The sequence below is a fragment of the Erinaceus europaeus genome, chromosome 1 (genome assembly GCF_950295315.1).
Source record: "Erinaceus europaeus chromosome 1, mEriEur2.1, whole genome shotgun sequence".
Taxonomy (NCBI): domain Eukaryota; kingdom Metazoa; phylum Chordata; class Mammalia; order Eulipotyphla; family Erinaceidae; genus Erinaceus; species Erinaceus europaeus.
This window is the reverse complement of record NC_080162.1, coordinates 56,756,717-56,828,805: the sequence shown is the minus strand read 5'-3', so window position 1 is coordinate 56,828,805 and position 72,089 is coordinate 56,756,717. Positions and strand designations below refer to the sequence as shown.

The 72,089-nt window shown below is 42.4% G+C and overlaps 2 protein-coding genes across 3 annotated transcripts in view; one reads left to right on the top strand and one right to left on the bottom strand.

Moving 5' to 3' along the window:
• Positions 1 to 4,469, top strand: part of PCSK2 (proprotein convertase subtilisin/kexin type 2) — a 266,200-nt gene extending 261,731 nt beyond the window's left edge. Inside the window, exons 12-13 of the mRNA XM_007525724.3 lie at positions 1,198 to 1,761; positions 1,840 to 4,469. Coding sequence (XP_007525786.1) covers positions 1,198 to 1,684 — 487 coding nt within the window. The 3' untranslated portion in view covers positions 1,685 to 1,761; positions 1,840 to 4,469. The remainder of the gene's footprint in view (positions 1 to 1,197; positions 1,762 to 1,839) is intronic.
• A 10,002-nt stretch (positions 4,470 to 14,471) lies between these two features.
• On the bottom strand, positions 14,472 to 57,576 carry BFSP1 (beaded filament structural protein 1). Of its 2 annotated transcripts, XM_060186414.1 has the most exons (8): positions 57,178 to 57,576; positions 51,343 to 51,403; positions 39,367 to 39,462; positions 39,031 to 39,123; positions 35,747 to 35,854; positions 18,568 to 18,788; positions 16,789 to 16,874; positions 14,472 to 15,570 (listed from the first exon to the last, which is right to left on the bottom strand). In XM_060186414.1, the coding sequence occupies exons 1-8, from the start codon at positions 57,537 to 57,539 to the stop codon at positions 14,642 to 14,644; spliced, it is 1,956 nt and encodes a 651-aa protein (XP_060042397.1). In that variant the 5' UTR covers positions 57,540 to 57,576; the 3' UTR covers positions 14,472 to 14,641. The 2 variants fall into 2 exon arrangements, with proteins under 2 accessions (XP_060042397.1, XP_060042400.1); XM_060186417.1 differs by lacking the exon at positions 35,747 to 35,854.
• Positions 57,577 to 72,089: the final 14,513 nt, after the last annotated feature.

Below are 72,089 nucleotides of genomic sequence, written 5' to 3'. Positions count from 1 at the left end.
AGCCTCTATATAGTCCCAATTCCATGAACAAAGAGCAAAAATCTCCTGATCTTTCAAAATACTGTTCTCTAGAATGAATTCACTCAGGTTTCTCTCTTCTTAGGGTAGTAGCAACAATCACATTATCGACAATAGCTTCAATTTATCAAAGTGCTCAGTACTTGGAGAAACAGCATAATGGTTATGCTAAAATACTTTCATGCCAGGAGTCAGATGGTAGTGCAGCGGGTTAAGCGCACGTAGCGCAAAATGCAAGGACCCATGTAAGGACCCCGGTTCGAGCCCCCGGCTCCCCACCTACAGGGGAATCGCTTCACAGGTAGTGAAGCAGGTCTGTAGGTGTCTTTCTCTCCCCCTCTCTGTCTTCCCTTCCTCTCTCAATTTCTCTCTGTCCTATCCAACAACGATGACAACAATAATAACTACAACAATAAAAAAAATCTAGGGCATCAAAAGGGAATAAATAAATACTTTTTTAAATTATTTTAAAAAAAAAACTTTCGTGCCTGAGATCCCAGGTTAAATCCCCAGCACCACCATAATCCATAGTTGAGTAGTGCTTTGGGCGAAAAAAGGAAAAGAAGAAGAGGAGGAGGAGGAGGAAGGAGAGAAGAAAGAGAAAACTGTATTTCAAGGTTGAGTACTTGTTAAAAAATTTAGTAGTGATTTACTAGTAGTTTACAAGATTATAATAATAGAGAGGTCTGGTTTCACACTGTACTTACCACCAAAGTTCTGTCCCATCCCCAATTACCCCCCATATAACCACCAGATTTTTCACAAAGTCTGAGAGAAAGTTTGGCTATTTCATTTGTTTTGACTGTTCAATTCTGTAAATTCCACATGTAAGTATCCAGCATCCAGTAGTTATCTTTCACCTCCTTTCTTACTTCACTAAGCATAATTACCTCCAGTTCCTTGGTGTGAGGATGCATGGGAGCCACTATAGGTGAACTTCCAGTTGACTGAGGAGAAATGAGGGACAACAATCTCATCAGTTATATCCCCTTCTCACACAGAAGGATCAGCAGAGTGTCAGTAACCTGCTGAGGCTCACACAGCTATTGTCGGAATGAGCCCAGGTCTGTCTGATCACCCACACAGTCTCTGGTGTTTCTGCTACCTAGCAACCTGACATTGCCTTCAAGATCCCTCCTGGTATTCCCATCACTTACTGTCTCATCATTTTGCCCTCAGGAAAGTACCATCTACCGGCAAGCTGGTGCTGACCCTCATAACAGATGCATGTGAAGGAAAGGAGAACTTTGTCCGCTACCTCGAGCATGTCCAGGCTGTCATCACAGTCAATGCTAGCAGGAGAGGAGACCTGAATATCAACATGACCTCTCCCATGGGCACCAAGTCCATTTTGCTGAGCCGGCGGCCAAGGGATGATGACTCCAAAGTGGGTTTTGACAAGTGGCCTTTCATGACCACCCACACATGGGGAGAGGATGCCCGAGGAACCTGGACCCTAGAGCTGGGTTTTGTGGGCAGTGCACCCCAGAAAGGGGTGCTGAAGGAGTGGACACTGATGCTGCATGGCACTCAGAGTGCCCCCTACATTGACCAAGTAGTGAGGGATTACCAGTCCAAGCTGGCCATGTCCAAGAAGGAGGAGCTGGAGGAAGAGCTAGATGAAGCTGTGGAGAGAAGCCTGAAGAGCATCCTGGGTCAGAACTAGCTCCGCCCATCGGCTTCACTGCCTCCCTCCCTCCGTCCCTCCCCTGCCTCTGCCTCTGCCTCTGCCTCTGCCTCTGCCTCTGCCTCTGCCTCTGCCTCTGCCTCTGCCTCTGCCTCTGCCTCTGCCTCTGCCTCTGCCTCTGCCTCTGCCTCTGCCTCTCTGTTTTCAATCCACACCTGTCAGGCACCTAGCAATTACTGTCACCCCTACACAAGTGATTCCAACTTCCCAATCTCAAGCTTCACTCACTGTCAATGATTATTTTCATTCCAATGGAAGCAATCTTTTTTATTCTATGCTCCAAATACAGTGTTCTCACCAACACCTATGTCCTCTTTGTCACTCTAAATTCTTTGTGTGTGTCATTCAAATGGGTGATACCCAGAAAATAAAACTGGGATGGCTTTCCACTCCATTTTATTTCAGATCTGCCAAGAGAAGAGAATGAAATGGCCACACACAGTGACTCCAAGAACGTATGTCATGGTCTCAGTGGAGGACATGTAAAGAGATAAAGATCCTGACAGAGGGTGGGCTCTAAATCCATTAGAGCTCAGGAGATACTGCACCCCCCCCCCTTGGGAAATGACTTCTTGAACTTAGTGAGATTCTACAATAACATAGATTCAGGAGCAGGATTCACAAGACTCCACCCTAATTACTGAGTGGAGAAAAGAGTTAAAAAGCATGAACCCTGGAGATCTAACCATCAACATCACACCTCTTTTCTCAACCAGCATAATAAAAGGAAAGTTCAAGCCAAGTGGCTGTCTTTTTACCAGCCGCTGCTCTCTGAGTTAAGGTAAATGTGCTTGAAATGCCCAAATTAGTCTGTTTGCATTGCATTCATGCCAGCCCCATTTTTCTGGGGCTACTCACATAACTATCCAAAAGAGAAAAATAAAAGGTAAAGTATGTCTGTCAACTCAGTCATCTGGGGTCATCCTAATCTGATATGAGAAATGGGATATTTTTGACGACTTTCCACATATATACTTGGTTTGAGTTCAGACCATGTAATTGAAGAGATACATCTTACTCCTTCGTGTTATGATTTCTTTGCTGTGTCAGGAAAATGGACACCGTTATGAAAATCTGAGATATAAGAATGACAAAGAAGGTGTGTTTAAAAGTATGAGCAGCCATCTTGGCATGAACTTCCATTTACCTGGAGTCCCTTCTGCCAAAAGGAGGCAAAGGCCAATTCAATCCCCCTGTTACCCTGAGACCTGAGAAAGCAAGAGGAGATGGTTGTAGGGAAACTCAGTTACCACCCTGGTAGGTAAGTCATTCGTGAGGATGATTAGCATACAACCCAAAGGCAGTGAATTCCTTTACCCCTGCTGATCCCAAGGCACTGCACCATTTCATTATCAAATTAAAGTATTTTCTGCCCTGCTGTCAATGTGTCTCCCTAACCAGCTACTGATTTTTTCATTCCTGGTCTCAGAAGCCTACACATTTCCAAGAAAGGTTTGTTTGATTGATTCCCCAGAACTGAGCAAGCTCTTCTGGCTATATTTCTCTCTTTCCATGGGAGTGTGGCAAAGACTGAAATTCCCGTTTATAAAACCAACAGCACAACAGCACTAGGTTCTGCTTCTTGAAAGTAGCAACCTTAAGACAGAAGCTGGGAAATCCATCTCCTTTCTCTTTTTCCTCCACATTGGCATGAATTTCTGTCTTCCCTTACATGACTGACTTTCCCTCTATAATGCTTTAAAATGTAATAATGTTTATGATTTTTAAAAGAACTTTAATATTTATTGTGAAGGTCTTTTTAAACTAGCTTAGATTTAAAGAAGAAATAACTGGAAATCATCAAAAATTCATTTCACATTAGCAGTCTGAAAATAAACCAAAGGACAATATGTGTGCATGTATGTATAAATGCACACAGAAATATATATACATATGTAGACTATATACATTATGTGTATATATATACACTTGTATAAATGTATATATACACATATACCTAAAATGTGTGTATGTGTATTTACTGAAGAGACAGATACCATATTCATCTCAAAAAGAATATTCAGAAAAATATCAAGATGATTCTGGCTGAAGAAAAAAGTCAGTGAAAATTCAGGTGAAAATGTTCAATTTCCATTATATCACCTCTGTAATTTTACTGTTCTCTGTGTAAACATTAAGTGTCTTATATAGCAGCAAAATATAAAATAGTTGTCCATATTTTCACATTTGTGGCATAATTTATGAAATGAGAGAGTAACTTATCAGCTTCTTAATAGAAATGGCAAGTTTTGATATGAGTATACAGTATATAAAAATATATAGTACTATATAAAAACATTTGGTCTCAATTTCATTTTTTGCACCAGTATTAATATTAACATGTGTCTAGTCAATGATGTTTTTATGACATACCTGGTCCTAATGCAAGATATATTTATAGTCATTTATTGATACTAAAAAAAAAAAATGGGGCCAGGTAGTGGCACACTTGATTGAGCACACATGTTCCAATACGCAAGGACCCAGGTTCAAGGCCCAGTCCCTCCCTGCAGGGGGAAAGCTTTATGAGTGGTGAAGCAGGTCTGCAGGTGTCTGTCTCTCACACTTTGTCTCCCCTTTCCCTCTCGATGTCTGACTGTCTCTATTAAATAAATAAAGATAATAAAAAGATTTTTTAAACAACTGAGTAATGATTAATAAAGTTAAGATTGTTATTCCCTGTGAGAAAAATTTGTAAGAAAGCTCAAATATATATGCTGTAAATTAGGAAACTCAACAATAAAACATTACCTTTCAGAAATTACCTGGAATGTGATACGTATTACATAAAAATGCTTCTGTTCATTTTAGAAACAGATAGTGAAAAGTTGCTACAGATAGTAAAAAGAGAAATCTAAAAGACCTGTTCTCATAAATATGCAAATGAATCATACATAAATTATGATCTATAACATCATTTTTCAAACTGATGCTACATCCCCTGAGTGGTTTATAAAATAAATGTGAGGAATCAACATGCTAATAATAAGTACTATCTCCTAAAATATTTGTTTTGTGTGTGTGTGTGTGTGTGTGTGCATGCGCGCACATGCGCTTCTGTGTATTCCTGTGTGTACATTGACTTAAAATGTAAAACTGTAAGGTAAAAACTATATTCTGACATTTACATTGAATTTTATATTAAATGCTATAAGTGTAAGCCCTATATTATGGAATTAGCAAAACTCAGCCCAAGGACCCAATCCAACCCATCACCTCATTTTGTAAACAGAGTTTTATTGGAAATAGCATCCCTACTTGATTCTGAATGATCTACTTTCATGTACAATGGCAGGATTGAGCAGGTCTGGGTTTGTTTTGTTTTTACCAGCACTGCTCAGCTCTAGCTGATGGTAGGTAGTACAGGGAATTGAACCTAGGACTTTGAAGCCTAAGGCATGAGAGTCTCTTTGCATAACCATTTCTCTCTCTCTCTCTCTCTGTGTGTGTGTGTGTGTGTGTGTATGTGTGTGTGTGTGTGTGTGTGTGTGTGTGTGTGTGTGTGTGTGTCCCTCCTTGTTAGTATACCTATCTATGTGAAAAAGTTATCCTGGAGGGAGCTGGGCAGTGGCACACTAGGTCAAGTGCACAAATACAAAACAAAAAACTGTACAAGAGTCCCAGTTCCAGCCCCTGGCTCCCCACCTGCAGGGGTTCACTTCACAAGCAGTGAAGAAAGTCTTCAGGTGTCATTCTCCCTATCTACCCCACCTCCTCTCAATTTTTCTCTCTCTTACCCAAAAAAAAAAAAAAATTTTAATGGCCACAAGAACTGTGGATTTGTAGTATGGGGGAAAAAAGTTATCCTAGAGTAATGAAACCTCAGCAATGACAGAACAAAAGATAAAGAAAAAAAAAGCTATGATCTGTCCTTATACAGAAAACATTCACCTACTTCTACCTGTCATGACCCTAACCCACCTTAGACCATCTACAGGCAACTTTCATACATACCAAGGATGCTCCCTCTCTCTTCCTGGGAAAGAGTCTCTTTGACTGCTGCAATGGTCTGGACCTAGTTTTATGCAAGCAGATATGCCAAAGATCTGGCACCCAAGACCACCCTCAAGGGAGGATGGACTGGCGGCAAAATACCTGTGTCCTTACTCCCTAGCTCCCTCAACTCCTGGTGAAACAATCTGAAGATATTCTGCCTGGTTTCTTTGGGTATTCCCATTAGGACAGAACCCCATATGCCTACAGAGGGGTATTCTGGTTTATGTGCCCTGTGCTGACTCTTCCCTTCCTTATCTCATGACCCCTCTGGCAGGAATACAGATATCCTCCTACCTCCATGAAGCTGACCAAGGGAATATCCAGCACCACAAACCAATTATAATGACTGTTACCTACTTCACTAGAAAGGCAAGACTCTAAGTATTGCATGGATCATGGTATGTAGCAGGTGTGTCAGCCAGAGGCTTATTATGAGGGAGATGATGGCACCCTCAGGATCAGTGAGGTGAGTCCCAGAAAGGATACACCACCTTTCAACTTCAAAGTGCCAGGTCCCCAGAAGCTGGTGACTCTGCATGTGTGGATGAAGCCATAGGAAGCTGGTAGAGGGTCCAGAGCACCTGCTTGCAGAACAGGAAGCAGGCCTGAGTGTCCAGTCAGTAGTCAAGAACTCTCTAGTAGCAGCTTTCCTCCTGGTTCTCCCAAAGGGCATTTGAGGTTCTCCTAAGAACCCTGTACCCAGTCTTACCTGTAAAGCAAATTACTATAGTTCTTGAAACCAAAAAAATCTTCACCTCTCAGACTTTGAGACCCAGCCCACTGGCATGGAGGGGGCATGGAGTACACACTTTGGTGGGGAGGGGGGAGCAACAAACTTCCAGAAGCAGCGAGCTACCAAATTGCTAAAGGAAATATAATTTGAAAGGCTGGAATGGGAGCCTAAGGGGGCCTCTCTGGGGTGAGGCTGGGAGATAAAGGGTGGCAATGTCAACTGCCTGGTGCTGGCATATCTGAGGAGATTGTAATGAAGCTGGTTCTACAAAGAATGGAAAAACTGAAAACTGCTGCTACAGGAGTAACTGCCAGTAAGTACACTGCTGGGGCATTGGGGACAATCATGGAGCAGATCCTTCCTCCTCCAGTCTGTCCTTCCAGGCCAGACAGATGCTGTCAAGGCTGGCATCAGACCATGAGCTCCAGCTCCCACACCAAAGTGCATAAAGCCAGACGTGAAGTAAGAGACAGGAGCCATATGTTGAGTTCTCCATGATCGGCATCCTAAGAAACCATCTGTACCCTGACCAGTTTATCTTCTACCTTGAAGGTAACCCAACTTAATCCAAGTCTGCCTCTATTGATGCCAAACCTCAGTCATTAGTTCCCTTTGAGATCGCCAGAGTTGCAAATGACAGAAACCAACTCTACTCAAGGAAAACAAATGGCAGCCATGCAAAATATAAGGAAGAGTGCTCAGAACCTAAGGAAAGCCTTAAAAAGCAGCTTAATCCACCCTATAAAAATACAAAGGGACATAAGACAGTCTAAAGAGTGGGAACATAGTGGGAACCAGTAGTGATAGGGCCAGAACACCTCAACACACATATATCATGCCAGGGCCAGTCCCATCCTTTGCTGTCTCGTGTTACTAAACGAAGATTCCCGCCACCATAGAAGGATCTAATTAAGGACACTTATCCAACCTACAGTCGGAGGACATCTGATCAGGAAAGACTTTATCCAATGTGGAATAAACAGCTCTTCAATATAAAACCAGGGGTGTCAACTGCAGGGTGAGGTGGGATGGTGTTTGCTGGGCAGATGTTAATCAGAAGCCATAAGCTGAGTCCTCCTACAAGGCTGTCTCTAAGACAAAGAGCTCTGGTTAAGTTGTCTATTTGGAAGGGAAAAAAATCATATACAGAAGAACAGAAAAGTGGGGCAAGGCACACAGATGAGCATTTTCTTTGTGAGCATCTAGGTCTCATACCAGTGATAACTGTGAAGAACCCAACCATAGCGTCAGAAGACAGAAAAAGCTGTCCATCCTAGTTAAGTTTCACTCCCAGTAGCAGAGGCAATCCAGACTCCATTATGCCCAGTATGTGAACCCAGCAGACTTTAGGGGCCATAGAAACTCCTAAGGAAGCAGCCACATGTGTTTACAGTGAGAAACCTTGGAGAGGGGGTATGAAACATTTAGGGATAAGACACAGAGGGATCAGCACTTGATATGAGTGCAGTTACTAGTCACTGAGAGAATGGAAGAAATGGGGTACTGGGATGCAGGTTATTATTATTATTTTACACTTGGGTCTCATGCATATGTGACTCCACTTTTTTTTCTTTTAATTTCAGATAGAGACAGAGAGGAAAGAGAGAGAGAAGGAGAAGTAGACATCATATCACCACTCCACCATTCATGTAGCTTCCCATGGTGCCATAGAAAGCACTCTCTGAGGCAGGCTGGGACTATGGACCGACCAGTCAATGTCCATGTTCAGTGGGGAAGCAATTACAGAAGCCAGACTTTCCACCTTCTGCAACCCACAACGACCCTGGGTCCATGCTCCCAGAGGAATAAAGAATGGGAAAGCTATCAGGGGAGGGGATGGGATACAGAGATCTGGTGGTGGGAATTATATAGAGTTGTACCCCTCCTATCTTATGGTTTTGTTAATGTCTCCTTTTAAAAATAAATAAATAAATAAATTGTTGGGAAATAAATTTTAAAAAAAGAAGACACTTTCTGTTCCATCCTCCGAAGGGAGGATGGACAATATACTCTATGCTACACCTGAGGAAAATGGGTCCTGAAGTTGGAGCAGCTTGGAACGTTCCTACTCATGACCACAGAATATGAGCTCAGATCTACAGGGATGCAGAGGTCACATAGGCTCCTAAGCTGAATATGGGCCCAGGATCACATCAAATCAGTGGGGTTTACAGTCAACAATATTTATACACCTTTCCCATATTAGGGAGGTACTCTCTTCCCTGATCCAGCTTTCTGGTCCTTTTTCCAGCCATGACATCATCTCCCCAGACAATAACTTGGATACACCTGCATATCAAATTTCAAGCTCAGGGGAAAAAAGAAAAAGAAAAAGAAAAAAAAACTAGTATAGCCACAGGCCCTTTGGAATATAACTAAAATATGCTTATTAGCTATCTACAAAATGGAGGACCCCTCCCCCCAACTCTCATCTGCACTATTCCAGCCTTTAGGTCCATGATTGGTCAACAATTTGTTTGGCTTTGTATGTTAACTCTCTTTTCTACCACCAGGTTCCAAATGCTAGCAGGATGCCGACCAGACATCCCTGGACAGACAACCCCACCAATGTGTCTTGGAACTCCAGTTCCCCAGAGCCCTTCCCCACTTGGGAGAGAGACAAGCTGGGAATACAGAACAACCTGTCAATGCCCATGTTCAGCGGGGAAGCAATTATAGAAGCCAGACCTTCGACCTTCTGCATCCCACAATGACCTTGGGCCCATACTCCCAGAGGGTTAAAGAATAGGAAAGCTATCAGGAACGGGGAAGGGATACAGAGTTCTGGTGGTGGAAATTGTGTGGCGTTGTACCCCTCTTATCCTATGGTTTATTCAAGGTTTCCTTTTTACAAATAAAAATTTTTTAAAAGGCACTCTCATGCAATGCCAAGGGATCTTGACCCCAGGTTCTCAAACACACTGTAGTGTGTACTCAGAGGAGGGATACAGTCCCTGGGATGCAGTTCCTCTTTGGAGTAAGCACTTTAGGAAGGTCTTGGTCTTAGGTTTGAGTTCTTCTAAAAGAGAGGACCAGGACCCTCTGGTATACCAGTTGGACCCAACCACCCATATCACTCCACTTTACGTATCTCAGGACTGTCAAAGTTATAACCTCTTGTCATTAGTGCTATTGGGAGGCTTGCTATGAGTTTTTAAGTTTCCTTAAAAGTCATACATCTCATAAAACAACTATGCTTGGGCTAGTGAAATAACTCACTTGTAAATGTGCTGCTTTGCCACATGCATGACCCAGGTCCAAATCCAGTCCCCACAGTGTTCTCTCTCTCTCTCCCTCTCTCTTCTCTCTGTTTTTCTCTCTCTCTGTTTCTATCTTTTAAAAAATAAAATAAATAACAAATAAAACAATCAAGCCCCATTCTGAGGCTCTCCTGGGGAAAAGAAAACAAAGCAGAGAAAATGGAGTCTCACAACTGAGAAATGAACAAATGGAGCAAATGCCTGATGCCTAATGGACACCAAGAGGGTGTCCATGGCTCTACATTTCCCATCATTACTAGGAAGAGTATTCAATGACTCCCTACCTTACTTCTTGACCTCAACTTCTATCGTTGTTCCTTTTGTTCCTCTTCTTTCAACAGGCTAAGTATCTTTGACTCTCACCTCCTCATTCAGGCCACATGTCACTTCCTCTATTGGTCTCATTTGACCACCCACCCTGAAGTATACCCCCAGTCACCCTGGCATGTCACCTGTTTGATTTTGTCCATAATACTATTGTTGTGTAACATTCCTATGTTTAGTTATCTGCCTATTTGTGTATTTCCTTCTTCCTCCACCAGAAAATTGCATCTGTAAAAGCAGAACCACATCTGACTGCTCACTACTGTGTCTAGTATCTGGCACAGAGTTGCCCCATCCATCTATTGACAACTGACTGAATATAAAAATAATCTTTCTTTCCTAAAAAGACACCACCTGCTTTTTAAAAAAATATCAAATAAATATATATCCCAGAAAACAAAAATTGAATCTTAATGGAGAAAAAGGTCACAGAGGCTGTTATGTTGAATATACTACACACACTGGACCAAATTCCTAGTAAATTTTGGGCCCCAGATAATAGTTTTCATCACTCTCTCTTAAACTCTTAAATTATGAATAGTTCAAAGTTGTGCAACAGGGTGGGCTCCTGATTCATTTCTTGAAAAGAATGATAAAAGCATATATCTTTCTTGAAATCAAAGCCTCAAGTGAATTCAGAACAAGACTTTTATTAAAGCCTTTTTTTTTTCTTTACCAAAGTACTGCTCAGCTCTGGCTTTTGGTAGTGCTGGGGATTAAACCTGGGACCTTTGGTAACTCAGACATAAAAGTCTTTTTGCATGACCATTATGTTGTCTTCCCAGCCCCCACTGAGTATTCTCTCTACTACTCATAACAAGTAAAGCTCAGGCTGTAATTTATGACTCCACTCACTTTCTCTAGCAGTGTGTGGCTATTTGTTAGATGTTCTTGTTGGTAGAAACAATAACCCATTTAAACTCTTTTACTCAATGCTTTTGGGACTATCCATCTGGGGAAGGCGTCGTTTCTTAATTGGTGTAAGTAAAACTTCATTTTTGAGCTGTTAATAGAAAACTAGGTGCTTTCCAGGGACTTTCTGGAGGTGTGGCCATGAAATGACAGGGAACAGAACCGATCTTCCCCAAAACAACTATCGAATTTAGCAGAACTCACCAAATACAACTGAGACATTTGCAGAAGCACCACAGCCTCAGCCACCAAGTTGCAGATTCTATCATGATTCCATCCTGACTTCCCTGGGAAGATGACCTCACCAATATACTCTGGAACCTCACTTCTCCAGAGTCCTACTCTATTGTGGAAACATAGAAACAGGCTGGGGGTATGGGTCTGTCAAAGCCTATGTCCAGTGCAGAAGCAATTACAGAAGCCAGAACTCCTACCTTCCGCACCCCAAAGAGAATTTTGGTCCATATTCCCAGCAGTTGAGAAAGATAGTGGGAAGATAAACAGAAGGTGCTGAACTCCAACTCCATCAGGACCCAGAGAGAGGAAGAAAAGAGGAAGGACATTCAGAAGTCGTAATAGGTATAGGTGTGACTTAGAAAGAAAGAGGTGGGACCCTGAGGAAAAAGTGGGCAAATATACATAAATATATAGAAATAATAGTCAACCTATATCTGTGACCTTGGGAGAATTACTGCAGCTTCCAATGGAGGGAATGAGGATATAGAACTCTGGTGGTGGGAAAAGTACAGAATTATGCCCCTGTAATCTTTTAATTATGTGAATCAATATTAAGTCACTAATAAAATTTTAAAAAGAAGAAACAAAGGGTTGTATTGTCATGTGGATAACTGGGAAATGTTATGCATGTACAAACTATTGTATTTACTGTCGAATGTAAAACATCCATTCCCCAATAAAGAAATGTTTTTAAAAAGAAGCAAAGAACTAGGTGCCTAAAGGTAGTATCACTATTTTTTTTTTTTCACAAATACTCTTGTTTGAGGTAATTTGTATTTCCTAGAATGGGACACAGTAATTAGTGTGTGTGTGTGTGTGTGTGTGTGTGTTTGTGTGTGTACATTCTTGCTAGAGCATGCATTTGTGCATATACAGTATAATAGTAATGCTACATTACAGTGCTTGAGATTATAAAGCAATCTGGAAAGTAGCATCTTAGCCATATAGCACATTGTCCAGCACATAATAAATTTGATAGGCTATGAGTATATAACTTTATTGAACTAAAATGAATTCCCAAACAAGGGACTTATAATGGCATCAACTGCTTTGCTCTTTAAAGCCTGACCTAAGATTGCAATTCCTAAGTGGAAAAATGTGCTAAGTACTTCATACACAACTACATTCCGTGTGTGCCCTCCTTATATCTCCACAACCATTCCAATGTGCTTCCAGGCCTAAAGTCCCAAATATTAGCACCTCTGCTTCTTAGCCTGGGATCTTTCTTGACCCTCAAATGTAACACTCTGGGAGTAGTCTTTCCTACTAGCTGACAGAAGCGAGTTGCCAGATATCTTAGCTCCCTCACCCCTCAGCAGGCACACGTTCCACTCTCTCCTAAAATTCTGAGGGCCAGAAGCCCCCAGCTGCACAAGGTGCTGCTCTGGTATTACAACTCTGACTGCCTGCCTTACCATCCCAGTCTCCGTCTGCACTACCGTGTTAGGACTATGTGTAAGCCTGATAGAGCTTAGGGAGAACTACCCCCATTCTTGGATGGAGAAGATACCCTCTTGGTGAGTCTCTCTCAACCAAGGTGAGCAAAAGGGGGGAAACTCAGACTTAGTTCTTCCCTTCTTGACTCTCAGGCCCACAGAAACCCCAATACTTCCCTCCATTAACTGCAGGCCACATGGCCGCAGATTCACTTATTCAAAGTCACCTTCTGATCACAGAAGAACACACCTTATCACACACTCCATCATACACCTCAGACCCCAGACAAGAGAAATTCCAAACTATATGGCCTTTTGATATCCATCTTCTCTCTGTCTAACCCTACCGGTTTAATCCCTATGCTTCTCTCAAATACCTTTGGATAATTAAGTTGCTTGCATCATGGAGAATAACTGTCTTGTATCTCATCAATTCCTGTCATACCAGCCCCCTACCATAAGGGCAAGCTGACCTTTAAGAAACCTGTAATTTCTGACATATTTCAATAATAATTCCCTTTGTTTGGTTTTCTATTTAACTCATGTCCACCTTGTTAATAAACGAGTTCTGAGCACGCTGGAGGGCTCCCCGATGTCGTTACTCAAAAAAGAACCGGTCCGTTACCTTTCCCCTGGAGATCACCCCGCCAGAGACCCAACACCCCTGTACCACAACTTTAAGGATCTACAGTCGATTCTTGACCAGCTTGCATCTGAACTGTAAGGATACATTTAGATAAGGGTCTTTGTCAAGATAGCTGGCACTCTGTCTCTGCAGGCTCCACATTTCACAGATTCATAATGACCACGGACAATAGAGAGCTGGCTCTAAAGCGCTTGAACATTCTCAGATTTAGGTATCTATGGGGCTCCTAAAACCAATCTTCCACCCATCCCCATATCAAGGGATAACCAAAGTTTTCAAATCAAAAGTGATGTGAAAATTTCTTAATGAAAGCAGAGGTGTCCCCTACCCCCTCATTGTTCAAAGTTCAACTATACAACTAAATCTTTGCTTCAGGATCAGCTTCAGGGTGAACCCAAATTCAGACCGATGCTTTTTTAAAAATATTTATTTATTCCTTTTTGTTGCCCTTGTTGTTTTACTGTTGTAGTTATTATTGTTGTTGTTATTGATGTCATTGTTGTTGGATAGGACAGAGAGAAATGAAGAGAAGAGGGGAAGACAGAGAATGGGGAGAGAAAGATAGACACCTACAGACCTGCTTCACCACCTGTGAAGCGACTCCCCTGCAGGTGGGGAGCCAGGGGCTTGAACTGGGATCCTTACACCAGTGTTTGCGCTGTGCGCCACGTGCACTTAACCTGCTGTGCTACCAACCGACTCCCTTTTAAGTATTTTTTCTGCAGCAAAACACTCTTTCAAGGGGGCTTGTGATCAAAACAGAATGTAAATGAGCCAAGACCATTGACTGGCATTCTCTGTGCAGAAACCCAGATGCCATCTGAATCCCTAGTGAGTGTCTAATAAACCAGCAGAGTTTGTCTCTCTCCCAAACCAGTATGGTTTGGCAGCTATTATCAGAACATTCCTGTCCTAAGTGTGGCTAAGTCACATGCTTTCCATGTTAATTAGACAAAGAATACACAAGCCAGGCCAGTGTCTACGCCCCAGTGCCATATCAAACATATGGACACTACCAAGGAAGTTCTATGGGATGGGGGTAGCAGGTAGTGCTTCTGTGTCTTTTCCAGTTTGTCTCTCCTCTCCCCTACCTCCATTTCCTTCACCCCTACCTCAGTAGATAGAATAAAAATATTGGGCCAAGGAAACTGCTTGTCAGTATCATGCATACAAAAGGCCCTCAATTCATTCCCTATTGCCACATAAAAAATATCTATAAATATGCCAGCAAAGAAAACTTTTTAATTAAGGCTCCATAGGCAATACCAGATGGATCAACTATGGTCTAATCCAAACAGAAATCCCCACTTTTTATCATTTGTTCTAACAGCATCAATGCATTTCTCCTAAAGAGACCCCAATGACTTTTGCCTCCCATTGAACATAAACATTTTAAGAGCCCTTCTCTTCCAATTTCTTTTTGTTTGCTTTGGTCTTTCCAATCACAGTCTCCATCACTACAGCCATTTCTTCATATGTCTGAATGCTTTCAGTTGAAAACTTCTCAATGGATTCTACCACTTCTACTTTCTCATAGGCCAAAGTCCGAGGAGCACTTCTCTCCAGCACACTGCCACTCTTAGCCCCCTGTCCCTCAGACCCATTGTCACGAGCCCCAGGTGTTGAAGGCTTGGGTGTACCTGGTCCTGGACCAGATATGCTCACTGGACATCCCCTCCCAGAGCCTTCACCCTCCTTCTGGTCACCAGGTTTCTTCTCAGGGTCTTTTTGTTCTTTGACATCTAGTTCATTTTCCCTGTTCACAGTATGCTGGTTGGCTGGGTGGCCATCTTCTCTCCCCTGGGAAACCCCCTGTCCATTCTCCAACGAGGGTTGGGGCAGCTCAGGGGAGGTCTTCATATGACCATCATGATGCATAGAGTCATCTTCAATGGAGACAACCACCCCACTGTTGGCTGGGATCAAGGAGGAACAAAAGTCAGGGTCCACATAACTTGCATCCCCAGAGACCAGCACATACCTCCCCTGGGTGTAGAGGTCAACTGGGGGCTCAGGCTCCTTGGGGCTTCTAACTTTCTCCTTGATCATCTTGCACAATTTCCCAAAGGCTTTGCTTATCTGTCCTCCATCAGGTACATCCTCTGGAGCTCCTTCTGAGATGGGGGGCATGACTTCTTCACCCCCTAATTCGAGCTCAGGTTTGTCTTCTACTTTAAGAACCTCCTGCAGTGGCTCAGTGTCTTTCAAACTTTCTTCTGATTTGTCTTTAGCTAGAATATCTTTTCTCCTTGGAACATTCTTAGAGGGTGCTTTTTGTCTTGGTTTTGCGACTGTAAGATCCTGCACAGCCCTGGTGAGATCTAAAAATAAGCAAGTAAACAGTAAAAGGCATTAAGTGAACTGTCAATTAAATAATGAAGAAATGTTTTAGTTAGAAAATGTGTGATCCTGGAGATCACTACTTAGCACCAGAGTGGAGCTCATAGTCTTTGGGGAAAGAACATGGAAAAAGACCTGAATCGGTAGCATGCATGGCCCACACAGAGGTCCCAGTTGCAACCCCCTGGGTCTACCGAGAGGAGAGGCATTGCTTGTTCTCACCTTATTGGGTACAACTCACTGAGACACATAATTTTTTAAATAATTTTATGTTTTATTATTATTTGATAGGACAGAGAGAAATTAAGAGGGAAGAGGGGTGGAGATAAAGAGGGACAGAGAAAAATAAACACCTGAACTACTGCTTCACCACTCATAAAGCTTCCTCCCTGAAAGTGGGAAATGGGGGGTTTGAACCCAGGTCCCTGAGCATGGTAACGTGTGTTCAACTAGGTGCACCACTGCCCAACCTCCAAGACACATGATTCTATGGCAATTACACTTAATGATAACAGGCTCGCCCTGCTTCCAGTGTAGTCCCCACTGTTAGTCACTTGGGTGCCCAAACTAGACAATGGAATTCACTCCATAAAGGCACTCTCATCTCCGATTTCCCCAGCTGAGAAATGGCAGAGCTGCCTGGGCCTCAGATGTGTTCAGAATGGCACCAGGCATAGGAACAAAATCAATTTGCAGGATTTCTCCCCCTTAATTTCACATGCACCCCTTGATCAATTTTCTCTTCCTTTTGAGCCACAGGGAACATTGCTATTAAATCCAAAGATCACAGAAGTCACTTACTGCCAAGGCCATATTCATTTCTTCAGACTAACTCAAAGGGAAAAATAAAAGCTGTTAGCCAGAGGACTAAACTCAATGGGGGCAGCTGGAGGGGGTGTCACTGGATAAGAGAAAACTGCATGAGCTGGAATCAGCAGGCATAGGCCATGACACCACACAGAGGTGGGAGGGCAGACAGGGACACAACCAAGGAGGAAAAAGATAGAAGCACATAAGAATGAGGACAACATCTAAACACTAATTGATGCAATAGTTACAGGAGTGAGGAAAGCTTTTGAAAATAATATCATCCGAAATGAAAATTCTTACATAAACCATTATCCTATCTATCTCCCCAGCCCTTGATCTTTTTTAATAGGACAGAGACAAAAGGAGAAGGCACAGATAGGAAGCATTACCTTTCCCACCAGGCCGAGGATTAAAAGAGGTTCCATGACTTGAGGTGAAAAGGGTGACTGGAGTTTCAATGAAGGCAGAGTTCAACCTGGCAGAGTGAACCAGAAAGGGGGTGATGACCACCTTTAACTCACCCAACCAAACAGATAGGAGGAGAACAGAGAGTATCTCTAATGTGGAACAAAAGTAGAAAAAAAAAAAAACTTTCTCTAGAACAGACTCTTCATGAATTATCTATCATTGTATTTCCTTGAGGTTGTTTGTTTTTAACCAAAGCACTTCTCAGCTCTGGCTTATGGTGGTACCTGAAACTGAACCTGGGACTTTGGAACCTCAGTCATGAAAGTCTTCTGCATAACTATTATGCCCACCTTATGCTCCCAGGAATTATATATACATTTAAATATATGGTCATATATATACTTACACATTAGATGAGAATATAAAGGAAATAACAATTTCCTTGAACTCCAGACATACACTGTAAAGACCTATTGTATTAACATATTGGGATTGTGCATAATTTTAAAACGCCACCTTACGGTTGAATAGGGGTATTTTTATTTTGTTATGTTTGCCACTAGGTTTATCACTAGGGCTCAGTGCCAGAACAACAAATTTACTTCTCCCAGTAGTCTTTTATTTTACCCCTTTTCTTTCTTTTTATTTGATAGTACAGAGAAACTGAGAAGGGAGAGAAGATAGACAGGGAGACAGAAAAAGTGACATCTGAAGCACATTGCCTCACTGCTCCTGAAGCTTCACTTTCTGCAGGTGGGGATCAGGGACTTGAACCAAAGTCCATGTGCACTCAACCAAGTGTACCACTGCCTGGTCCCTCTTTTTTTTTTCTTATAAATCAGTGATTATTCTATGGACTATTTAGGGCAATAAGAGTATAATATATCCAACATGTAGTTTAAAAAAAATAGAACTTATTATGTGAAAAAAATGAAAATAAATATAAATAAATAAAGACTTTTAAAAAAAAGATGACAGGGAGAAAAAGAACAATAGTGGTTGATGGAGATACAAACACAGGTAAGTGTAGGAGTAGAGATAAAGACAGGCTGGAGGAGGCGGGTAGATGGCATAATGTTAAGCATTTGGCTCCAAAGTCCCAGGTTCAATCCTCCGCACTACCATAAGCCAGAACTGAGCAGTGCTCTGGTGAGAGGGAGAGGGAGAGGAAAAGGGAGACAGAAAAGCATTTCCCAGCTCCCTTGGAATGATGTGCAAGTCACAGCTACATTATGAACAAGGATATTAATTGCTACATTACTGGGCCAACCAGGTAGTGAAAGTCACCATGGGGAGCAGAAGTACTAACAGCAACAACCTCTGAGCACTTGTCCAACACCAGGCTCCCGTGTCAGACAGCTTGCCTGCAGCATCTCTGTGAACCCTCCTGAGCATTCTATCGGCTAAGGTGGTTAACGTCCCCAGAGACCTAGAGGTCAAAAAGTACCCTGCTAGATGGAGTCTTTCCTGTTGAAATTTCAAACATTATTTACCATACCACCCCCCCCCCTCACCACTCTTCCTCTGTCCTGACATAATTCATTCCATAGCTCTTGTCATATGCCGCACTCTCTGGGTTATAAGTTCATTCATCATCGGTCTTCCCCACAAAGTCATGAATTTTTGCTCTTCAATCCCTGTCACATTCCCCACTGTCTAGAATGGTGCTTGGTACCCAGCAGACACCCCACAGAGACTTGGGGAGTAAGAAGGCAGCCATAGGACATGCTGGTCTCTCTGCTGCGCCCCTCTGACCAAACCTGTTGCCCTCGTTCTCAATGATCCGATGATAGCGATCCAGTTCGTTCTTCAGGGTTTGTTGGGCAGCCACCAGCTGCCGGCAATCATAAGAAGACTTCTCCAGGGTCCTCTCCGTCTCTTCAATTTCCTTCCGCAGGGATTCAATCTGTTCATTATAGAGCTGCACCTCATCATCATAGCTCTCATGGGCATCTTTAATAGCTTGTTCCAGGGCCTCCGTCTGTGGGAAGAGACAGAACTACAGGAAACCCAGCCCACCCTTCCCTAAGGCACAGACTTGGTGAGAAAAGCCTGAATACAATAGGCCAAGTAGCATTTGTTTGTTTCTGTCAGTTTCTCTGTTAGAAATTAATTATATGAGAATGTTATAAGAAATGAATTACTTTGGAACCCAGAAGCCAAAGAGGATGTGCAAACTAAGTGTACTAACACCCTCCCCAGAGTCAACCCACAGGTTACAAGTCCAGAACATATAGAAAGCCACTGTCCATGAAATTACCTGTACACATCAAGTAGAGTCCATCCTCACACATTAACAAGTAAGCATAAATCCGATTGCCAACATATAAGTAAAAAGAAACCATATTAAGTACTAAGATGTTGTTTTGTCAATACCTTTTCATTTAAAAAAAAAAAGTTTATTCTAAAATACTTGTTTTTTTAAAAAAATAAATAATTAGGGGAGAGAACTCCTTGTTCTTATTCAGTCACTAAGGATGGTTCTTTAACTAAATTTCTTGATTACTGATAAGTAGAGTTATACATGTTTTAGTAGCCAAAATGTATGTGTGTATGTATGCTTATTGATAAATAAAGTAACTTCAGGAGGGGCTATGCGGTGGTGCACCTGGCTAAGTGCACACACTTATAGTGTGCAAGGACCTGGGTTCAAGCCCCTGCTCCCCCCTGCAGGGGGAAAGATTCATAACTGGTGAAGCAGGGCTGCAGATCTCTCCCTCTCCCTCTCCCTCTCCCTCTCCCTCTCCCTCTCCCTCTCCCTCTCCCTCTCCCTCTCCCTCTCTCTCTGTCTCCCTCTCCCTCACTCTCTCTTTCTCTCCTTCTCCTTATTCCTCTCCCTCTCTCTCTTTCCATTTCTATCTCCCTCTCCCCTCCCAGCTACTCTCTGTCTCTATCCAATAATAAATAAATAAATAAAAATTTTTAAATAATAATAAATTTTAAAAAATAACTTCAGGAAAATACTACACACATTAATGTGAGTGGGGTAAAAATTAAGGCAGGGAAGTAGAAACAGTAGACTTATAGATTCACTTTTCAAGCTCTGACAATGCACAAAGACCTGTAAGCCCATTTATTCACTAGCTCAGTATTCGTAGCCATGACTCTCTCACAATGATCACATTTCCAAAACAGAAGAGGATCTAATCTACAGGACTGCTCATCTAAAATAAACTATACTGACAAAGCCCATGTCTGCCTAAAGTGCATTTCTCATACATCCATATGGAATTAACTGCCCAGGGACAAAGCTGAGCTGCAGAGCCTGACTCAGCAACTCTGTGTAGGGTCCAAGGGTCGCAGTGCTCACCAGCTCCCACAGGATGCAGCGGGTTCTGGTTTCCCAACCACTCTTAAAGCCACATGGAGTAGACGGGTATCTCAATTCAACTTCCTGTGTGTGCTGGGCAAGCTACACAACAGTTATTCCTATGATGACCCAATTCTTCATTTTATACAGACAGAGCCTTCACCAGAAGTCCCCTACGTCACCATTTGAAAGTAGCTTACAGAGGTTTTCAGTCACTTATCTGTCGAGGAAGGAAGGAAGGGTGAGGGCAGGCACACTAAGCACTCTGGAAGCCGGCTGTCCACCATTTTCATCTCCTTATCTGGTGCAGCCCTATGCCACTAGTAGGAAGGATCCTGGAGGGGTCAGATCCCTCCCCACAACCAAGGTTATAGAAGCAGGATTACCAAACAGACATGATGGGCCTAGACCTCAAATAAATCCCTCGCTCCATTGCTACTGGTCATCTCTATCAGGAACAACACAATAGACTTTGTGGGCCCCCATAAAACCTTGCCCTCAACTTGGATCAACAATAGTAGAGAATGTTCCATCAACAATGGTAGAGTATATTGTCCAGCCACCCTTCTGGAAGGGAGGCTGGACAATATACTCTATGCTACACCTGAGGAAGATGGGTCCTGAAGTTGGGGCAGCTTGGAATGTTCCTACTTATGACCACAGAATGTGAGCTCAGATCTACAGGGATGCAGAGGTCACATAGGCTCCTAAGCTGAATATGGCCCCCAGATCAGACCAAATCGATGGGGTTTACAGTCAACAATATTTATTCACCTTTCCCATATTTAGGAGCTACTCTCTTCCCTGATCCAGCTTTCTGGTCCTTCTGCCAGCCATGACATCACCTCCCCAGACAATAATTAGGATCCACTGGCATATCAGATTTCAGGCTCAAGCAAACAACAACAACAACAACAAAAACACTAGTATAGTCACAAGCCCTTTGGAATAACGAAAATATGCCTACTAGCTATCTACAAAATGGAGGACCCCCCCCAACGCTTCATCTGCACTATTCCAGCCTTTAGGTCCATGATTGGTCAATAATTTGTTTGGCTTTGTATGTTAACTCTCTTTTCAGCCACCAGGTTCCAGATGCTAGCAGGATGCCAACCAGACTTGCCTGAACTGACAACCCCACCACTCTGTCCTGGAGCTTCGCTTCCCCAAAGCCCTTCCCAATAGGGAAAGAGAGAGACAGGCTGGGAGTATGGATCAACCTGTCAGTGCCCATGTTCAGCGGGGAAGCAATTACAGAAGCCAGATCTTCAACCTTCTGCATCCCACAATGGCCTTGGGTCCTTACTCCCAGAGGGTTAAAGAATAGGAAAGCTATCAGGGGAGGGGATGGGATGCAGAGTTCTGGTGGTGGGAACTGTGTGAAGTTGTACCCCTCTTACCCTATGGTTTAATCACGGTTTCCTTTTTATAAATAAAAACAATTTTAAAAAAAGAAGGGTTACAGGGGATCAGGCAGTAAGCGCAGCAGGTTAAGTGCATGTGATGCGAAACACAAGGACCAGCATAAGGATCCCAGTTTGAGCCCCTGGCTCCGCACCTGCAGGGGAATCGCTTCACAGGCGGTGAAGCAGGTTTCTCTCCCTACCTCTGTCTTCCCCTTCTCTCTCCATTTCTCTCTGTCCTATCCAACAATAATGACATCAACAACAACAAAAATAATAACTACAACAACAATAAAACAAGGTAAAAAAGGGGAAAATAAATAATAAAAAATAATTTTAAAAAACGAAGCAGGGCTACAGAGACTGGAAAAGAAATTCAGAAATAACAGCAAGTTGACAGTAGGCTCTTATAAACATGGGGCCTGAGACCACTGCTTTGAAGTGGCGTGACCATCTTTCATACTGTATACAACAGGTGATTCTTCACAGGGCTAGAGAAATAAAGCTGAAGGATCTGAACTGAGAGGGCCTATAAAATTAAAAACAGTGGAACTCAGATCCTGGCTCTGGGGTCCTGCAACACACGCATGCTCTCCAATTTCATCCACCTCCTTTCATTATTCAGTAGATAATCAAAGCTCCATCACCCACATGAGGTGAGCCCACAAGACACCCCTGATGAGAGGCAACAGGAGCACATGGCAGCACTTCTGTGGTGTCCTTGACACGCACACACATATACACACACACACACACACACACACATGCACGCACACGCACACACACACAGAGCCTCAATGGAACCCTGAGAAAGCGTCTGGGAAATCCAGAGGGAGGAAAAGTCCAAAAAAAAAAATTGTCATTGGTAAGAAAACCCTCCTGCACTAATGGTAGAAATGTAAATCAGTCCAATCCATATGCAGAGCAGTCTGGAGATCTCTCAGAAAGCTAAAAATGGACCTGCAATTCCTCTCCTGGGAATATATCCTAAGGAATCAAACACACCCATCTAAAAGGATCTGTGTACACCTATTTTCATAGCAGCACAGTTTGTAATAGCTAAAACCTGGAACAACCCAGATGCCCAACAACAGATGAGTGGCTGAGTGAGTTGTGGTTTATATACACAATGGAATACTACTCAGTTGCTAAGAATGATAAAATCATCTTCACCTCATCTTGGATGGAGCTTGAAGGAATCATACTAAGTGAGATAAGTCAGAAAGAAAAGGGTGAATATGAGATGATTTCACCCATGGATAGAAACAGAAATGACAACAGAAAAGGGAAACCTAAAGCAGAACTTGGACTGGGTTTGGTGTATTGCACCAAAGTAAAGGTCTCTGGGCACCGGTAGGCTTTCAGGTCCTAGGGCACAATATTGGAAGAGGACTTAGGCTGAGAGTGAGTATTCTGAAGAAAACTAAGAAATTTTACACATATGCCAACAACTGTATTTACTGTAAATCATTCATTTCCCCTTTAAAAAAAACAAAAACTTCCCATTCAGAAAAGCAGAGGAATAGCCCCAAGTTTGAGGAGATGGAGACCTGACAGTTAAACGCAAGTAGGACCCAGGGCCAGAAAAATTTTAGTGGGGTCACTGGTGAAATTCTAGTAAAATCAACAGGACAACATCTAAGGTGACAAAATGACTAGCATCCTGGGTTTGAGGCAGGGGGAGGGGTTTGCTTTTGTTCTGTTTTGCCACCAAGGTTATTGTTAAGGTTTGGCGCCAGCATTATGAATTCACCACTCTCGATGGCTCTTTCTTTTTTCTTTTATTAGAAAAATTGAGAGGGTAGGGGAGGTAGAGAGGAATAGAGAAAGATAAAAACATCTGCAGATCTACTTCACTGCTTTTGAAGTGTCCTCCCTACAAGTGGGGAGCGGGGACTTGAACCTGGGTCTTTGTGCACTCGACCAGGTGCACTACCGCCTAGTCCTTTGCTCTTGCTCTCCTTTTTTTTTTTTTAAAGGAGCCTGCACTTTATGAATGTGTGATTTCACTAATTGTGGGAGACCTTTTCCTTTGGGGAGAGAGAAAGAGAGAGAGAGTGAGAAAGAGAGAGAGAGAGAGAACACAATATTGAAACCTCTCACAGTGCCATGGCACTTCTTACATGGTCTCAGGACTTGAACCTGGACTGCACACATGACAAGGCACATACCTGACTGAGTGAGCTATCTCTCCAGCCGATAGGGCCCTGGTTTTAAGCATTATGCTGTGGTTATTCAGATGCTAACATTTGAGGAACATGGATGAAGAATAGATGGACAAACCTCTGCTGTTTTTTTCAACTTTTGGAAAGGGTAAAATTATTTCCAAATGAAACCAGATAGTGCCTTTTCTGCTTAGGCTGGCTTAGTTGAGTTTCTCTTCCTCATTTAAAAACCTTCAAGAGCCAGCAAAATAGCTCACTTGATTAGTGCACTGCTTTGCTATCTGCATGGCTCAGGATCAAGCGCAGCCCACACTGCATTGAAGGAAACTTCAGGGCTGTGGTCTCTCTATCTCTCTCTCTCTCCTAAATAAAAATAAATATAAAGTTGAAAGAAAAAAACACTAATCAATTCTCTGTAACATCAAACGCCAGTTGCCCACAGATTTCTGGTATGGTGACATAGTCTCACTAAGCATCTACACCCTCTAGGACAGTACATCCAGGAAACAAGGAATTTAAAAGCCCCTTTGAGGCTTTTATCTCAGGGACAAGAAGCTACTCAGATACAGATATGTCACTAAGTCAGACTCTCATTGCCGTGAAACAGTGCCCAGCACCAAGCCTGCCAGTAGCTGGTGTGACAGGTCCAGCAAAGAGGTCAAAATGTCCCCAGGTCAGCTGGGAATCAAGGAGGACATGAAGAGAAGACACAGGCTAAGCTTTCTCCTAGGCATGCAGGGAAGAGCCACCAACACCCCCCACACACACACACACAACAAATGTTGAGGGGGAAACAAGACAGAGGGAGGGAGTCGGGTGATAGCGCAGCCGGTTAAGCGCAGGTAGCACAAAGCACAAGGACCTGTGTAAGGATTCCAGTTCAAGCCCTCAGCTCCCCACCTGCAGGGGAGTCGTTTCACAAGCAGTGAAGCAGGTCTGTAGGTTTCTCTCCCCCTCTCTGTCTTCCCCTCCTCTCTCCATTTTCCTCTGTCCTATCCAGCAATGACGACAACAATAATAACTACAAAAATAAAAACAACAAGGGCAACAAAAGGGAATAAATAAATAAATATTTTTTTTAAAAGAGGGAAACCCACAGGTTAGAAGTGACTTAATAAATACACAGGCTCCTTACAGTGTGTGGACCTTATTTGGATTCCAATTCAAGCAAACTTGAAAGAAGCTGCAGACACAAAGACCAGCGTAAGGATCTGAGACCCCCACCTGCAGGGGGCGTCGCTTCACAGGTGGTGAAGCAGGTCTGCAGGTGTCTTTCTCTCCCCTGTGTTCCCCTCCTCTCTCAATTGCTCTCTATCCTATCCAACAACAATGACAGCAATAACAAGAACAATAATAACAACAACAATGAAAAATAACAATGGCAACAAAAAGGAAAAAAACAGCTTCCAGGAGCAGTAGATTCATAGTGCAGGCACCGAGTCCCAGCGAAAACCCTGGAGGCAAAAAGAAAGAAAGGAAAGAAAGAAGCTGCAAAAAAGACTGATGAGGGTGTCGGGCTGTAGCACAGCAGGTTAAGTGCAGGTGGCGCAAAGCACAAGGACCAGCATAAGGATCCTGGTTCCAGCCTGGGCTCCCCACCTGCAGGGGTTGCTTCACAGGCGGTGAAGTAGGTCTGCAGGTGTCTATCTTTCTCTCCCCCTCTCTGTCTTCCCCACCTCTCTCCATTTCTCTCTGTCCTATCCAACAACTAAGACAACAATAATAACTACAACAATAAAACAACAAGGGCAATAAAATGGAATAAATAAATAAAATAAATATTAAAAAAAGACTGATGAGTGGTGATAGCCTGTTTTCACTGAAAGCAAAAGGACTTGTAGTGAATGCCATACACACCCCTCCCTGAGCACTTACACTTAGCAAGCTTTATTTTTTTATTAAATATTTATTTCCTTTTTGTTGCCCTTGTATTTTTTAAATTTTTTAATATTTATTTATTTCCCCTTTTGTTGCCCTTGTTGTTGTTTTTTATTGTTGTAGTTACTATTGTTGTTGTTAGACAGGACAGAGAGAATTGGAGAGAGGAAGGGAAGACAGAGGGGGAGAGAAAGACACCTGCAGACCTGCTTCACCGCCTGTAAAGCTACTCCCCTACAGGTGGGGAGCCAGAGGCTCGAACCAGGATCCTTACGCTGGTCCTTGCGCTTCGTGCCACGTGCGCTTAACCCGCTGCGCTACCGCCCGACTCCCACTTAACAAGCTTTTAACATGCAGACAGGAGACAGCCGAGGGTTGTCAGAAACTGGGAAATCATGGGGCAGAAGAGATAGTTCACAGACTAGGGTGTTGCCTTGCCACTGTGTGGCCCAGATTCAAACCCTGATACCACATGGGAGTGCCATGAAACTGGGGAAAGCTCTGATATTGTGGTGCCTCTCCCACTTTCTCTGTCTCTTTACCTCACTGGGAAAAAAAATCAATTAGTTATTAGTGAATTAATAAAGTTGAACTGGGAGCGCTGAAATTGTGCATGTGTAATGTCCTAGCTCTGAAAAAAAAAAAATTAGGAAATCAGAAATTACACAAGTGTCAACTATAACCTTTCTACTCCACAGATCAAGTATGGTCTTTCTTAGATCTCATGAATTGGTTGTTTGGAGAGTGGTGGTAGCTGGCCAGCTGGTGGCTATCCTCAGATAGAGTTTGTGGAGGGCTTGCCTTACAGAAAGAGGGTTTGCTAAATAGCTTCTTTTTTAAAAAAATAAATAAATAAAATAGACAAAGAAGGCAGAGAAGCGGGAGTCGGGCTGTAGCGCAGTGGGTTAAGTGCACATGGTGCAAAGCGCAATGACCGCATAAAGATCCTGGTAGGAGCGCTGGCTCCCCACCTGCAGGGGAGTCGCTTCACAGGGGGTGAAGCAGGTCTGCAGGTGACTCTCTGTCTCTCTTCCTCTCTGTCTACCCCTTCTCTCTCAATTTCTCTCTGTCTCTATCCAATAACAAATTAAAAAAAATTTTTAAAGGCAGAGACAGAGAGAGAGAGAGATGTATTATCTTAGAGGGTGTGGATGCTGACTGAGACAATGTCACCACACCAGGAATCAGCAGGCAACTGGCATTTGATGCTACAAGTGACGGGTTCCAGTGTATTTTTTAAATTTATTTTTTAGTTTCATTTTTAGGGGGAGAGAAAGAGAAATACACACATATAGATATAAATTTAGATATAGATATGTAGAGAGAGACTACGGCACTGTGGCTTCCTTCAGTGTTGTGGGGGTTGGTTTAGAACCTTGGTCCTGCATATAGCACAGCAGCACACTATCCAAACAAGCTATTTCACCATCCCCCTGGGTAACTTTGAGACTTCTCCCAACCTCTGCCTGCTGTGGTATCTGCCCGAATTCATCACATTTTCACAACACCCTGCAAAGTGCTGACGGAGTTTGTAAACTGGGCTCATGTCTATATCAAGGTGGTTTTATAGGTCCAGAATGCAGGAGGGAATCACAGAAAGCTGCCAGGAGGCAGTGGGCTAGTCCTGGATTGTGAAGAAAGAAAGGCTCTCCAGGAAAAGCAAGGGGCAGGTGCTAGGAACCACAGAAGGGGGGCAGAAGAGGGATAAGAGAAGAGAGGATGAAGCTGAATCACTTCGAGAAAGGTACCCTAAAGGACAGTGGGTGGATGAATACATTATGCACTACTAAAAGGGGGTGCGATTTGGTTTCTGTGTGGACCATTAGAGCTCCTGTTTTACCTTTCTCCACCAGGTTGTGTGAGGGCAGGTGCTGCACCTCACTCTGCCCAGTAGGCACTGAACCTCCAAATGGTCTTAGCAGGAATGTCAGATGAAAATATAAGGTCAAGCAGAGAAGGGGAGCTTTCTCTGAACAGCGTAAAACCACAGGGACTGGAGGTCAGGCTGTAGCGCAGCAGGTTAAGCACACATGGCGCACGAAGCAGGTCTGTAGGTGTCTTTCTCTACCCATCTCTGTCTTCCCCTCCTTTCTCCATTTACCTCTGTCCTATCCAGCAACAACAGCATCAATAACAACAATAATAATAACCACAACAATGATAACAACATGGGCAACAAAAAAGGAAAATAAATAAAATATAAAAAGGGGGGCAGGCGGTGGTGCACCTGGGTAAGCGCACACACTGCAGTGCACAAGGACCCAGGTTCAAGCCCCTGGTCCCCATCTGCAGGGGGAAGGCTTCATGAGTGGTGAAGCAGGGCTGCAGATGTCTCTCTGTCTCTCTCCCTCTCTATATCCCCCTCCCCTCTCAATTTCTGTCTGTCTCTATCCAATAATAAATTAATTTAAAAAAGTATTTAATAAAAAAACTTCCAAAAAATATATTCTTTAAAAAAAAAACAAAAAACAGGGACCCCAGACGTCGCCTCACAAAGCCCCATATACAGGGAAGTCTTGATTCCTTTAGCCCCTCAGGCTTTCTTGGGTCTTTACCCATCTTACCAAACTTCACCGGTAGGTGGTGCTAAGAGACTTCAATGAACTCTGGTGACTCAGCTGTAGAACATTCTGATCCGGCCTGAGTCCTACCCCTATTCTGCAGGTGTGGCTCCTAGACCTTCAGTGGTTAACAGCTGGAATCTCAGAACTGCAAATTCTCAACAACACCCTCCTGCCCCCACCCCAGACATACTGAATCTGAAACCCTTAGTGGGCCCAACCCCCACCTCTTTTAATAAGAGCAAATTAGGCAAGCATTTGATCCTCTGAAGACCTCTGCCACTAGGTTAGTTCCATTACAACCATGAACATGCTCTAAGGCAACAGAGATGTTGCAGGTAAATAAATAATTAATGCTCTTAACCAGGTGGCCTTAAATAAAGTATAAGGAAGTTATTCCTAACCACTTGAGCCCCTAAAAGCAGAAGTCAACAAGATTAGATCCACAAGAAGGGTTTGATGCTGAAGGGGCCAAGTGGTGGTACACCCAATTGAGTGTACACATTACTATGTAAAAGGACCCAGGTTCAAGCCCTCAGTTTCTACTTTCTGGGGTGGAAAAAGCTTCACAATCAGTGAAGCAGTGCTGCAGGTGTCTATCTTCCTCTCTCCCTCTCTACTTCCTTTGCCCTCTCAATTGCTCTCTGTTCTGTCATATAAAATAAAACAGAAGGAAAAAATGGATTCGGTGCTAACTTTGAAGGTGGAGAGAGGTCAAGGAATGTGCGTGTCCTCCAGAGCAATCCTGGTTAACATGTCTACAATGAAATGGGGTCTTCAGTCCTACCTGTATGCAGAAATTAGTTTTGCCAACTAATTGAATAAGATTGGGAGATCATAAAGGAGTGCAGTTCTTTTTTTATTATTATTGTTCCCTTTTGTTGCCCTTGCTGCTTTATTGTTGTAGTTATTATTGTTGTTATTATTGATATTGTTAGATAGGACAGAGAGAAACGGAGAGAGGAGGGGAAGACAGAGAGGATGAGGTAAAGAGATACTTTGAGACCTGCTTCACTACCTGTGAAGCGACGCCCCTGCAGGTGGGGAACCCGGGGCTCCAACCGGGATCCTTACGCCTTGAGCTTTGCGCCACGTGCTCATAACCCGCTGTGCGGGTTGCATTGGATCGACCTTCTCGTGGTGCATCCCGTGAGTACCCATTCATTGGGGAAACTGACGATCCTTCCTAGCCGACTGAATCCATATGGATCCCAGTCACTTTCAAAGCCAGCAACAAGCAGCTCCTGACAGCTTTCAACCTGACGCTGTTGACTGGCTACGGAAAAAGGGCAAACGCTAGAAGAAGAACCCGCTGTGCTACATCCCGACTCCTAAGGAGTGTAGTTCTAAGACCCTATGAGATGGTAATTCATTACTGCAGTATGAAAAAAAAATGATCACAGCACAAATCAGAGAGAGCTTGGGTTAGATCTCAAACTACCACAATGAAGTAACACAGAAAATCAAGTTGCACAAACGTTTGTTTACATATACTGTGGTCTAGTAAATGAGCAATGGTATTATGTCCAAAATCATGCATCATATTTTTTAATAATTTGTTGTTTAGGGAGTTGGGCAGTAATGCAGCCGGTTCGAAGTGCAGTTGGTGCAAAGCACAAGGACCAGCACAAGGATCCCTATTTGAGCCCTGGGCTCCCCACCTGCAGGGGAGTCGCTTCACAGGAGATGAAGCAGGTGTGCAGGTGTCTGTCTTTCTCTCCCCTTCTCTGTCTTCCCCTCCTCTCTCCATTTCTCTCTGTCCTATCCAACAATGATGACATCAATAACAACAGTAATGACAACAATAAAAAATAAGGGCAACAAAAGGGAATAGATAAATAAAAATAATAATAATGTGTTGTTTAAATGTCATCTAAGACCTTCATTGATCTGGAATCTTTCTGCTGGTTGGGGGTGAGTAATTATAAAACATGCAAAAAAAAAAACATGCAATGTCTGTGTGACAAAAGTAGGATGCAGTAAACTGAGGTTGACTGTACAACTTGTGTTTCACTATATCCATTGCTAGTTTTATTTCATGTGATGTGGGCAAAAGTTATAATAGATATTTTTCCTTTTTTAATAATTTTTTATATTTATTTATTTTCCCTTTTGATGTCCTTGTTTTTTTTTCATTGTTGTTGTAGTTATTAGTGTTGATATTGATATCGTTGTTGGACAGAGAGGAACGGAGAGAGGAGGGGAAGACAGAGAGGGGGAGAGAAAGCTAGACACCTGCAGACCTGCTTCACTGCTTGTGAAGTGACTCCCCTGCTGGTGGGGAGCCGGGGGCTCAAACTGGGATCCTTACGCCAGTCCCTTGCACTTTGCACCACCTGCGCTTAACCCACTGTGCTACCACCTGACTCCCAATAGATAGTTTTCTAAAGAAGACATACACATGGCCCACAGCTGTATGAGGAAATGTTCCACTTCACTCACCATTACAGAGATGCAAATTAAAACCACATTGAAATCCACCTCACACCTATGACAATAGCCTACATCAGCAAAATAGAAAGTGTTAAGTATTGGTAAGGGTGTGGGATTAAAAAAAAAACTCTCTTACACTGTTGGTAGGAATGCAAACTGGTACAGTCATATAAAATAGTATAGAGAGTCCTTTAACAAATACACATGGTGATCTAGAAGTGCCACTATAAGGAATTCATCTAAAAGACATGAGGATGTTAATTTGAAGGGACATCTGCACCCCTATGTTCATAACTGCATTATTCACATACTATTAATAACCATTTTTTAAAAATAAAAATAATAACTGCCCTATCCACAATAACCAAAATATGGAGGCAACATACATGCCCATCAACAGATGACTGCTAAAGAAATTATGGGAGCTCACCAGTGTGTCTGGGAACCTCACTACTTCAGAGCCCTGCTACACTAGGGAGAAAATAAAAAACAGGCTGGGAGTATGGATCAACCTCCACACTGGTGAGCTCCCGTAACCTACAGAAGCCAGAACTCCTACCTTCTTCACCCCAAAAATAATTATGATTCAGGAGTCGGGCGGTAGCCCAGCAGGTTAAGTGCACATGGTGCAAAGTGTAAGGACCAGAGTAAGGATCCTGGTTTGAGCCTCTGGCTCCCCACCTGCAGGGGAGTCGTTTCACAGGTGGTGAAGCAGGTCTGCAGGTGTCTATCTTTCTCTATCCCTCTATGTCTTCCCCTCCTCTCTCCATTTCTCTCTGTCCTATCCAAAGATGACATAAAGAACAACAACAATAATAGCTACAACAGCAATAAAAACAACAAGGGCAACAAAAGGGAAAATAAACTTAAAAAATAAAATAAATAATGATTCTGATCCATACTCCCAGTGGGGGAGAAGTGGTAGGGGAGAGATGACCAGAATGCTCTGAACTCCAACTCCTCAGAAACTGGAGTGAAAGGAGGAAGAAAGGAGGGGCATTTGGATGTAATAAGAGGTCTATGTGTGACATGAAAGGAAGAGAAGATGGGACCCTAAGAAGGGGAGTGTTGTATGCTTTACATTGGGTTGTTCTAGCTCTCCCCCTGCCAAGAAAATTGGTTCAGTCCTGCTAGTTTCACGGGCCCGCTTGTCCCCGCCCCAAGGAACCCCAAGAGAGTTCCAGAGTTCCAGAGTTCGAGAGTGCTTGGCGCCGCTGTGGGGGAAAGAGGCAGCAGAGTTCTGTTTGGTGATTAGTTTGGGTTAGTTTATGAATCGTTGTTCCTGAATAAAGAAATACAGCTTCCCTGCCCAGCCGTATGTCTCTGGTTGTCTCTGTTACCCGCCTGTTAAGCTAGCCCAGCCAGCTGGAGCCTCCGAATTTTAACAACAGGGGAGGACAAATACAGACAGATGGTTGTAGAAATAATAGTTGACCTATCATATCTGCAACCTTAGGAGAACTGCTGTAGCTTACAATGAAGGGATTGTAGACCCAGAACCCTGGTGATGGGAACTGTGCAGACTTGTATCCCTATTACCTTGTAATTTTGTAAATCAATATTAAATCACTAAATTTTTAAAAAAGGAAGTTATGGGACATATACTCAGTAAAATACTACTTGGCAATTAAAAGAGACAATATTGTGTCCTTCAAGACAAAATGGATGGAACTGAAAGTGATTATGCACACTGAAGAAAGGAAGTGAAAGGCAGTTAACAGATGGTTTCACTCTTATGTGGAATACAGGGAATTGAAATACATGAACTTGCAAAAAAAAAAAAAAAGCCAGGGGCTGGGCAGTAGTGCAGCGGGTTAAACTCACATGGCACAAAGTGCATGGGCCAGAGTAAGGATCCCGGTTTGAGCCCCCAGCTTCCCTCCTGCAGGGAGGGGGTAGATTCACACGTGGTGAAAAGCAGGTCTGCAGGTGTCTATCTCTCCTCCTCTCTGTCTTCCCCTCTTCTTTTAATTTCTCTCTTTCGTATCCAACAACAACAGCTATAACAAGGGCAACAAAATGGGAAAAAATGGCCTCCAGAAGCAGTAGATTCGTAGTGCAGGCACCAAGCCCCAGCAATAACCCTGGAGGCAAAAAATAAAAAAATAAATAGCCCATCTGTCCCTTAGAGCTTAGAACTATGGTGTTTATCTCCCCCAGGCAATAACTTGGGTCCACCTGCATGTTAGCTGTCAGGCTCAGGCAAAAATTAGTAAAGCCAGGGGCCCCTTGGATTACACCTAAAATTGGCCTACTAGCTTTTTCCAAAATGGAGACCTCAAATCTTCATCTGCAATATTCTTGCCTTTAAGTTCATGATTAGTCAACAATTTGTTCTGCTTTATATCTGAATTCTTTTTTTAGCTACCATGTTCCAGATGATACCATGATGCCAACCGGACAACCTGGGCAAAAGACCCCACCAATGCATCCTGGAGCTCTGCTTCCCCAAATCCCTACCCCACTAGGGAGAGAGAGAGTGAGGCTGATAGTATGGATTGACTTATCAAGGCCCAAATTCAGCGAGGAAGTAATTACAGAATCCAGACCTTCCACCTTGGGTCCATAATCCCAGAGGGTTAAAGAACAGGAAAGCTATCAAGGGATGGGATGGGATATGGAGTTCTGGTGGTGAGAATTTATAATTTGTGTGTGTGTGTGTGTGTGTGTGTGTGTGTGTGTGTGTGTGTGTGTGTATACACATAAAATATATATATATATGCACATATCTTCCTTTTCTGTCCCAGGATTGGCATTGATCACATCAGGATGGGCTTTTTAATTTTCCTTAACACCTAGGAACCCAGGAAAGGCTTTTTCCTTTTTATTGATTTAATTATGATCGACAAGTCCATTACAGGGTACAGAATTCCTCCAATAAAGACAAAAAAAAAAAAAAGAGTTTCACAAAACAAATCCTCCTTTATAACTCACCATCCACTGTTAACTTACTGCTAGACTAGTGTCCACCTCTTCTCTCATGCCAAACAATTCTGTTTGGTTTATTTTACAACGCAATAATGAGTTATAATTGGTTGTTTACAAAACATTGGTCTTTAGAACCATACTGAACTTGTGGCCATTTTCTCAATATCTCTCTCTCTCTCTCTCTCTTACTTTCTCTTTCTTTACCTCTCTCACACAAACCATACAAGCAATACACATGCATGCATGTGCATACACACGTATACATAGGCACAGATATACACAAGCAAAGGAACATGTGTACAAGTATACACACACACACACACACACACACACACACACACACACACACCCTCCCTCTAACCTTCCAAGGCCTCAGAGGAAACCATACACTCACAAGTCCACACAGTTCCAAAACAGTGCATCTGGTCCTTGAGCCATGGTTTGTCTCAGGAGAATGACAGTTTTATATATTATCAAATATATTACTACATAACAGATTACTTGGTGATGTTTTGAAAACTATTTTAATTCAATTGACATCCTTTTATTTTATTTATTTTTTACTCACTTTTATTTTACTCTCTATTTATCCTTATCTTATTTCTTTAACAACTTTGTTCTGAGAAAGGGTGCAATGACTTCATAAACTCTCCTGAGAATTTTGCCTCTGGACAATGATGAAGCCCTGGCCTGCTTTCCAGAGTCCATGGAGAGCCACTACCCTGAGCGAGGCTGGTGCGTGTGTGGTGGAGCTGGAACCAGGATGTCTGAATTTCTAGATCCCAGAACAAGATGCTAACCTGATCTGAAGGGAGCTTATTCTCTATTTTATGCTTTTAACCTAAAAACTGCATCACATTGCACGGGGCTTTAGATTTCGTTTCAGAGAGATTGGTGAGAAAGCAAACGGTTAATACATAGTGCACAGATTATGCTTCCTAGAGAACCTGTATTTTACACATTGTTTTTGTTCTCTCATCTGCTATGTGTCAGAGCTGTTATCAACTTATTTTTGTACTTGGGGAAATGCAATCACACAGCTGGGAGAAAGTACAGTATTTTATATCCTCCATCAGCAGGATCCTGTATTATAGAGTAACAGAAACCAGAAGGAATCAATGGGTACAAGCCTCAGAGTTTATTAATCAAGAAGGAAGCCCACAGAATAAGGACAATGCTCTTTCTGTTGAGTTTTTAAATGAAACTTCACCAAAAAAGGGGCGGGAGGGAGAATGCGAGAGGATGGCAGAAAGTGAGTATCACACTAGCAAATTCTGAGTGAAAGAGAAGAACGCTTTCCTGGGTATGTCATCAAGTTCCAATAGAGAGATTTTAGAACAGGAGAAGAGAGACAGGAAGCAGAGATTTGAAAAAGCGTAGGGAAAAAATATCCCAGCATGCACCCATTTCTTCATATCTTTAAAAACAAGTTTAGGTGTTTTGCACCAAAGTAAAAGACTCTCGGGGCGGGGGGGGGGGGGGGGGGCAAGTCCAGAAACATGATGGCAGAGAAGGACCTAGTGGGGGTTGAACTGTTATGTGGAAAACTGACAAATGTAGGGCCAGGTGGCGGTATACCTGGTTAAGTACACACATTACAGTGTGCAAGGACCTGAGTTCCAGCCCTCAGTCCCCACCTGCAGAGGGAAAGTTTCACAAGTGGTGAAGCAGGGCTGCAGGTGTCTGCAGGTGTCTTACCCCTTCTCTCTCAATTTCTGGCTATCTCTATCTAATAAATAAAGATGGTAAAAAAAAAAAAAAGAAAATGTTACATATGTACAAGCTACCGTATTTTACTGTTGAGTATAAACCACAATCTCCCAATAAAGAAATTTTTTAAAAGCAAGTTTAAAATGGATTACTCCAGAGTCAGAATAACCTCAACCTTATTAGGGAAGAGCAGTGACTCCAAGCAGGTGAGGGCAGCACCTCTGAGGCGCTAGAATGAGTATGACTCACTGTCTCTATCCATGTAGGATTTTTTTTTCAGTCTGAGCACAAAAGTCCTGCCTCCCAGGGAGCCCCTTATTCACAACAAGAGGTGGGGGGGGCAGATATCTGGTCGCCCCACTCTGTGTACCCTACTCCTGACCTGGAGCACTATGCAAACATGTGTGATGGGCTTTTAGGGAAACCACAGAGCTGGATACCTGTGCACTTGTCTGTGTGTTCACGAGACCTGAACAAAATGTGCAAAAGCTGATGCACACTGTGAGTGAGATGCTCTGTGGTGGCAGTGTGTGCGAGGGTGTGAGCCGTACCTGTGCCTGCAGCTCTGCTCTCTGAGCCTGCAGGGCTGACAGCACCTCCTGGGACTCTTCCAGCTGACTCTGAAGCGCAGCTGCCTCCCGCCTGGTCAGGAGCTTCTCCTATGTAAGGAAAGACACAGCACTCACAGGCTCTCACTCAACATGTGAGGAAGAACAGCAGGAAGAAAAGGAACGTGGGGTCCCTAGTGTTAATGTTCTGCACTCTTGTTTACAGTAGTTCATGATGAGCCCATCAAGTCAATGAGGCAACTAGATCTAGGTAAGGTCAGGAGGGTGGGCCACCTATGTTGGGTTTGGTGGGCTCACTCTGCATGTACCCCTCAAAGAAAGGTCATGTGAGGACACAGCTCAAAAGCGGTTGTCTAGAAGATAGGCAGAGTATCTTCATCCAGAACTGTATCTACTAGAACTGTATCTGCCCCGACTTTGAACTTGCAGGCTCCAGGACCCCAAGAATCAAGTACCAGCTGTCCAGACACCACCATCCCCCTCCCTGTGACCCGAGGAATTGGTTGCAGCAGCCCAGAATGACAAAGACAGGCCTTTTGCTTGGTACTCAACATCTGAGCCATCAGTTGTTATGCATGTAAATCACAGAAAATGAGTGCCATTTTTAAAAAAAAGGGGGGGGCATGTGGTGGTGCACCTGGTTGAGCGCATGTATTACAATGCTTAGGGACCCGGGTTCGAGCCCCCGGTCCCCACCTGCAGGGGTGAAGCAGGGCTGCAGGTGTCTGCAGGTGTCTGTCTCTCTCCCTCTCTATCACCCCCCTTCCTCTTGATTTCTGGCTGTCTCTATCCAATAAATAAAGATAATAATAATTTTTTTAAAAAAAACTAGATTTTAGATTTAGCTAAGAGATTCTGGGCAAGGCATGTTCCTATCTGTGAAAAGAAGAAAACTCAAAATACAGATTTTTGCTTGGCTCTCTGGTCTGTGTTTCTGCAGAGGGCAAAGCGGTCTAAGCCCCAGGTGAAGACACCCTTGTTATACAAAGCAGGATCCATCAGGTTCCAAAGAGAAAAGGGAAGCAGGGGCTTTGGCAAAGCAGCTGCTGCTGCTGCCCTAACACTATCACTTATGGAATGTTCTAGAAGGAATTGCTACCTCGCCTTCCACACTCGACCAAGTAGTTGTCCTCTCCACTATCGATTAAAAAAACCACAAAGGGCTTCCCAGAAGCCTGACTGGGGGGATATCAGTGCCTCGTAGGCAGGAAAGATAAAACACGAGCATTTGCTTAATATTCCTGTGTTCAAGGCTCTTCTTTGCTCTCAAAAACTCTGCAAAGTGACTTAAAGAGATAGCACAGAAATAGAGATAGTTAGGGAAAGACAAATAGGCATAAACAGAGGCTTTGGGGTCTAGGTTCCCTGGCCCCACCAATAGAAACATCCTGCAGACAGGCCCCCTGCTGTATGCTTGTCCTGTTCCACTTTATTCCTGTTTCCTGGTGTGTGGGGAAAAAATGGCTTCACTCAGTCTCTGTTTTCCTCTCTGCTTCTGGCCTCTATGTCTCTGTCTCTCAGCCCCTGCCTCAAAGACAAGGTGTCTGCTGAGTACAGGGAACAGTGGTATCAGTACATGAAGGATGTGTAAAGTGTAAAGTGTGTAAAGTGCAGGCCTGCAGCCTCAGGATAAACACTGCAAGTACGATTCTTCCAGCTCCACACCACAGAGCCCTGCCTGCTTGGCTCTGAACCCACCCACCCCCCAACCCCACACACACCCTTTGTCCCTTATCTTATTATTATTTTCTTTCTATTTTACTTGACAGGACAGAGAGAAATTGAAAGGGGACAGGGTGATATACAGAAAGAAACACAGCTGCAGACCTGCTTTACCACTAGTGAAACTTCTCCCTTACATGTAGATACCAAGGGATCAAACTTGGGTCCTTTGAAAATGGAATGTGTGCGCTCAACCTAGTGTACCACAGCCCACTCCACCCCCAGCCTGGCATCTTCTGCCCAACTCCTACTCCTCGTACTCTGTGCCCCACATCTGCCCACAAGACGTATCTGACAGCACCTGCACACAACTGAATCCAGCTCCTCACCAGAGGAGGAAGCCTGAAGTTAGTTGATAGCTAACCAACTAAGCCATGTTGCTTCCTACCTAACACCTTATAAGTGATGTTATACACACTACACAAAAAAGTTGCTATGAGGCCACAGGTTTAACGATTGTTAAACTGCAGATTCTGAGCCGACAAAATAGCTCACTTGGATAGTGTGCTGCTCTGCCATGTGCACAACCTAGGTTTGAGTCTGGCCAATACTGCACTGAAGAAAGTTTCAGTGTTGTGGTGTTTCTCTCTCTCTCTCTCTCTCTCTCTCTCTCTCTTTCTCCCTCCTCCCTCCCTCCCTCCCTGAAAGAAATAAAGAAAAAAACAAAGAAAGGGGAAGTCGGGTGGTAGCACAACAGGTTAAGTGCAGGGACCGGCGTAAGGATCCTGGGAGTCACTTCATAAAAGGTGAAGCAGGTCTGCAGGTGTCTTTCTTTCTCTCCTCCTCTCTGTCTTCACCTCCTCTCTCCATTTCTCTCTGTCCTATCCAACAAAAATGATATCAACAACAACAATAACTACAACAATAAAAAAGGGGCAACAAAAGGAAAGAAAGAGAAAAGAAAAATCAGATTTTAACTCAGGATACTTTACCTTTCTAACAAATTCCCAGCAGAGCTGACAATCACTGATGAACACTGATAATAGCAAATAAGCCCAGAAGGATTGGGGAAATAGCACAGCAGCAAAGCACTGAACTTGCACGTGAGAAGTCCCAGGTAGGAGCCACAAAACCACCAATAACCAGAGCTGAGCAGTACTCTCTCTGGTCAGAACAACAACAAAAAAGCCCCTCAACTAACTTCAGAAAGTCTCTATATTCTTATACCTCAGAAGAATTTCACTAGAAAGAAGCATATGATGGGATTAAAAAAGGGGAGAAACTGGGAGTCAGGTGGTAGCGCAGTGGGTTAAGTGCAGGTGGCGCAAAGCGCAAGGACCAGCGTAAGGATCCTGGTTCGAGCCCCTGGCTCCCCACCTGCAGGGGAGTCGCTTCACAGGTGGTGAAGCAGATCAAAAATAATAGGATAAATAAATAAATAAATAAATATTTTTAAAAAGGAATAAAGGAATCTTAAAACATGAATGCAAACGGCAAGCCCACAGTTCTCTGATGCATTTCCAGGGTTCTAAGTTAACTTGGGAGTGGGGAAGAAAAGCCTTGGGCTGCTTTTTCCCTGCAGTCTTGGCTCCACCAGTCCTTACCTCCCTCATCCCAGCTGTAATAGCAGATGCTTGAGGGGTTGTCTGGATGATCTGCTGCAGGATGGTGACATAGGCCTGGATTTCCAGAAGATTCTGTTGAAAGAAAAAAAGAATTCTCATTAAAATCTAAGCTACTCCAGTATGAGGGGACCCCCAGGATGGATAAGTTTACATGTTTTACCACCATCACAAACAGGACAGACTGTCCAGAGGGCACATTATCTGGCTTTTAATCTTCACAAGAACAACAACAGGGGGTGGGGGTGTGTGCAAATAAGCCAAGGCTTGAATTATTTCATCTTCCTTTCAATTATATAGATGATTTGTTGTGGTTACCTTTTTGTACCTATCCTTTGCTGCACTGATATCATCCTGCAGAAACTGGGCTTCAATCTGAAGGTGCAGGTTCCGAAGTAAGGCTTCATCAGCTTCCTGCAATGAGAACCAGCCACACCACTGTGAGGAACCCAACAGTGGAGGCACTTGGGGCCTGAAAGTGAAATCAGCCAGATGAGCTGAAACAGAAGTTCTTGGTCAGCAAGTCTTGGAAAGCATCTGAGGTTCTGCATCTCTAGTCAGGCACTGCATGAGCCAGCTCATTGGACCTGATCAGGAACAGAAGCTCTCAACTTGTGGGGAGGAGGTGATTTGGCCCCCAAGGAGTCATTTTTAATCACTCGGTGTTACTACTGGCATGTAGTAGACAGAGGTTAGAAAGCTCCTAAATACACTACAACACACACAACTTCCCCTGACAGCAAGTTCTGTACGCCAAAATGTAGCCTTTGATCTAAGAAAGATCAGAAGAAAAGTTAGAGCACATTTACATACACTGGTCTTGAAGTTTATGCTAATTTGTAGACTAAGATAAAGATATAGTGATGATGATCTTATAAATTATTACCTCCCCTTACTATAAAGCATTTTTTTTAAACAGCAAGCAAATTTAGTTTACAGTTATAAGTCAGGCTAATGGTTACTTCTAAGAGGACAGCTGATGGATAGGATACTGGTGATACAGTTCTTGTCATGCCAGTTTAAAATGTGAATGGATAGCCCATAAAAAAAAAATTGCTCTTGAACACCCCAACTCTTCATCTGCACTACTCCAGCCTTTAGGTCCATGATTGGTCAATAATTTGTTTGGCTTTGTATGTTAACTCTCTTTTCAACCACCAGGTTCCAGATGCCAACCGGACTTCCCTGGACAGATGACCCCATCAATGTGTCCTGGAGCTCCGCTTCCCCCGAGCCCTTCCCAATAGGGGAAGAGAAAGACAGGCAGAGAGTATGGATCGACCTGCCAATGTCCATGTTCAGCAGGGAATCAATTACAGAAGCCTTCCACCTTCTGCATCCCACAACGACCTTGGGTCCATATTCCCAGAGGGTTAAGGAATAGGAAAGCTATCAAGGGAGGGGATGGGATACAGATTTCTGGTGGTGGGAATTGAGTGGAGTTGCACCCCTCTTATCGTATGGTTTTGTCAGTGTTTCCTTTTTATAAGTAAATAATTTAAAAATTTTAAAAATTTTTTGAGTCTTAAGGAAAAAAAAAAGTGCTCTTAAAATCTGTGTATTGGGGGGCTAGGCGGTAGTGCAGAGGGTTAAGCACAGGTGGCGCAAAGCACAAGGACAGGCATAAGGATCCTGGTTTGAGCCCCAGTTCCCCACCTGCAGGGGGGCCACCTCACAAGCAGTGAAGCAGGTCTGCAGGTGTCTATCTTTCTCTCCCCCTCTCAGTATTCCTCTCCTTTCTTGATTTCTCTCTGTCCTATCCAACAATGACAGCAATAACAACAATAATAATAACAACAACAATGATAAACAACAAGGGCAACAAAAGGGGAAAAAATGGCCTCCAGTCATAGTGCAGGCACCGAGCCCCAGCAATAACCCTGGAGACAAAAAAAAAAAATCTGTGTATTGTTTTTGTTTTCATACTATACTTTAATGTAAAGTTTATTTTTAACAAAATTGAATCTGTCATTAAAATTATATACAAAACTAATTTTGGAGTGTGTTAAAACACATCATTTAAAAAGCATTATGAAAAAGAATTATATTATCATTCCAGATGGAGTTTTATAATATGGCAAATAATAATGAGCATTTTTAAAGATATAGTTTTCCCTTAATATCAGAACTTTTCATTTAATAGTTTTCCCCAAGAATTATTGGCATTTATTTTGAGAGCATGTATCTTTCACACAAGACACTGTTTTAGAATGATTTTCCTGGTGGAGCCTAGAAAGCAGCACACAGACAAAGTGTTGAACTCCCATACATGAGGTTCTGAGTTTAATGCCTGGCATCACATGTGTACCAGTAAAATTGTCTTCCTGGGGCCAGTTGGTGGTGCACCTGGTTAAGGGCTCACATTACAATGTGCAAGGACCTGGGTTTGAGCCCCTGCTCCCCACCTGCAGGGGGAGGAAGCTTCATGAATGATGGAGCAGGACTGCAGGTCTCTCTCTCCCTATCTCCCCCTTCCCTCTTGATTTCTCTGTCTCTATCCAATAAGTAAATAAATAAATAAAGATTTTTTTAAAGATTGTATTCTTCCCTCTTTCATTAATTAAATTTTATTCAAGTCTTTTATTTTATTTTTGAGAGAGATGCAGGGAGAGACACAGAGAGAAATACTGGAGCACTGCTCAGCTCTAGCATATGGTGGTGTGGGGGATTGAACCTGGGACTTCAGAGCCTCAGGCATGACAGTCTCTTCATATAACCATTATGCTATCTATCCCTGCTATCAATAAAAAAATTTTACAAATATTTGTTTATTTATTCCCTTTTGTTGCCCTTATTTTTTATTGTTGTAGTTGTTATTGATGTTGTCATTGTTGGATAGGACAGAGAGAAATGAAGAGAGATGGGGAAGACAGAGAGGGGGAGAGAAAGATAGACACCTGCAGACCTGCTTCACCTCTTGTGAAGCGACTCCCCTGCAGGTGGGGAGTCAAGGGCTCGAACCCAGATCCTTACAATGGTCCTTGTGCTTTGCAACACCTACGCTTAACCCACTGTGCTACCACCCAACTCTCTTAAAAAAAATTTTAATTATTGCTGTCATGAATAGTGTTTTGTTCCCTTTAAAGCTAGACATTTAAAACTGAACAACCTGTGGTCCGGGAGATGGCGCAGAATTAAGGCTTTGGACTCTCAAGCATGAGGTCCTGAGTTCGATCCCCGGCAGCACATGTGCCAGAGTCCATTTGCTAAGACAGCTAAAGATTTAAAGTCTTACGTATTTAATGTGACAATTCATCTTCTCCAAATTGATATGCAAATTATCTATTTTATAGATATTGGTCCACAGCAAATTTGGCATTTGTCTGACATTGAAAATGCTTTGAGAAGTCACTAGTATGTGTTAACTCTCTAAGTAATTAGAGTTTGTTTAAAGTTTAAGGAAAAATTTAGTTAAACTGAATTTGGTTTAGAGATCCTGGTCATAGAAATTGCTACAGTAGGTTAAAAAGGTGACTTTTAAATGTATGTTCTTTAAATTTCAAACAGAGTCTCTCAAGTTAGGTATCACACACTGAAGATGTGTCTCTATCTCTTGTGTGGAAAATGACAGAAAGGTTATTGACATGTAAACGTTTTAAAATACCTTCTCAACTAAAGAAGTAGAACTGGCTTAGGTGAGTGAAAAATAACACAGTGGTTATATTAATGATTTTCTAGCCTGAGGCTTTTGCTCTGGTTTTCCTCTTTATATCTTTCTGCTTTTAAAAATTATCTGGTTTGTTTTAAGACACTGTCAGAGATTTATTCTTGACAAATGGTATTTTTGGTCTGATAGAAGATTTGTTTTGGCAAATCCTGATTTAACAAAATTATTATTTTGAATATTTAAGTTATGAGGTTTATTTTAGCCCTTTAAGTTGCCATATTAGAGTTCTAAGGGGTAAAATCTATTAAGAGTTTTATATCTACACTTATTCATGATAGCTTTGTGATGAGTAAAGATCTTAACAAAAACTGTTTTGATATTGTGCTTAAATTGTCCAAGCAGTTTAAAATAATGCTAAAAAATGGTGATCATTTTATTATGTCAACACATTAGATATTGACTTTATATACTATACTGGTATATCTGTTTGTTAAAAAGACCTTCTAAAATTACATAGAGATGTATAGGCAAATTCTGGTCATTAGATTGTCAGTTTTGGTAAGCTCTTAATCTGGTTTTGTGTATGTCTTACTGGTTACAAATGTAAGAGTACGGCAGTGATACCCCTTCAATCATACTGCCAGGTTCTCTTAGGGTGTCTCCAAGAGGCAGTAAAATGGCCCACAAATTTCTCTAAGGTAAATAGAATGACACTAAATTTGGCCTTTTGTTGCTCAAATCTGCCCCAGGTGTTAGAAAAAAGTTACAGAAGACAGAAAGATTTTAAAGAAAAGCTGAGAGATTGCTCAGAGGGTTTTTAAGAAGTTGGTAAATGTTTTGACATTAGACTTTGGAAAGAAAGAAAGAAAGAAAGAAAGAAAGAAAGAAAGAAAGAAAGAAAGAAAGGAAGGAAGAGAAAGTTGGGGCAGTGCCCAGAGGGAAAAGGAAAGTCAGAAAATTGGGGGCTAAGGGTAGAGAAAGATCAGTGATGTTACTGCAAAGAAAAAGGACACTGGAAGAAAGGCTGTTTTATCAACAAGCCATTTAGACTGCTGGTTGATGAACTTAAAGACATAAGCCGGGGAGTGCTGACCCAAAAACTTGGGCCATGGCACAGACCCGTTGCCTATTTGTCAAATATTGGACCCTGTAGCTGCTGGATGGACAAAATGCCTGAAGACAATAGCACCTGTGGCACAGCTGGTAAGGAAAGCAGACAAGCCATCACTGGGGCAAGTCCAATGCCCACCTAACCTGCTACCAAGTTCTGTTCCTAGACCAGCCATGAGTGAAATTCAGTGCTGCCACCAGCCTGAACCCTGCCACCCTGATGTTGGAGACGGATCCTGAGGCTCCCTACAAATGCATGACTGCCAAGAGGTATGCCTTTGCTACATGGCGTGTGCATGGAGCATGTGGGGAGAGAAGATTCCTGACTCCCACCGGGAAGATGATCCAGCAAAAGAACCTACTGGAGGCCGCATGGACCCTGCAAGAAGCAGCCGTGACCCATTGTTCCGGACATCAGAAAAGAAACTAGAGGGCAGATGAAGCCACTTGTGCAGCTACACAACAAGCAGGGCCAGCCTTGACATTGATTCTACTAGGCTCCCTGCTTCCAAAGGACCCTGGATACAGTAAGGAGAAATAAGATGGGCAAGAAAGAGATTAGGACTAGAGACTAAATAGATTTTACAGAAGTAAAATCAGAGACTTTTGGGTATAAGTACTTGCTGATATTTATAGACACATTTTCAAGTTGGATAGAGGTTTAACCAATAAAGTCTGAGGGGGCATAGATGGTGAGCAAGAAAATTTTAGATAAAACAGTGCCCAGGTGGAGAGTTCCCTCTCACCATTGGTTCTGGTAAGCAGACATTCACTGTTTTTGTGTCTCAGTTAGTGACCCGAGAAATGGGAACAAATTGGGAATTTCATTATGCTAACGAGTCCCATATCCCTGGGCAGGTAGAGAGATAAATTAGACCTTAAAGGAGACTTTAACTAAATTAACCCTTGAAACTGGCAGGGGATGGGTATCGCTCCTGGCTCAGGCCCTTCTGAGAGTACACTGTTTCCCATTGTAAACAAACTGTCTCCCTTTGAAATGGTTTTTGGCAGACTGCTGCTGTCATGATCTGTGATGCTCTTGTCTCTGATCTATCCCACAACTGTTACCAAGTTCTTACAGATCTCCAGCCTATATTGCAGGACAATTAGAATGCTGTGCTACAAGCCTTTGGGAAGGACCCTGTCACCTGCTGCCTGCTCCACAAGGCACACCCAGTGAGAAAGACCTTATATTGTGATCCTGAGTACACCAACTGCTGCAAAGGTTGCCGGAAAGTGGCACTAGATTCATCACATTCCTTTGAAGAGGACAGTTGCTGATCCCACTGACCCAAAAGAAAAAAAGATGAAGATGAATCAAAGATTTGATTCTCGGCTAAGACAAGTGGGGAATGTAAAAGGCAGTAGCCTTGAAATTCCCTTTTTATGCAGTTGTTTGTTAAGTGCTTTTAGTATGAGTTGCTTGTAGTATGAGGTGTAAAATTCCTTGCCCCTTCCCCCTTGAATAAGCAGGACCTAATCAGTTAAGGCCACCCATTGTTCGAAGGACCCTGCCTGGGGACAAGCCTTATCAGGACCTCATCAGTGAAGGCCACCCATTGTTCGAAGGACCCTACATGGGGACAAGCCTTATCAGGACCTTTGAACAGACTTTGTGGTGTGCTGTCTACCGGATGGGTGGTCATAGCCAGGAGGATGTGCCTGGTTGAATTCTATTGGTTGTGTGATCTTACTATATCTGAAACTAGCCCGCGCTTTGCTTTGAATGGATCATGCTTTTGCTAAGTTTGAAATGATTGGATCTTGTGTTTGCTATAGCCTGTTATTGGATGTAGGTTGATAAGGTGATGTGCTCCCCCTCCCTGAGTGTAGTCTGAATTCCTATAAATTGTATGGTTTGAGCCCTGTTCGGGGTCGAGCTTGGTAGACTAACACCAGTCACCATCTCGGCCCGGATTGCAATTCGTCAATAAACATCTTTGCTTCCTTACAGTGGATGGTGGTTTGATTTATGCTTGCTAACAGAACTAAAGTTTTTCTTGGGCTCCTCTAGACTAATTTAAGAGTTACTGAGTTCTGATTCCACTTTTAAGGTGTCTGCCATTATCTGCCACCTCTCCCTATTAGGATCCAGCCAAAACAACCACTCTTGTGGTTCCATCACCCAGACATTTAAAACTGGTCATAGTGATAACAAAAGCCAACATTTATCACTAAGATAGGAATTAAACAGATGTTTCTGCAAGCACATTCTTTTGTTCTGAAGACAATTATCCGGTAAACTGCCCCCACAAGCTCCCCAAAGTGGATAGGTACTGCTATTAGAATGTGCAGTTGCTGATATGTTGTGGGAGAACTCATGCAAAAGTGCTTTCTTTTGTTTGCAGAGCTCAGCAATGTGTAGACGTTTGTGTTTTTATTATGCTTTACATGGTGTCAGCTGCTTTTTCAAAAGCTCCCCCAGTAGAAGCATCCAGATTTTTCTGAATTGAGGCTCTGAGTCAATGGTCTAACTTAAAAAAAAAAAAAAAGCATTTCAACCCTGGTACTGTATGCTTTAGATCAAGGTCAGTGGTTTTCAAAGTGTGGTCCTTGAACCCACACTATCTGGGAAATGATTAGACAAACAAAATAGCTAACAGATCCTGGATCTACTGGAACAGAATTTCTGGGGTCAGGACCCCAGAATTGGCATACCCTTTAAGTAATGCACACTGAAGCTTTAGAATCACTGGTCTACACCATTTTTGGAATGGAAATAGAGAAATAACTAAAGTCAAATATACCCTGAGAAAAAAAAACAAAACAGTCTTACCAACCCACTCTAGATGTGCTAGAAATTTCATCAAAAACACAACTAAAGAATGAATAAGTTTCATTCAAAATGCTAGTAAACTTGGATTAGTTAGAAAGCACTTTCACTCCAACCCTAGATGTAAAGAGCTTTTCTCAGGAAAAAAGTGAAGGTCACATGAAGCACAAGGACTGGCGTAAGGATCCAAGTTCAAGCCCTCAACTTCCCACCTGTAGGGGGGCTACTTCACAAGCAGTGAAGCAGGTCTACAGATATCTGTCTTTCTCTCCCCCCTCTGTCTTCCCCTCCTCTCTCAATTTTTCTCTATCCTATCCAATAACAACAACAGTAATGACAACAATAACAACAAGGACAACAAAAATGGGGGAAAATGGTCTCCAGGAGCAGTGGATTCATAGTGCAGGCACTGAGCCCCAGCAATAACCCTGGAGGCAGGGTTATTGTGAAGTGAAAAAGTGAAGGTCATTTTCCTTTAGGTGCTAAGGAAGGATATTCTGCAACTCCCAACACCCTTTTCTTTCCTCAACTCTGTTCTCTATCCCTTTGGTTACCTTCTGGTTCCTATTCGGTCCTTCTGTTATTTAGTCTCCCTATCCTCAGTCTCCTAGACTTCTTCCTTAGTTTCCTCTTCTCTGCTCCAGAAAGTTATTTTTTTCAACCTTGGAGGAATTCTTGGGTATAAAAGATGTATAGCACTAAAGAGTTAAAGCTTCAGGTTCCACTCTTGCATTCTTCAACCTTCCATACCACTTACTCTTTTACAGACATATTTAATAGAATGATTTAGAGTGATGCAGAGAAAGGCTAGAAAGGAAGAAAGAAATAAAAAGAAAGAAAAAAAGAAAGAAAGAAAGAAAGGGAGGAAGAGAGAGAGGAAGGAAGGAAGGAAGAAAGGAAGGAATGAAGGAAGGGAGAGAGAGGAAGGAAGGAAGGAAGGAAGGGAGGGAGGGAGGGAGGGAGGGAAGGAAGGAAGGAAGAAAGGGAGGAGAAAATTCAACAACTCACTAGGTACGTCACCACTGTGACACTAGTCAAAAGAAGGGATTGGACCAAGTCATTTTTGGGTGTGACCATGAACCACAAAGCCATTCTGAAGGTGCCAGAAGCTCATGCAGAAACCTTCCCCAGCATCTTGTATTCACATGCTGGGTTTATTTCTGCCATATCTTTAGTATAGCTTGCGTTATTATTCACCATGTAATTCTCTTAAAATTCATTTACTTTTTACTTATAAGAATTTAAAATGGAATGTTTATGTTACCTGCTAAAATAAAATATGATCATAAAAATAAATTCACAATTAGGCATGACAACAGAGTAAGATCAGTTGGTATAAGTGGTGTACAGATACTATCATGAAGAAATAAGAAACTGTACTCATGTGACAACTGTCTTATAAATAATTCTTTCCTCCAAAAAAATAAAACTTATTCCTCTCAGAACCATCTAAAATCACCACATACTCTGGAGAAAACTTAGTTGACACAATATCATATGCTCTGTAACATTAACTGTGCTAGACAAATCACAAACATGGCCATGTCATCTGATTCATAGTAGGCACAGACGCACATCTACTCCTACAGTGGTAAAAAAAGAAAAAAATTATGACTGTTCTCACTTTGTAAATAAAGAAGAGGCACAGAGAAATGAGGTGATTCACCTTTAGTTTCATTTATACCCAGAAGAAACATGAAATGTCTCTATCCTTTCAATCTCTATAGCTATCTCTATCTCTATTTCTATCTCTGTCTCTTCCTCCCTTCACCACACACACAGCTTGTCTGTAGGCAAAAGAGCCTTACCTTGGACAAAGGAACAGCCATGCCCTGTGCTGACCATTGCCCAAGTTCATCACATTCTCATAAAATTATTACAACGCTGACACTTCAACAGCCTATGTTCTATGTCACAGTGCACGTAAAGGTGTCACTGCTATGTTATCCAAGGGGTGTGAAATGATAGGATGCATTTCTCTTATGTTTTTTTTTTCATGATCTCTGCCATCTTCTTTTCCTTTTTTTAAAAATTTTTTTAACTAACTTTATTAGATAGAGACAGCCAAAAACCAAGAGGGGAAAGAGGTGATAGAGAGGGAGAGGCAGAGACCTGCAGCACTGCTTTATCACTCACAAAGCTTTCCCCCTGTAGATGGGGAACAGGGGCTTGAATCCAGGTCCTTGCACGTTGTAACATGCAACGTTGTAAGCTCAACCAGGTGTGCCACCACCCGGCTCCGTCATCTTATTTTTCTACAGAATATATATATTGCATTTTTAATAAGAGAAAAACAGCACAAGGTTTGAGCTTATTTGTAAACCCATTGTCATTTTGAGCAAAGCTTAAAAAAAAAAAGTCAGGGGGAACTACATTCATTCTCTTCTTTGAGGAATGCACAAGATGGCACTAGTGTGAGTGCCAATCTTAGAGGTTAGTCTGGAGAGAATCCAGCTTGCAATAAGGGCAAACATGCACAAAGCAGAACCTGGTGGCTTGAAGGAGAGGCTGTTACAGGCCTCTTACAGGCATCTTCTGAAGGGTGTCAGATGGTCTATGGACAAGATGGCAGCCCCATCTGGCAGCCTGGGATCCTCACCAAAACCAAAGATCAGGACAAGGTAAAAGTATCAGCAGAATAGCTGGGTGATGTCAGATGCTGAGGCCCAAATGCCAGTTCAGACTCCAATAGACAGTTCCATTGCACCCCGGGCCGATCACTGAGTCTGTGGACTCAGGGTTAGTGAAACACAGTCTCACTGTCACATTGCTATTTAATATAAGGTGTTCTGATTTGCCTGGAACAGTGCCAGTTTCTACCAATGGATCGCATAAATATGCCTTTTAGATTTATGTGTTTATTTTACTAAAAAAAAAAAAGAGTGAGAATGAGAAAGAGAAGCTGGAACACTGCTCAGCCCTCAGAAACTAAACGTTGGTGGTGGGAGAGGTGTGCAAACACTATCATGAAGAAATAAGAAACTGGTGGTCCAGGAGGTGGTACAGTGGATAAATCATTGGATTCTCAAGCATGAGGTCCTGAGTTCAATACCCGGCAGCACATGTGCCAGAGTGATGTCTGGTTCTTTTTCTCTCCTCCTATTTTTCTCATTAATAAAAAAATAAAACCTTTAAAAAAAAATAAAGAAAAAGAAACTGTGATCTAAAGGGACTCAGACATGCAAGTCCAGTGAACACCCACTACACTATTTTACAGTCTCCCCTTTTATACCCCCCATATTTATTTATTTATTTTTATAAAAGAGAAACCATAATACCTCTCAGCTCCGGCTGATGGTGGTACTGAGGACTGAACACAGGACTTCAAGCATGCGAGTCCTGTACTCTGACACATTGAGTTGTTTCCCCCACCTGTGTAATTACTAGCAATACCCCTTTTAAAACAAGAGTCCTAGTTTGGAAATACACTATATGCTCACACAGAGAAGAGCACAGAAATTCATGCTGTTGGCAACATAGACAAAGCAAATCTGAGTTTTTCTTGATTGTAGTTCTGACTTTCCCATCTACTAGTAGAATAATCCCGACAACAGAGGTTGGACAAAATCCCAAGAAATGGAAATGAGACAGAGCAGGAGAAAGCACTGTCTTATTATTGTTATTTACTGGAGAGAGACAGCCAGAAATCAAGAGGGTAGGAGGATATAGAGAGGGAGAAAGACAGACACCTGCAGACCTGCTTCACCACTCGAAAAGCTTTTGCCCTGCAGGTAGGGGCTGGGGGATTGAACCAGGGTCCTTGAGCACTATAACATGTGCACTCAGCCAGGTGTGCCACCACCCAGGCCCAAAAGTGCTGTTTTACATTAGGGATTCTGGTAAGGTTATGGGCATGGGAAGGTGGAAGGAGAATGCAGACATGTGACCTAAATAAGCAACACTTGGGTTCTTCTGTTCACACATTTGAGTCCTGAAATGATCAAAAAAGGATAATGCTTACAGCTATTATCTGATTCTGTTCAGCCTCTGTGGTTCAGGATTATTTTGCTATTTGATAGTCAGGTTCTCCTAGCTAAAGCAGGAAATTCAGTTATGTTGAGGATAGAATACAGAAGGAAACTTCTGATGCCCAGAACAACGCGGTACTACCTCTACTAGAGTGTCTCCACAAGAAGCTAAGAATCCCTTGTAAACCTCTTCCCCCCAACTCCCACCCCTGAGGCCCCCAATATGAGAATGTTTCATGCTCTGAGAGGAAGTAGTTTGAAAGGAAATGGGAATTTCTTCCTTGTTCCCTTGAGAACTTTCTTATAGAGAAGCAAGCTCAAGACTGTTAGCAAATAGGGTGGGACTATTGTTGCAACTATCAAAGCAAGTTCCCTGCTAAACTTGGTGTCTGGAAACAGTAAGTCTGAATGGCACAACAAAAGCTGGTCGTTGTAAAGTTGGCGTGTTTGCTATTCCAGCTCAGCCAGTCAGCTTGATCACAAATGGTTCTCTCAGAAGACTGTATCTTGTGGTAGAGGAGTGTGTCTCTGGGAGTGTAAATTCCCTCAAAAAGAGGTTGAAATTACCAAGTCCAGAAAGAGAAAGAGATCAAAGAAATCAGGGAATATCAAACATAGAGGAGATGTGCCTAAGAATAGTTTCCAGGGCAGGGGTAGATAGCATAATAGTTATGCAAACAGGCTCTCATGCCTGAGGCTCCAAAGTCCCAGCTTCAAGCCCCTGCACCACCACTAGCCAGAGCTGAGCAGTGCTCTGGTTAAAAATAATAATAATAATAATTTCCACCATTTTGCTCAATTCTATCAACTCAAATCCAAGGAAGTACTCTGCTCACCTTGTTAAGCCGCTCAAGCATTTCTTTCAGCAGCAGCTGACATTCACATTCATTTTCATACCTGCAAATTGGACACAAAAACGAGAGCTGGTAGCTTCTGTGATTCCACACACGATGATCCCACAATTGGCATTAAGTCTAACCAGAGATGAGTGCAACGCCTCTGCCTTAAGGAGATATTCTTTTATTTCTTTATTTATTTACTTATACATCTTTTATGATTGGATAGAGACAGAGAGACATTGAGAAGGGGGATAAAGAGAAAGAGTCAGAAAACTACCTGCAGCCCCGCTTCACCACTCATGAAGCTTTCCTCCTTCAGGTGGGGATCAGGAGCTTGAACCTGGGTCCTTGTGCATTGTAACATGTGCCCTCAACCAGGTGCACCACCCCCTCGCCCCTACAGAGAAATTCTTAACTTTAATGCTACCTCACTAGCTAATGCTGCATTCTGAGTTCACTATTTCCCAATCTTTTGCACTTCGTAGTGCATGCAGAATGTGGTGACATGAACATCATATACGGGGCCAGGTGGTGGTGCACCTGGTTGAGCGCACATGTTACAGTGTGCAAGGACGCAGGTTCAGGTTCAAGCCCCCGGATGCCACCAATGGTAGTAGTGAAGCAGGGCTGTGGGTGTTTCTCTGTCTCTCTCCATCTCTATCTTTCTCTCCCCTCTCAATTCCCCTGTTTCTCTATACAATAAATAAACAAATAAAGATTTTTAAAAAGAGAGAAAGAACATGGTAACTGGGAAAGATAAATGGGATAGGAATCTCCCAGCCTAAAGGGCCAATACAACAGCCCTGTCACCCCCCGACCCTGCCACCCCAAGATAAGCTGAGGGTATCGTACATTAATGTACCTGAGACCTCTTTCTGTGTCCTTATCTATTCATGTCACAGGCTCTAGTCAAGTACTTAATACTGTGGGAGATGCTATAAAACTAAGCCATTATGTTCTCTGTTATGAAAGAAAGAAAGGAAGAAGGAAAGAAAGAAAGAAAGAAAGAAAGAAAGAAAGAAAGGAAGGAAGGAAGGAAGGAAGGAAGGAAGGAAGGAAGAAAGAAAGAAAGAAAGGGGGGGTCAATCAGTAGCGCAGCAGGTTAAGCGCAGGTAGCGCGAAGTGCAAGGACTGGCCTAAGAATCCCAGTTCAAGCCCCCGGCTCCCCACCTGCAGGGGGCTGGTTTCACAGGTGGTGAAGCAGGTCTGCAGGTGTCTACCTTTCTCTCCCCCTCTGTCTTCCCCTCCTCTCTCCACTTCTCTCTGTTCTATCCAACAACAATGACATCAGTAACAACAATAATAATAACAACAACAAGGGCAACAAAAAGGGGAAAAAATAGCCTACAGGAACAGTAGACTCATGGTGCAGGCACCAAGCCCCATCAATAACCCTGGAGGAAAAAAAAAAAAAAAAAAAGAAAGAAAGAAAGAAAGGCCCTGACCTTGGATAAAAAACAATTAGGAATGCATGGGGTCTGGAGAGATAGCTCACAGGGTAGAGTATGTGTCTTGCCCAAGTTCTAACTCTGCAACCGCCTGGGAGTGCCATGGAACTAGGGAAGCTCTGGTACTGTACAGTCTCTCCTTTCTGTCTCACCATCGGAATGAATCAACCCAGGACTAGTGAAATCATGCACACGCAAGGCCCTAGTTCCATTAAAAAAAGAAAAAGAAAAAAAAATGAATGTGTAAACTGTTACAAATTCCAGTTCTGATGTCACCTAAAAAGCATTTACTTGTAGATAGCAGCACTGTTTGTAAGCCCAAACTGGTGAGTAACTCGGATGCTCAACAATAGATAGTTGGTTGTGAAAGTTGTGGCATATATACACAACAGAATATTACTGCACTGTAAGAAATGATGAAACTAGGGCTGGGCAGTGGCACATTTGGTAGAGTGCACATGTTACAATATGCAGGGAACCCAGTTCAAACCCCTAGGCCTCATATGCAGGAGGAAAGCTTCAAGAGCAGTGAAGTGGTGCTGTAGGAGTTTCTCTCTCTCTCTCTCTCTCTCTCTCTCCTTCCCTCCCTGCCTCCCATCCTTTTTCAATTCATCTCTATCCAAAGTAAATTAATCAGTTAATTATTTGAAAAGAAATGATGAAATCTCTTTTCCACATATGAGATTCAACTTGAAAAAACCACATTAAATGAGATAATCCAAAAGGAAGATGAATACCAATTAACCTCACTTACAGATGGAACTTAAGGAAAAAGCAAAGGAAGGGGAAGCATAGGGTGTGGTCTGTTGCAGAAAAGCCACAGAGTCTGGGGAAGGAGGAGGGAGGGGTCTGAATGGGCATTGGTGACCACAGTGCTCAATGGTGAAAGGGGACTTAAGTTGATGATGGGAACGGTGTGCAGGCACCTATCACAGTAAATAAATTGTATTCAAAATTGCCATTTCCCTAATAAAACATTTTTTTCAATTATTTAATAGTTCAGTTGTAATTAGTAAGCAAAATATTTGTGACTGGGAAGATAAATAATAGGAATACAAAAGACTTTCATGCCTGAAGCTCTGAAGTCCCAGAGAAGAGAAGTAATAGCTTTGCTTTATTGTCATGTGGGGATTAAACCTGGGACCACAGTATCTGAAACATGAAAGTCTGGTGCACTACTGTTGGTACTGTCTCCCCAACCCATTCTCATATTTCTTTCCTGATAGAAACATCTATGAATTTCTGTGCCTTAAAAACATTGGGGAGGGAGTCGGGCTGTAGCACAGCGGGTTAAGCGCAGGTGGCACAAAGCACAAGGACCGGCATAAGGATCCCGGTTCGAACCCCGGCTCCCCACCTGCAGGGGAGTCGCTTCACAGGCGGTGAAGCAGGTCTGCAGGTGTCTATCTTTCTCTCCTCCTCTCTGTCTTCCCCTCCTCTCTCCATTTCTCTCAGTCCTATCCAACAATGACAACAACAATAATAACTACAATAGTAAAACAACAAGGGCAACAAAAGGGAATAAATAAATAAAATAAATATTAAAAAAAATATTGGGGGAGTCAGGCAGTAGCACAGTGGATTAAGTGTACATGGCGCAAAACACAAGGACTGGCATAAGGATCCCAGTTGAGCCCCCCCCCCCCAAGCTCCCCACCTGCAGGGGAGTCACTTCACAAGCAGTAAAGCAGGTCTGCAGGTGTCTATCTTTCTCTCCCCTTTTCTGTCTTCCCCTCTTCTTTCCATTTCTCTCTGACCTATCCAAAACGACTACATCAATAACAACAATAATAACTACAACAAAATAAATAAAACAACAATAAAACAACAAGGGCAACAAAAGGGAATCAATAAATAAATATTAAAAAAAAAACATATTGGGAGGAATCAGGCAGTAGCACAGCGGGTTAAGCACAGGTGGCACAAAGCACAAGGACCAGAGTAAAGATCCTGGTTCGAGCCCCTGGCTCCCCACTTGCAGGGGCATCGCTTCACAGGTAGTGAAGCAGGTCTGCAGGTGTCTGTCTTTCTCTTCCCCTTTCTGTCTTCCCCTCCTCTCTCCATTTCTCTCTGTCCTATCCAACAACAACAACATCAGTAATAACTATAACAATAAAACAACAAGGGCAACAAAAGGGAATAAATAAATATTTAAAAAAACATATTGGGTTGGGGATCAGTTGCATACATTACAGTGTGCAAGGGCTCAGGTTCATACCTGAAGGGAAAAGCTTCACAAGCGATGAAATAGATGTCTGCTCTCTTCCTCTCTATCTTTCCCTTCAGTCTCCATTTCTCTCTGTCTCTATCCAATAAATTTTTTTTAAAAGTTGAGTCAAAAACATACTAACTTGATTTTCATGTCATATAAATATCATTATAAAGAATTCATGATCTACTTGTACATATTTGTGTAAGTTAATTGAGTTCATAAATGTAAAACATGATTTTTAATTATGTTTTACATAATTTTATCTTTCCAAAATTTGATTATTAATTGTGATAATCATTACATTTGGGCAGTTTTATCTGTTTTCATTTAATCTAACACACCCCCCCCCACACACACACACACACCAGGGCTTCACTGCTCCTGGCTGACTTTTTCAGATACAGAGACACAGAAAGAGAGGGAGAGACACCGCTCCCATGTGGTGCACTGGGGGCTCAAGCCTGGGTGGTGAGCTTGACAAAGTGTGAGCTCTCCCAGGTGAGATATTTCATCAGGTCTCTTAGTCCTTCTTTTATTTAGCTTTTGCCTCACATACTAGTGACCTGATTTTGAAACTGTTCTATGAGCCAAATAGAAAGCTGCAGAGACTTTCCCATTTGGGCATTATTTTCACCTGTCTTTGGCTACTCATCAACTCATGTCAAGATTGTAAAAGCACACTCAAAGTAGTGTGTGTGTGTGTGCTTGTGTGTTTGTGTGTACTTGAACATATAAATAAGTATCATTTTTTGTAATAATTTTCAAGTCCTACTACCCCCATCAAGCTATCAAAATCACTTCAGAGGGACAATGGACAGGAATAAATTATTGTGGGATTGTTAAAAAAAAAACAAAAACTGCAAAACCTGAAGGGATTGGATTGCTCCATTATGACCATTAACTCATGACAAAGTGAAATCAGGAAAGCTTAACACCTACATCCCTGCAAGGAAGGCTCATGACAGTCATCCTTTCCCAGCTCAAACAGGGTAGAACTGCAATGGCCCAGCGACCAGTTAATGAAAATAGTTCACTGGGAGGGCGCCTGCTATGACATGTGCATGAGTCAGATTCTGATGCATCCTATAGAGTACACACATTACCATGTAATATAGGGTCTGGGTTCAAGCCCCTACTCACCACCTGCTAGGGGGCGGGGTTGGGGGTGGGGGGTGTGGATGCTTCATGAGTGGTAAACCAGTGCTGCAGACTCTTCCACCCCCGTCTCTATAAAAAATAAATAACTTACTGTACAGAATTTTAAATGGACAAATCTACTACATGATTAAATGAAAATATATTGTCTCCTTCCTACCTGTCTCCCACTGCACAGTTCCTACTTCCTCATCTCCCACATGTAATCGGCGTCACTGGGTTCTGAGTGTGGCTGTGTCTAGAAGCTATTTTTCCTCAACTAAGCAAAAAATAGTTTGACTCTTTCCCCATTCTTTTTTTTTCTTTTAATCCACCAGAGCATTGATGAGCTCCAGCTCCCAGTGGTGGGGGGAACTGAACCTGAAACTTAGTGCCTCTGGCATGACAATCTTTTTTGAATAACTATTATGCAAGTTACTCCCACCCTTCCTATTCTTTCTAAAAAAAAAAAAAAAAAAAAAGAACAGTGTGCTATACTTTGTCATATAACTAAAAACGAAGCACAATTGTATAACCTGCCTCCTACGGTGTCCATCATTTAAATTACTTTTTTTTTTCTATTGCAGATAACACTGCAGTGGATGTTCTCGCAGGGAACAGAAATTTCCTGAGGAAGCCCTGTTATGTCAAGTAAACAAGTAAATCTTGAAAGAGAGGAAAGGAGAGAGGAAGAAAGGAAGGAATCAGAACACTGGACTCCAGCCTCTGGTTTGGAGGTGGGATCACAGACTGGGAAAAAGCAGCAAAGAATAAAGTAACAGTCACTTGGACATATACATTTGTAAGAACGCGTGCACTTAAAGCCTGTGCATTTTATTGTAAATTGTACCAGACATGTAAAATTAATTAAAAGTTAAATGCCGTTTCGTGCAAACTGAAGTGACAGCGAAGCGAAACCAGTCTGCGCATGCCCTCTGCAGGAATGACTTTATCCCCACTCTCAGGGGACCTAAGGCCGAACCCGCGGCGTTAGGGTCGCCCAGGTCCTGCCTGGGATTCCCCCCCTCCACCTCGTACTTGCTGCGGAACTCGTCGAGCGCGCGCTGCGCCTCTGCTCCCTGGCGCTCCAGGCGGGCACGCTCCGCCGCCAGGTCCCGGGCGCGCAGGCGATTGCCCTCCACGTAGCGGGCGAGGGCGTCTTCGGGGCCCCCCAGCTCCCCCAGGCGCTGGAAGGCATCCAGCTGCCTCCGGAGCACCGCGTGGCGCTGCTCGAGCGCGCGGGCCCGCTGGATGTGAGCGGCCACGCGCTCGCCCAGGCCCTGCAGCGCCGCTAGGCTCTGCCGGCCCGCGGGGACCTCAGACTCGGCGGCGCGGGGAGCCTCCTCCGAGCGCTCGTACTGCTCCTTGCGGCTCTGGAAGACATAACTGCGCCGGTACATGGTGACCCAGCGGAGGGCGGACGGGCCGGCCAGTGCAGAGCCCGGTCCGAGAGGCCCACGGCGCAGCCAGCAGCCGGCTAAATAAACACGGGAGGCCACTGGCAAGCTGCTGGCATGTTCCAGAGCCAGTCAGCTGTTCCCAGCCCCTAAGGAAGGATAAAAGAGCCGCAGGCCTGCTTTTGTGAGGAGGATTAGCAGACCCTACAGCCCAGGGAGGTTGGAAGGTTGCATTGGGCATTGAAGTTTTTGTTCAGTGATTGTTAAAAGTCTTTTGCTTTATGATTCAAGTGGAAGGACAGGAGAGGCAGGACTTTCTTTTGATTGTTTGCACTAGGAATTGTGAAGAAATCCCAAGAGAGCTAACACTTTGGACCAAGTTCAAGAGCTCAAGGACCCCTCGCTTTGAATCTTCTCTTTCAGTCAAGCTCTCAGTAACACAGTTGTTTTGTTGTTGTTGTTCAGCTCTTTTTTTATAAAAGTATTGTGATTCTTAGGAATCTCTCCTAAAAAGGATTGGGGGTTCTTAGCCATGAATACAAATAAAATGCCATGTCTCAAAGTGTGATGCGTTATGCAAGTTACTACTTAATACAGACTATGCATAGTACTTGTGCATCTTAGTGAAGAAACTACTCTGTGCAATCAGTGAAGAAATATATGCATGATTATCGTTATTATAACGTTGCCCTTTCTCTCAAGGGTTCTGCTGTTCTTTCTGGGGTGGGAGAAACAAGTAGAACTATGTCAGGACACTGGCATAATAGATTCTCTGAGTTAAAGGGAGAAAATCCCAAGAACTTATTATTTTAATCAGTTGGCCAACTCTACTAGAATTTTTTTTCACAGTATATTGGTATTTTATTTGCATTTGTTTTTTTATTTTTTTATTTATAAAAAGGAAACATTAACTAAACGATAGGATAAGAGGGGTACAACTCCACACAATCCCCACCACCAGAACAGTATCCCATCCCCTCCCGATAGCTTTCCTATCTCTACTAGAATTTTTATGCCACTGTGCTTCATTTTTATTTGTAATAGGGCAATATCAAAACTAGGCTGTGACAACTGAAAGTAGATTAGGTAGGACTGTTGAAAGAAAAAAATAGTATTTGATGAGAATGATTGTAAATAAATATTATCTTGTTATATGTACAGTTTTAAAAATTCTTATCAAAAAACCTGTTTTGATAAAAAAAACAGTTGCATGTTATTAACAACTGTGGATTGCACACAGTTGCACTATAATTAAAGTAATTATCAAAAATCAAGAAAATGACACAAATATTTGCTGAGTTTACTAGGATTTGTTATAGCTTTTAAAAAAGGAAAAATATGTAAGATGATAGATTCAGCCTGGAATTAAGCTCTCTATAGGGTTCTTTTTAAATTTTTTTATCATCTTTATTCATTGGATAGAGACAGCCAGAAATCAAGATGGGGGAGACAGAGAGACACCTGCAGCGTGGCTTCACCACTTACAAAGCTTTCCCCTTGCAGGTGGGGACCAGGGACTCAAACCTGGGTCCTTACACATTGTAATATGTGTGCTCAACCAGGTGTGCCACCACCCGGCCCCACTCCGTAAAGTTCTAAGTTGTGTTGGTGATGTGGTTACTGCACAGTCTTCTCTTCTTAAGCCATTTTAAAGCAGATGACATTGTCTGGTGGTAATGCACCCAATAGAGAGCATGTATTACCAGGAATGAAGGTCTAGGTTCAAACCCTGGGTCCCACTACAGAGGAGAAGCATCATCAGTGGTGGAGCAGTGCTGCAGGTGTCTCTCCTTCTTGTCTTTCTGTGTGTGTGTGTGTGTGTGTGTGTGTGTGTGTGTGTGTGTGTGTGTGTGTGTGTTGATCTCTCTGGCTGTCTCTCACTGTCTATCAAAACAGAAAGAAAAGAGGCCAGGTGGTGGCACACCTGGTTGGGCGCATATGTCGCAATGCACAAGAACCTGGGTTCGAGCCCCAAACCCCCACCTACAAAGGGAAAGCTTTGCAAGGAGTGAAGCAATGTGACAGATGTCTCTCTGTTTCTCTACTTTCTCTGTCTCCTCCTTCCCTCTCAATTTCTGGCTGTCTCTATCCAATAAATAAATAAAGATAATAAAAATTTTTTAAAAAGAAAGAAAAACCATGGCCACCAGCAACAATGGAGGTGTGCAGGCACTAGGCCCCACAGATAACCATGGTGGCAAATAAATAAATATAAAAGCAGATGGTATGATTAGATCAAGGAATACTTTTGTAGTTACACATATGCCATGCTGATGGAATCACAAATGAGTGTTAGTTTTCCTAGAGTGTGAAATTATAAGTTACAATTTATAGCAAGTTATAAAATCAGTCATTCCTTCTGATACATATATAGTCAGATTCTGTTACAAAACATGCTGACCACCAAGTTAAGTGATTGGTTCTGGGTCAAGAAATGACTCACCCAGGGCCAGTCAAAACTCACTTCAATAGCGCACTGCTTTGCATATACATGGCCAGGTTTGAGTCCATCCCCACAGCTCTGAAGGAAACTTTGTTGCTGTGATCTGTTTCACTCTCTTTCAGCCTCTCTGTCTCTATCTTTAAAACTAAATGAAGAAAGTATGGATGGAAGGATGGATGGAAGGAAGGAAGAGAAAGAGAAAGAAAGAAATAAAGGAAGGAAAGAAGGAAGGAAGGAAGGAAGGAAGGAAGGAAGGAAGGAAGGAAAGAAGGAAGAATGGAGTTGAGTGTAACGCAGCAGGTTAAGTGCAGGTGGCACAAAGCACAAAGACCAGAGTAAGGATCCTGGTTGGGGCCCCAGGCTCCCCACCTGCAGGGGCGTCGCTTCAAAGGCAGTGAAGCTCAGGTGTGCAGGGGTCTTTCTTTCCCCTCCTCTCTCCATTTCTCTCTGTCCTATCTAACAACTATGATATCAATAACAACAATAATAATAACTACCACAACAATAAAAAAAAACAAGGGCACCAAAAGGGAAAAATAAATATAAAAGAAAGAAAGAGAGAGAGAAAGGAAGAAAGAAAGAAAGAAAGAAAAGAAAGGAGAAAGAAAGAAAGAAAGAGAGAAAGAGAAAGAAAGAGAGAAAGAAAGAAAAAGAAAGAAAGAAAGAAAGAAAGAAAGAAAGAAAGAAAGGAAGAAAGGAGAGGCCGGGCGGTAGCACAGTCGGGTAAGCGCACTTGGTGCGAAATACAAAGACCTGCATAAGGATCTGGGTTTGAGCCCCGGACTCCCCACCTGGAGGGGGGGTCACTTTACAAGCAGTGAAGCAGGTCTTCAGGTGTCCATCTTTCTTTTCCCCTTTCTGTGTTCCCGTCCCCTATTGATTTCTCTCTGTCCTGTCAAAAACAACAGCAATGACAAAAATAATAAATAACCGCAACAGGGGCAACAAACTGGGGGCAGGGAGAATGGCCTCCAGGAGCAGTGTATTTGTAGTGCAGGCACTGAACCCCAGCAATAACCCTGGAGGCAAAAAAAAAAAAGAAGAGGAAGAAGAAAAAGAGAGGAAGAAAGGGAGGGAAGGAAGAAAGGGAGGGAAGGAAGAAGGAAGGAAGGAAGGAAGGAAGGAAGGAAGGAAGGAAGAAAGAAAGAAAGAAAGAAAGAAAGAAAGAAAGAAAGAAAGAAAGAAAGAAAGGAAGGAAGGAAGAAAGAGGTAGGCTGGGTGGTGGTGCACCTGGTTGAGTGCACATTATAATGCATAAGGATGTGGGTCAAGTCCTCCACCTGCAGGAGGAAAGCTTCATGAGTGGTGAAGCCATGCTGCAGGTATCTCTCTATATGCCCCTTTTTCTCGATTCCTGGCTGTCTCTATCACATAAAGATAATTTTAAAAGAGTTTTTTTAAAAGAAAGAAAAAAATGACCTAGTAGAGCACACACTTTATCGTACACAAGGGCCCGGATTCAAGCCCCCTGACACCATATGAAAGCACCATATTGTATATAAGCAAGATCGAGAGAAGTTCCATGCATGGTGGAGAGGTGCATTCTTTTGGTATGTCTCCTCCTCCTCCTCCTCCTCTTGCTATTTTTCTTCTTCTCTTACTTCCTCCTCTCCTTCTCTTTCTCTGCCTAAAACTAAGGAAGAAAGAAAAAGGAAGGAAGGAAGATCAATCAGGAGTAATGGAATTATGCAGGTATGAGACTTAGCAGACAAAGAAAAAAGAAAGTGATTGGTTCTAAACATGGTCATCAAAGGGGGAAAGAAGACAAAGGAACTTTGGTGGTGGATGCAATGAACTGAGTTGTACACACACACACTTATATATAGTGTCAAACTATATATACCCCTGAAAACTTTTTAATTGTATGAATAAACTTATGTTATATCACAAAGTAATACTAATAATAAATTGTAAAAATGAGATCAGTTCTGGAGAATATAGGGGGATAGAGAAAAGGAAAGAGGAAAAGAGCAAGACAGAAGGTAGCTCTCTTCCAATAAAAAAAGCAGACTTCATTGTATGACATAACTTTTAAAATACTTATATATTATTTTGATTTAAAATTTTGCAGCGGGGGCTGGGCAATATAGTGCAGCCAGTAGAGCACACATATTACTGTGCACAAGGATCCAAGTTTCAAGCTTTCATCCCCGCCTACTTAGAGGAAGCTTCATCAGCAATGAAGCAGTGGCAGTGTTGTAGGCGTCTCTTTCTCAGCTTTCATTGATTTATTTGATAGAGACAGAAAGAAATTGAGAAGGGAGGGAGGAAGCGATAGAAAGGGGAAGAGACAAGAGAAACACCTGCAACACTGCTTCACCACTCGTGAAGCTTTCCCCCTGCAGGTGGGGATCTGGGGCTTGAACCCAGGACCTTGCGCACTATATTGTGTGTACTGAACCAGGTGTGCCTTCGTTCTCCCTCTTTATCTCCTCCCTTCTCTCTCAACTTCTCTCTGTTTCTATCAACAAAAGAAAGGGGGAAGAAAAAAAGAAAGAAAAATTGTCACCCAGAGCGGAAGATTCATTTTGAAAGCTCCAAGCCCCTGTGACAACCCTCGTGGCAAAATTAATTAATTATAGACATATATGATAATGCAGAATGAATCAGTGTATAGTTTATATCAGATGAGTCAGTCAAATGATATATATATATTTTTTTAATACTGCAAAAACAATCCCCCAATCTCAGAGACTTCACACAGCAAAGGTTTATTTATAACTTATAATATGTATACACCTAAGGTCTGCTGGGACTTCTGCTTAATGTCATTGTCACTCAAAAAATACGAACTATTGGAGAAGCCACTATCTTGAACATTGATGCTAATCACAGAGAAAAAGTGAGCGCTTACACATTGACTTACAAAGATTCTAACCACTCAGATCAAATTGTCCAAAGGAAGTCACACAGCTCCATCTACATTCAAGTGCACTAGAGAATGCAATTCTATCATGTCCTTGAAAGAAAGAAAGAAAAAAAATATATATATATATAGAGAGAGAGAGAGAGAGAGAGAGGGAGAGAAACAGAAGAGAATGGTTTAGCCAAGATGCAGTCAGTGATCATTGAACAATTCTTCCATGTTTCAAAAGCTATTTTTATATTTCAGCATTTTAATGGTTTACAGTACATTTGTTGACAGATGGGTACAATTTCTCCTCTTTCCCCATGGAACAATTTTAATCATATAGAATATGTGATAATATCAACAAAGATGTTGATAATTAACTTGAAGCTAAGCAGGGAAAAAAATCCCAGATGTATGAAAATTACAGTCATATAAATGTGTACATTAAGCAAAATAGGCATAGTTTGCCTTTTAGTCTGTTCCACATTAGAGTTCTGATTCTTTCCTCTCATTACTACACACTCTGAATTTTAATTTTTATTTATTTATTTAGGAAAGAGAGAGGAGGAACGCAAACCATAGCATCACTCTGGCACATGAGATGTCAGGAATTGAACTAGGGACCTCATATCTATGAGTCCCAGGCTTACCTACTGTGCCACCTCCTGGGCTGCCTGGATTTCTTTGAACTTTTTGCAGATGCAAAGAACAGTGGAGAGAATCCTTGTATTCTTTTTTTTTTAATATTTATTTATTCGTTTTCGTTGCCCTTGTTTTATTATTGTAGTTATTGTTGTTACTGATGTCATTGTTGTTGGATAGGACAGAGAGAAATGGAGAGAGGAGGGGAAGACAGAGAGGGGGAGAGAAAGACAGACACCTGCAGACCTGCTTCACCGCCTGTGAAGCGACTCCCCTGCAGGTGGGGAGCCGGGGGCTCGAACCGGGATCCTTACGCCGGTCCTTGCGCTTTGTGCCACGAGCACTTAACATGTTGTGCTACCGCCGGACTCCCGAGAATCCTTGTATTCTATAGATGTAGGCTAATGTTGATATTAGTTCTCTGCTTTCTGTTAGTTGTGTGGACCTAAACTATTCACTTAGCCAGTCTTCTAAAATAATGGATTTAAACTTTAAAAAAATAAAAGAAAGAAAGAGAGAGAGAGAAAGAGATCAATCTTGGAGATGGATGAAGGCACACCTGGTTGACCACACATGTTACAATGCACAAAGACCTAGGTTCAAGCCCCCAGTCTCCACCTGCAAGGAGAAAGCTTTGTGAGTGGTGAAGCAGTATTACAGGTGTCTCTCTGTCTCTCTTCTTCTCTATCTCCTCCTTCCCTCTCCATTTCTGATTTTCTCTATCCAATAAAGGATAGTAAAATTTAAACATTAAAAAAAAAGAAGGTCAGGGGTAGATAGCATAAAGCCCATGAAAAGAGACTTTCATGTCTGAGGCTCCAAAATCCCCAATTTAATCCCCAGACCATAAACCAAGACTGAGCAATGCTCTAGTTTAAAAAAAAACAAAAAACTGGCCTAAGGTTCGAGGCCCTGGCTCCCCACTTGCAGGGGAGTCGCTTCACAGGCAGTGAAGCAGGTCTGCAGGTGTCTCTTTCTCTCCCCCTCTCTGTCTTCCCCTCCTCTCTCTATTTCTCTCTGTCCTATCCAACAATGATAACATCAACAATAACAATAATAACTACAACAATAAAACAACAAGGGCAACAAAAAGGAATAAATAAATAAATTTAAAAGAATATTTTTAAAAAATAAAAATAAAAAATAAAAATAAAAACAAGTAAAAGGAAGAAATCCTTCCTGGTCATTATGACTGAATTGTTATTGATGTTTTTCCAAAATTCTTGTGGAAATAGCATAATGCTTATGCAAAAGGCTTTCATACCTGAGACTCTGAGGTCTGAGGTTCAATCCCTAGCATCACCATTAGCCAGAGATAAGCAGTGTTCTGGTAAGAAAGAAAAAGAAGAGAGGAGAGGAGAGGAGAGGAGAGGAGAGGAGAGGAGAGGAGAGGAGGGGAGGGGAGGGGAGGGGAGGGGAGGGGAGGGGAGGGGAGGGGAGGGGAGGGGAGGGGAGGGGAGGGAGGAGGAGAGGAGGGGAGGGAGGAGGAGAGGAGGGGAGGGAGGAGGAGAGGAGGGGAGGGAGGAGGAGAGGAGAATGGGGGTAGAAGTGGAGGTGGAGGTCAGGGGAAGGAAGAAGGAAAGAAAGATTAAGGTATGAAAAATAGCAAATGTCAAGCCAAAGCCCTAACCATCTGTACTGCATTCGAAGAAGGACATTTAAAGAGGTTATTAAGGTAACATGAGGGTCTATGCAGTGTGACTGGTGTCCTCATAGGAAGAAGAGATTAGGACTCAGATGTGCATAGACAGAAGACCATATAAAGATGCAGGAAGCAGGTCTAGGAGAGAAGTCTCAGCAGGAACCAACCCTGTTGATCCTCCTAGTTCCCAGAACTGTGAGAAAATACATTTCTGATGTTTACACCATCCAGACTGCTTTTTGTTATGGCAACCTTAGCAAACAAACCTACTACTCATAACACTGATTCTGTATGATCTCCTTTTATAGTCAGTCCTTTCCCGTAGGGCATACAAAAAGTCTGCCACAAGAGGGCCATGCTCTCCTAAGTGTGAACATATGACCGCCTGCCCTCATCTGCCGTCCACTTAGGGCATTATTAGAGTGGGCAGATGGAACATAGATTGAAGATTTTCCACCAAACAGGATTAACTCAAAGGCAGGTCAAGCTGGATGGACTCATTTTGAGTGAGGTGACCAGCAATCTCAGAGAGAGAGGGTTAATTTCTGACTCCACCCATGCTCCCAGAGACTGGCTTCTCCAGGCTCTATAAATTATAGCATGCCCAGTTGCCTTGTAAGTGAAGTTTTACAAAGAGGGCAACAGATTAAAGAAGCACTCAGAAGTAACTGCATACACACACCTGAGTTTGAAGATTTTATGAAAGTAAAGTCATTAGATGTGATCACTATCAGCAGAAGAGAGTACTAAGTATCCCACCTACATTTATATTAGCATCTAAATTAGACACTGAAGCAAGTAGCACAAAGACATTAAATCTAGCAGCAAAAGTTTTCCTGTGTTCTTTGACTTATGGGAATGGAAAAAGTCATGACAACTAAACACAATATATAATGCAGGGTGGAATTTAAGAAAGAAGATACATTTAAGCTATAAAGAAACATGATTATGATGTTTGATGAAATTTGAATTGGGAATGTGTATTAGAGAAAAAAAAGAAAACTGCAAGAAAAAATGTAAAAGAAAATGAATTTTTCCTTTTTATATAAAATATTTTAAACTTTCATCTTTTCATATAAATTTTTAATTATCTTTATTTGTTTATTTATTGGATAGAGACAGCCAGAAATCAAGAGGGAAAGGGGAGATAAGGAGGATGAGAGACAGAGAGACACCTGCAGCCCTGCTTCATCACTCACAAAGCCGGCTCCTTGCACTCAAACAGGTACGCCAACACCTGACTCCAAAACTCTAAGTATTAAGCTACCTGATTTTAATAAATGTATTATGACATGTAGGAAAATACCTCAGTTCTTAGGAAATACAGACTGGATTTAGAGATAATGGAGCACAATACAACTTATTCTTAATGGCCCAGAAAATAGTGTATGCAAATATGTAATATACACATGTAAACAGAAATATAGAACAATAAATTTAATGAAGTAAAATGTAAATACTGGATGGATTTAGGTAAAGGCTAAATGGTAGTTTCCTGTCTCTTTCTACAACTTTTGTGTAAACACACGTCTTGTGGTATATCGTTGCGCTGCCTGGTTTCTAGTCCTTGTAAGTGTAAAATTATAACTAAAGTAAAAGTTATCCCTTCCTCCCAATCCTAAACACCTCTGGGAATTCTGCTGAAAGCAGATAGTTCCTAAAGATAGCCAAAAAATGTGAAACTGCTCCTTTGATTTACCAGATGGAATTTGGTCTTGACAATCAGAATTTCACTGATGACTATGGTATGAGTTTAACACTACTAATGATGAAAGGATTTGTAAACTTATCTGGACTTGCCTTCCCTGAACATCAGACAACTGGGCACAGCCTTGGAATGTTGTTGAGGTGTCACACCCATTCATTCCTCATCACTCTGGTTATGCATGAAAAATGGCCATACCCATGACCTCAGGGAAATAAGTCATAGTTCAGGAGGCGCCATTCTCTTTCAAAGTTATAATTTCTGTGGATTTAAGTCTAGTCACGCTATTTGTATGTCTATGCTTTACTTCTGTTAAGAGATCACAAATAGACACACCACCAGTCCAATGGGTCAGCCTATATCTGAACCATTTTTCTTCTGGGAATACAGATTGTCAAATGGTGTGATGTATCACCAAGTCACAGTTGGCCACTTGGCATGCCCACTTTGCCCTAAAAAAAAAAAAAAAAAAAAAAAAAAAAGATGCTCCCAAGTCTGCTATATATCACTTAAGAAACGGATCCCCAAAGAATTAAGCATACACACAACCACGAAGGTATTTCCAACAGAAATATATACCTAGGTGTTGGGTAATGGTGCACCTGGTTGAGCACAAATATTACAATGTGCAAGGACCCAGGTTCAAGTCCCCAGTCCCCACCTGCAAGGGGAAAGTTTCATAAGCAGTGAAGAAGTGCTACATATGTCTCTCTGTCTCTCTTCCTATCTCTTCCTTCCTTGTCAATTTATCTCTGTCTCTACCCAATAAATAAAATAAAATATTTAATATATATATGTATATATATATATATATACTTAAAGATTTAAACATCCATCTAGAACACCCAGAGTTCTGATAGATCCATATCTACTTTCCAGTTGACATCAAATAGAACCAATTGAACCATTTCAAAAAAGAAAACATTTTTTAACATTTTAAAAATCTATTTATAAAATGGAAATAATGACAAGACCATAGGATAAGAGGGGTACAATGCCACATAATTCACACCACTAGAACTCTGTATCCCATCCCCTCCCTTGAAAGCTTTCCTATTCTTTATCTCTACGGGAGTATGGACCCAGGATCATTATAGGGTGTGCAAGGTAGAGAAAATATTTTATCTTCCAAAGTTTACCAAGTTCTCAGTTTTGGCCTCAAACTAAAAGGGACAATATCACAAGCCATTTATTCCTAGATTTTGCATACAGAATGTATTACTTTTTAAAATTTTTATTTAATGGGCTGGAGAGAAAGCCTAATGGCTATGTAAAGGACTTAAATACCTGAGGTTATGAAGTCCCAGGTTCAATTCCCAGAGCCACCATAAACCAGAGCTGAGCAATGCTCTTGTATTTCTGTATCTTTCATTCTCTATATCTCTCTCTCATTAAAATAAAACATCAGAAAATAGTTTTTTAAATAAAATATTTATTAAGTGAGAAAGAGATCAAAACATTACTTCAGTATACATTGCCTGGAGTGGACCCCTGAACCTTATGTGCTCTGCCTGCTAAGCCCCCACCCCCAATACTCTATACACAGTTTGAAAGCACTGCTATTACCGCCCCCACCCCAAAAAAAGAAAGGAAGGAAGAAAGAAAAAATAATCATAAAAGCACTGCTATGGGACTGCTATTAAGGAAAGACCCTTATGCATGAGACTCCAAGGTACCAGGTTCAATCCTTAGCACTACCATAAGCCAGAGATGCACAGTGCTCTGGTAAAAAATAAATTTTAAAAAGTAATGCTAAATAACAACAACAATTATAACAACAGTGATAAACAACAAGGGCAACAAAAGGGAATAAATAGCTTCTAGGAACAGTGGATTCAAAGTGCAAGCACCAAGCCCCAACAATAACCCTGGAAACAAACAAACAAACAAAAAAAGTAATGCTAAGGGGAGTCGGGCTGTAGCGCAGCGGGTTAAGCGCAGGTGGCGCAAAGCACAAGGACCGGCATAAGGATCCCGGTTCGAACCCCGGCTCCCCACCTGCAGGGGAGTCGCTTCACAGGCGGTGAAGCAGGTCTGCAGGTGTCTATCTTTCTCTCCTCCTCTCTGTCTTCCCCTCCTCTCTCCATTGCTCTCTGTCCTATCCAACAACGACGGCGACAACAACAATAATAACTACAACAATAAAACAACAAGGGCAACAAAAGGGAATAAATAAATAAAATAAAATAAAATAAAAATATTTAAAAAAAAAAAAGTAATGCTAAGATCTAACCGTCACCCTTTAGACCCAAACTCAATATAAAATTTTATAATAAAGTTTCTAACAATAACTAATTTTCAGAAGTTATTAGTTTGGTAAATACAGGTATATCTCTAGATAGAATTCAAAGAATTGCCCATTAAAAGAGGACCTACTTGTTCACCTTTTTTTTATGAAAGAGAGTGAATGAGAAAAGCCAGAGCACCACTCAGTTCTGGCATACGGTAGTGCTAGGGATTGAACCCAGAATTCCTAGGGCCTTGAGCAAGTCAATTACTCTAATGCTCAACTATCTCCCAGACCCAAAATTGCTTTCTTGCGGCCATCTGACCTGCTATTTCATCTGGAAAGAGCTATAGTGTTATGATTATTATCATACAAGGCTGATGCCCAAAGACTCTCACTCTTTCTTTTATCTGGAACTTTTGTTACCTGGCTTTTCCTCTCACTCAACCATTTAATCCTTTTCTCCATTCATCTATATCCCTTACCTTGGATACCAACATTTTTTCTTATTCCTTTGTCTCTCTCACCCAATAGTTCAAGAATATTAATTCAGTATCAGTTTGTTGCAATGAATACCCAGCAGCCAGGAAGGTGACTCAGTGAGTAGAACACAAGGCTTACATGCATGCATGAGGCCAGGGGTTCTCTTCCTGGCACTACATTTGGAGAGATGCTCTGGTCTTTCTCTCTCCCTCTTCCTCACAAAGTCAGTCAATCAATCTTTAAAAATAAAATAAACTGGCTGCTTAGATATGTCTTCAGGGGAGTCGGGCGGTAGCACAGTGGGTTAAAAGCACATGGCATAAAGATCCCGGTTCGAGCCCCCAACTCCTCACCTACAGGGAAGTCACTTCACAGGCAGCGAAGCAGGTCTACAGGTGTCTATCTTTCTCTCCCCTTCTCTGTCTTCCCCTCCTTTCTTCATTTCTCTCTGTTCTATCCAACAACGACGACATCAGTAACTACAACAATAAAACAACAAGGGCAACAAAAGGGAATAAATAAATAAATAAATATTTAAAGAGAGAGAAAAGAAAATAAATGTCTTCAGTTCCACATACCAAGGTTCTATCATGACTTCACTCTTCTAGCTAAGGTTCCATGTCTTTACAGTCTTGGTTGATTTGGCCATGTGATTGTTCTAACAGGACTACAGCTCTTTGATGCCAGGGCTGGTATCAATGCCGTTCATTCCTCAGTGGCCAGCCTCCACCAGAGGATCAACACAGAGCTCTACCCACCTTCCATCTTTCCCCAAGCTGCTCAAAACCCTGGTCCTCTCAGATTCCATGACCTGCCTCCTGTGTTCCCTAGCTTCTGTGTAGTTTTTGGCAAATGGGAGTCACTCAGAGAGACTCCCTTCCTGTTCCCCTCTCCCTTCATGCAGTCACCCCACCACTGAGTCTTAGGGAGTAGTAACAGTTTCCTGTTCTAGCTACTAGAGGACTCCTCCCTGTGCTTCGTTAATTCTCTTAACCAGGCTTACAAATCCAGGAATCATTCCTTTATTAAGTTCCCTTCAGTTAAATCCTTCTTTTTTTCCCATGCTGTAGTCAAACTTCTTCAATTTTAATACAACCCCACCCCTTTCTTTTTAAACTAAGATGTAATTAGAATCACTGGGTCTTTGTTCACCTCTTGTTCACAGCCTCCTATTTCCACAGCTTGTTGAATCATTGCTCTGTTACACAGTTCTGTTGCTGTTGTGGAATAACATTATTCAGTCACGAGATACGGATATAAAAAATTTATTAGAAGAATGTTTAGAAGGTAAGAATACAAGACAGTTAGTCAGCTGCTCCCTTAAGTAAGGAACAGCCCTGAGTTTCTGTGTCTATATATATGTGGGTTTATATATAGAAATTAGATATGTAAGGAGCTAGGTAGTGGCACACCTGGTTGAGTGCACATGTTACAATGTGCATGGACCCAGGTTCGAGTCCTCAGTCCCCATCTGCAGAGAGAAAGCTTTGCAAGTGGTGAAACAGGGCTGCAGGTGTCCCTCTTTCTCTCTCCCTTTCCCTCTCAATTTCTAGCTGTCTCTATCCAATAAATAAATAAAGATAATTTTTAAAAAATTAAAAAGAGAAAGCATAGGGACCAGGCAGTGGCGCACCCGGTTAAGAGCTCACACTATAATGTGCCAGAACCCGGGGTTCAAGCCCCTGGTCCCCACCTGCAGAGGGAAAGTTTCACAAGCAGTGAAGCCAGGCTGCAGGTGTCTCTCTGTTTCTCTTCAATAAAAAAAGAAAAGAAAAAAGAAAGAAATTTAGGTCTGTTTGATTTTCTTTGAACTTCACCCTTCTAGTCACTGACATCAGCACAGGCATGTGAAGGGGTGTGAAGCGTGTGTTGGGGATACTTCACTTTCCTACTTTTGCAGGTCTGCAAATGCAGTTGTCTGTTCCTTTTAGAGAACTATTAAAAGAAAGATGTTGGGGAGGCGGGCGGTAGCACAGCTGGTTAAGCGCAGTTGGTGCTAAGCACAAGGACCAGTGTAAGGATCCTGGTTCGTGCCCCCGGCTCCCCACCTGCACGGAAATCGCTTCACAGGGGGTGAAACAGGACTTCAGGTGTCTTTCTCTCCCCTTCTTTGTCTTCCCCTCCTCTCTCCATTTCTCTCTGTCCTATCCAACAACAACGAGATCAACAACAACTACAACAAGAAAACAACAAGGGCAACAAAAGGGAATAAATAAATAAAAAAAAGATAAAACAACAACAACAACAAAAGAAAGATGTTGATAAGATGAATCTTCACATCTTTTTTTTTCATGAAGTTATTTCCTGGTTCACCTGTCCTACCCAGTTCCAGAGCTTTAAAGGGGTGGGGTAGGATTGGGTGGAGTAGCTAGAGGTGGAGGAGGGGGAATTTCTTAAAGAGCCATACACACAACTTTTACTGCTGTCTCTTTATAAATTTTCTTTGTATTTAATAACACAACCTTTCTGTGCCCCATTACTGACTCAGTTCTAGGGTCATCAGGAAATTCGTGAGTTTGCTTTACAGAAGAGGCAAATGTTTTTTTAAAGAAGTTATAGC

Excerpts from the sequence above, each read along its gene's own strand:
- BFSP1 (XM_060186414.1), bottom strand. The coding sequence starts at position 57,539 with ATGTACCGGCGCAGTTATGTCTTCCAGAGCCGCAAGGAGCAGTACGAG. Across the intron at positions 35,855-39,030 it reads TTACAGCTGGGATGAGGGAG|GAGAAGCTCCTGACCAGGCG; the intron begins GTAAGGACTGGT and ends TTCCTTACATAG. Across the intron at positions 16,875-18,567 it reads ATTGAGAACGAGGGCAACAG|GTTGAACTCTGCCTTCATTG; the intron begins GTTTGGTCAGAG and ends TCACTCTGCCAG.